The sequence below is a fragment of the Anabrus simplex genome, chromosome 14, assembly GCF_040414725.1.
Source record: "Anabrus simplex isolate iqAnaSimp1 chromosome 14, ASM4041472v1, whole genome shotgun sequence".
NCBI classification, from domain to species: domain Eukaryota; kingdom Metazoa; phylum Arthropoda; class Insecta; order Orthoptera; family Tettigoniidae; genus Anabrus; species Anabrus simplex.
This window is the reverse complement of record NC_090278.1, coordinates 91,291,103-91,352,050: the sequence shown is the minus strand read 5'-3', so window position 1 is coordinate 91,352,050 and position 60,948 is coordinate 91,291,103. Positions and strand designations below refer to the sequence as shown.

The following is a 60,948-nucleotide window of genomic DNA, read 5'->3' as shown; positions in this document are numbered from 1 at the left end:
ACATATAATGTGACATGAGAGTTTACTAGCCTTCATCCTCGAGGGCTCTGTGGAAGGAAGAAGCTGTAGGGGAAAGCCTAGAATGGAATATATTGGTCAATTGGTGGAAGAGCTAGGATGCCCATCTTATGTAGAACTGAAGAGAATGGCAAAAAAAAAAAAAAAAACCGGAACCTTTGTAGAGCTACTCCAAACAACCCTTAGGGTTGTAAACTTTATTAGTATTAAGTGTAGCTGTTCTAGGTTTGTATTCCCACTCTGATATTCAATGGAAGTGAAAACCTACAACCTGTTTTCCCGTCACTGACCGGGTCAGGGATGTAATGAATGAACCATATATTAGTACGATGGGGTCGCCACTCCCAAAGTGATTTATTAATGATTGATAAAGGCTGTGAAATAAGACTGGAGAGTGTTGCTGGAATGAAAGATGACAGGGAAAACCGGAGTACCCGGAGAAAAACCTGTCCGGCCTCCGCTTTGTCCAGCACAAATCTCACATGGAGTGACCGGGATTTGAATCACGGTACCCAGCGGTGAAAGGCCGGAGCGCTGCCGCCTGAGCCATGGAAGCACCTCTGATATTCAATAACATACTAATATTACTATAGTCTTTGAAAGGCTCATTTTCATATCACACTCATTGCACCTATTTTCAGGTTCCAAGATATTAGACTGCAGGATTTCAGTACAGTTGTCGTTAAGATCAAGTCGTCAGCATCGGCCAAAATGTTTACTACATTTCTACCTAACAGAACCCCCCCCCCCTGCCACTTTACGCCTTTCACTAGATGATCCGTATAGATTATACACAAAGTTGAAAGGTTACAGCCTTGTATAACCCCTGTACGTTCGTTGAACCAAGAAGTCATACTACGATCAATTCTCACTTGAGCCCAGTTGACAGCATACATGCTAGTAAAATATAATAGAAAAGTCCAAAGAAAAGATAGTAATACTTTGTGCGGCAAGATTGCGTCTTGGATATATTTTTCTTCTTAGAGGAAGGCACGACTGTAATGGAGTTTTACTATCACTAGGAATTACAGCCGGTTCCAGGAAGATACTCCGTGTTTACGGAGTGATTGGGGACGGCCCTCTTGTTTAAGTTGTTGGTAATCTGACTGAGGCCCAGTAAGATGCGGTTGGTGTGTTTTAGGAAAATGGCATTTGACCTGCGATATCTACAAGGTTTCAGATAAAGAGTGACCTCAGCACAGCGTCTGCTAGAAGAGCACTTGACTTAGTGCACAGTAGTTCGCCATGGATACCACACGCGTCTTGTTGTTGTGCTGTTACCTGCTGGCCGGAGGAAGCGGTGCGCCCCTAGTGGGAGACCTGACATCCGCCACCGTAAGTACACTCTCCTCTTCCTTCAATTAACCCTGGTGTTTTCTTAAACTGTTGAGAAAAATATTTAAATTAATAATCAGCCTCCTGAGAGGTCCGTCTTCAAAAGGAAACTGTCTTTTTTATTGAGACGCTGCCCGTTGTGCACCCAGCCGTTGGGGAGCTGTTGCTTTGTAACTGCAACAGTAATGACATCTAGCGTGGATTAGTGGTGGCCGAAGAGACAAAGCACACATCAGCTAACAACGGTCACTCAGTGTAATACTACTGCCGAGGAGCTTACGTCATTCCAGCCCAACGCAATTTGTTTTCTTCCTGCGCGGCGATATCAAGCCTCCAGTTTCCACTTTTGCTATTCCTCCCCCCTCCCCTTGACGTCTTGATTGGTTGTTCCTTTTAAATTTTTCATATATTTCCATAGTAATTTGTAGGTAGTAATAGGTTGGAATGCAAACTAATGTGGTTACTCGGAAGTGTCGTTCTTCCATAATGTAGCAAGAGTAACATAAATTCTAGGAGTTCTGTACCCCTAACGTATATGCAACTTTCATGGCATAACCGTTATACAGGGTAGTGTATACTTGTTTTTCGCTTATATAACCTATCCGTACCTTAGATTAAGGACTCCAGGCATTTTCATTATTCCTGATCAAAAAGTGCTGTAAATCACGCGGTTTTGCACCTAATAATGACAATCACGACGACAACCATAACGATTAAACAATAGTCAGCGATGTTTGGCATTTGTGGAGTTACCAGTAACAGTCTAAATTCGTGAATACAGGCGAGTGGAAATTATTAGCAGAGCGTGCAGCTGTGGAGCTCCTTCACGTGTTACATTTTATTTAAATTACATCCGTCATGACTTCATAGCGAAATTGTACTGCTGTTCCTTTGAGTGTAATTAGACAAAATAGAGGCACATGAAGTTGTTCTGTGTCATTCTTAATAATAATATTTGCTTTACGTCCCACTAACTACTTTTTCGGTCTTCGGAGCCGCCGAGGTGCCGGAATTTAGTCCCACGGGATTTCTTTTACGTGCCAGTAAATCTACCGACACGAGACTGACGTATTTGAGCACCTTCAAATATCACCGGACTGAGCCAGGATCGAATCTGCCACGTTGGGGTCAGAAGGCCAGCTCCTTAACCGTCTGAGCCACTCAGTGTGTCATTCTTGAGCCCTGATATAATTTGCGGTTCATTCAAACTCTCGGAAACTGAAGTTGTATTTCACATATTTTAGTCGGTCGAATTAACATTTTATTGAAGGACAAGTGGAGACAAAAGCTTAACCTTAGAAAATTTTTGTTTTGATTTTTTCCTAGCTCTTTCGTATTCCATCGTCGGCATAAGACCTATCTGTGTCGGTGCGACATAAGGGAATTCTTTATTAATAAGAAGAATAATTTATATTTATTATTCGCTAATCGGCCGACTTACGAACCTCGATTATTTCGTTATACATTCTTCTGTTTACCCAGTTTCCCATTGATCCAGTAGGTTTTCATTAGCTCGCTGTGTGGAGCAAGGCGTTCATCCGTTCACTTTGCACCAGTTGTCCATTTCATAATCCGGAAATTGCTTGTTCTGAAAAAGTCTCGTTTATGCAAGTCACCTGATCGTAGGCACGTTTCTTCCAGGTCTTTCTTGACGTTGAAGTACCCAGCAAATTTTGTTTTTGGTTTCGATTCAAAGTGGTAAAAATGAGTTTTATCCACCGGGAGTAGTCTATCTGTCGTAGGCGACCGTAGAAGCGAGCCCTGCGTTTGCGCACTGTGTCCGTGACCTTCTCTATCTTTCAGAGTAGATTTCTTGTCTGGATTTTCTTATGTACATACAAATTTTGTAATATGGGCCAAGAATAGTGTGGAGAACATTTCTCTCTTTTTGCTCTAACTTAGCGAGCGCACATTTCTGAGAGAGGATAAGGCATTTTGACGCATGGAGTGATACGGGCTTGACGACGGTGTTATAACGTGGTATTTATAGAAAAGCACCTTTCGTTTATGTTTTGGATTATAACAATAATAACAACAATAGAGGGCGTTAAAATCTCCATTTAGGTATTTTTAATTTGACATCATTCATACTGCCTGAGCCTCAATTTCGACGTTCCATTTTACTCTACCAGGTGATAGAGTAAACTGGATCTCTACTGTGCGATATAAAACTTAAATTTAATTCATCTTATCGGGTAAACACCAAAGGTGTCTCCAGAGACCTTTTACACGCCAACATCTAACGAATGACATTAATTACACTCTAAAAGTGTTCTACTAATTCTGTTGGGTTTAAACCTACAATCCTGGAATCCGGAGGCCGAGATTCTATCAATAACTGCACAGGAAGCTACGGTGAAGGAAGGAAGAGTCTGAGTAGACTCGGAAGTCCCAAACCATATGCTTGCCAAGTCCTTGCTCCTATTATCTGACGTTCACTCATCACTAGATCCCGCCCTCCTATACAGGGCGTATCATAAATAGCGTAAATTGAAATAGCTGCAAATACAGGATCTTAGAAGCAAAAAATGCTTAGTAAATATGGATCCGCAAACGAGCTGTTTGTGAGATAATGTAGAATCTGTGGTGTGTAAATATCACTCTATTAGCAGAAAATACAAATACAACATCCAGGAAAGTTATTCGATACAGTGATATAAGTGCAGCTGTTTTTAAGGGAACCGGAAAATGAAACGATATAAAAATATAACTTTCGATGTTTAGTTACATATCTCAGAAACTATGAGTGTTATCTCCTTAAATGTTCTTTTAATATATTCAGAAAACATTAGTCATTATTTGGATAGAATATGATGCTTCTATGTTGAACATCTTTGTATCAGAAAGAATATTATCAAAATAATACTTTTAAAAATTATTGTTAAAAATTCCCTTAACTGATGTACCTTTTTCTGAGAAAATACTCAAACCAGACCCAAAAAACTTTTCACGCATAATACTAAAACATTTTTCGAGCTGCTGAAGTAAAATTATAGTACTGTTGCTTACAGAAGCCGAGAATTTTTTAATAACCTAGTCGAAAACCGATATTTTTTTGTAAAATGTTCAGTACATTTCAAGCTGGCCTCCATGAACTGATCGAGACATATGATTGAATTTACTTCACTTATTTTACAACTCGAGATCGTGTCATCGTTTAAATACCTGGGTATCACACTGCAGACCACAGGCTCAACCTTCACACTGCACGTGAAAGAAAGAGCAGCGGCAGCAACCAAAGCAACATACGAAATCTCCAAGCCGCAGAACCTCTCAGTGAACACTGCAATGGCACTACTCAAGCATAAAATCGTCCCGGTAGTTACATATGGGATACAATTAATATGGCACAAACTAACTGTTGCAAACATGAAAAGAATAGAAAATATAAAGGCCAGGTACTTGGTCCTACAGATGTCAAAATTTACAGAGAACCGAATGGCATACATAATTGCAGACTAAACTTTTTTCTGGACGACATAAACCAAACATTTTAACTACCAGACACCGCAGTTTCGACTGCCGTCCTTGAAGAAAGGAGACAGAAAGCGCAGCAGACACCTGAAGGTTCCTGCGAAACAGAAGTAATGAAGAACAATGAATGGAGGGGCCAAAATACACACAACGCCATGTATACACACGCTTCGGTGTCCACGGATTCCACGGGAAAATATGCCTAACCACCAGATTTCACGAAGAATGTATCTGCCGTCTCTGCGGCATGGCCTGTCCTAGGTACCACCTGATGAACTGTACTAAGCAAACACAAGGCATCAGCATACTTCCTGATTGAAAACGAAAACCTACAACCTGTTTTTCATTCAGTGACCGGGTCAGGGATGTAATGAATGAAGCGGATATAGGCTATTATTACGATGGGGTCGCCACTTCCAAAGTGATTTATTAATGACTAATAAATGCTATGAAATGTGAATGGAGAGTGTTGCTGGAATAAAAGATGACTGGGAAAACCGGAGTACCCGGAGGAAAACCTGTCCCGCCTCCGCTTTGTCCAGCACAAATCTCACATGGAGTGACCGGGATTTGAACCACGGTATCCAGCGGTCAGAGGCCGACGCGCTGCCGTCTGAGCCAGGGAGGCTCTCCAGCACACTTCCTAAGAACTGGTATACCAAAACAAAAATTAATGACAAATTGTAACCTTTAACATATATGTACACATTATGTTTAATTTCAATAAATTGAATTTACTTCCACAAACAGACCTGTATAGTGTTGAAGAGACTATAAAGTTTCAAATACATTTGTTTGATAGTTTATGAGAAAAAGGTACATAAAATTTCAAAAGATATGACGTATGGAAAATCCAAAAGGAATGTTTGAGTGGTAGCTGACATCTAATAATATTCAGCAAGCAGGGTTATGTTTAAACCTAATTTTACTGTCCCAAATGAAACTTCAGCACAATATTTAATACAACAAATTCTTCAAAACAAGATTGGAGATTTTTAAATTCAAAAAGAAAAATGTCATTCTTGAGCCTATCACACTTCCCAGTCCACTTAATGAACAATAAAACAGTCTTACTTAGTATGTTATAGTTACAGTTCCTTTAACTACGAGTAAGTATAACATACAGCCATCGTAACATGATAAGACTGTTTTCTTGTTCGTTAAAAATAAATGTACTTCTACCAAAGTATCTAATAACTTTTCTTAATGCCGTATTGGTACTTATTCCGAACTAGAATGCCGTTTACACAGAGGTAACTCAGTGGTGTTTGCGGCTCGTTTGCGGATCCATGATTACTAAGCATTTTTTGCTTCTATTGACGTGTATTTACAGCCGTTTCAATTTGCGCTATTAATTATGATACAGCCTGTATAGTAATAGGTCAGAATGCAAGATTATTTGGTTAGTAGGAACTGTGGTGCAACCCGTTGTTCCATAGTGTAGGGAGAGTAACGTAATTTTTTTATTTATTTTTTTGCTAGCGGCTTTACGTCGCGCCGACACAGATAGATCTTATGGCGACGATGGGATAGGAAAGGCCTAGGAGTTGGAAGGAAGCGGCCGTGGCCTTAATTAAGGTACAGCCCCAGCATTTGCCTGGTGTGAAAATGGGAAACCACGGAAAACCATTTTCAGGACTGCCGATAGTGGGATTCGAACCTATTATCTCCCGGATGCAAGCTCACAGCCGCGCGCCTCTACGCGCACGGCCAACTCGCCCGGTACGTAAATTCTAGGAGTTAGGATGTACCCCCTAATGTTTATGCAAACACGACAGCATAACCACAGAGCAGGGAAGAGAACACTTGTTATTAGCTTCAGCAGTTTTCGCTCTAACCCATTATTGCCTAAGAATCCAGGTTCTAGAGCTCACTCAGCCTTCGACTAGCTCAATGTAGGTTTCAGTTGGGCCACTCCACGATCCTTGCATTTATCGTGAACCCTGGCCTCAATCCTTACGCACAGCTGAACCTCGTTTATCAGCCGAGCAAGGTCGTCACCCCGCCATTCATACACAGTATCACTTTACGTTCCAGGAATCAAGACAGTGCAATGCATCTATTTTTCCTAGCAGGCCTTCTGGCATTTCGAGTCGATCCGTTGCTGTTGATGAAACATCCGTATAAAGCATTGAAAATTAAATCCTTGTGGCTCAGTATGCATGAAAAAGAGTATCGGAATAGACGAGCTGTTTGCCAGGGATATTTCTAGCTCACCCCCCCCCTCCCCCGCCCCCAGTTCTCTGTTCAAAAGCCTTAAACAATAAACACATTTAAACTTGAATCAGTTCTTATGCCAGCATCAATTCGCGGGGAAAATTACCTTTTAAAATATTTCAAACCGAGCGAACAGGTGCGCGGTCTGGGTCACGTACCTGTGAGCTTGTATTCGGGAGATAGTGGGTTCGAACTCCACTGTCGGCAACCCTGAATATGGATTTCCGTGGTTTCCCATTTTCACACCAGGCAAAAGCTGGGGTTGTGCCTTAAGGGGATTTGTAGATGAACATCATAGAAAATGCTCCAATATTTGCTTATATTCAAGGTACTCCTGCTACTGAAGTTTATAATACACAAGGTTATGGGCCTAATTATAATGATAATTTCACGATACCTTTAGAAGTATTTTAAACCCATAAAAGTTGTGCTTTCCCAAAAATTAGTTTTGTTATAACTTTTTAATGAGTGTTTGTAACATTGAATAAGTTTTGTCACTTCAAGGGTTGGTAGGCCTACATGTTTCTCAGAACCCAGCAACTTTACTGCAATGGAATTTTTCACAGATGTTCACCATAATCTGGTCTTCAAAGTACACCGTGTGAGAATTCTACACAGTGAAGTTTTATATTTACAAACAAAAATGATTGAAAATGGTCCTAACTAAATACGAGACGTATTTCATCTAGAACCCTAAATATGGTCTGCATTAATCTAATGTCTGCTTAAGAGTTCTGTACAAAATTTCAGCACTGTACCTTCAATAGTTTCTGAGATACATATACCAAGCCATGAAGTGACAAAATTTATTGAATGTTACAAAATCTCATTTAAAAAATTACAACAAAAGAAGAAATTTTTGGAAAAGCTCTACTTTTATCGGTTTAAAATACTTCTAAACGTGTAGTGAAATTATCATAATAATTATCACCTTGTGAATTCTAAACTTCAGTAGCAGGAGTATCATGAATATCAGCAAATATTGGAGCATTTTCTATTATGTTCACGTACAAGTCCCCTTAAGGCCAGGATCACATTCTTCCCACTCCTAGTCCATTCCTTTCTCGTCACCGCCTAAAGACTTGTCTCTGTCGGTGCGTCGTAAAGCAAACTAGAAAGAAAGAAAGAAAGAAAGAAAGAAAGAAAGAAAGAAAGAAAGAAAGAAAGAAAGGACAACTTAATCATAAGCACTTTTATAAAAAAGAAATATGTCGTTTTATTGTTATTGATAAAATCTGAATACAGTATTATTATTATTATTATTCGTCTTCTTCTTCTTCTTCTTCGCTAACATGTCACCTAGGATTACGTGGAATCAACATTTGCTCGTCTTTCCTTTTTACCCAGTAGTCCTCCTTTCTTAAGGACTGTACAAATTTCTGTCCCAACTGAGCATTTACCACCCTCTGTATATGGGGGCGGTAGAATAACACCTACGGTATCCCCTTCCTGCCGGAAGAGGCGACTATATGGGGGTCACAAGGGTTCTTAAGTTGACGACCCTTGACTGAGTCCTCACATTGCTTCCACTTACTTGTGCTAGACTCTTCACTTTCATGAATCCTATCCGACCTCCCTGGACCAACACTTGATTTTTTTCAACCACGACGGTATTAGAGCACTCGAGTCCTAAGGAGTCTCGTCTGCTTTAGGTCAAATAGGTCATACGGCGACGATGGGACAGGAGAGGGCTAGGTGTGTGCTTGGTGCGGAAATGGGAAGCCACAGCAAACTCAGGGCTGCCGACAGTGGGGTTCGAACGCACGATTTCCCGATTACTGGGTACTGACCGCACCAAAGCGACTGCAGTCATCGACTTCGTTTATTTATTTTCACGCCCTTCGTAGCCTTTGCCTTTCTACGGACAACATCTTCATTTTTCGAAGTGCCGGACCCCTTGTTTGTTTCCCTCTGATTAGTGTTAATAGAGGATGGTTGCCCACCTGTACTTCCTCTTAAAACTATAATCACCACCAACAAAGTTTACCTCGTTCATCTTCCTCAAATACCCGCCTACCGGGCCAGTTGACAATGTGGATAGGGGTGCGCGGCTTTGAGCTTGCAGCCGGGAGGTGCTGGGTTCGAACTCCATCGTCAGCAGCCCTGAAGATGGTTTTCCATGGTTTCCCAATTTCACACCAGGCAAATGCCGGAGCTGTACTTTAATTAAAGTCACGGCCGCTTGCTTTCTCCATTAGATTAAATCACTTCGGTCTAGCCGGGCTGAGAGGCTCAGGCGATTGAGGCGCTGGCCTTCTGACCCCAACTTGTTAGGTTCGATCCTGACTCAGTCCGATGGTATTTGAAGGAGCTCAAATACGTCACTCTCATGTCGGTAGATTCCCTGGCACTTGAAAGAACTCCTGCGGGATAAACTTCCTATACGTGGGCGTTTCCGAAAACCGTAAAAGTACTTCGGTCTAGAGCCCATATTTAAAAAGAAAAAGAATTGTAAATTTTACTGGGAAGTCTCGTAGAGTCCATTCTTTCTATATGCCATATAAATATTGGATTAGTTGCAGATGGACTGTATCAGTTATTTTGAATTTTTTCTCATAATTTTTCGTTCATTAATCTCTAATTGTTCCTTTAATCCTTTTTTTGAGGGTTTCTGGAACATACAGTGCCTCTGATTTAATCACTGTATTTAATGTTGAACTTTAGTGTTCCAGGAGAGACACTGTTTGTTGTAAACAGTATTTTTTAGCTGGAATGCAGTTACCATCTTCTGAATTCTTGATATTATGATTTCCTTTCATTACCATTATCTATAACCAATTCATCTAGGTATTTAAATGTTTTTGCACTAGAAATCCTATTGATGCTAATTTTAATAAACTGCGGCACAGTTTTGATGTCTTACACAAATTTAGATTTTTTCATATGACATTTGAAGTCCAACTTTCACTGCTTGTTCTCGCAGTAGAATAAGTTTTTTACAGACAGAAATTTAACAGATTAAAGATTTTTCATTGAATGTTATTGTAGAAATTACATTGAAAATTGCCTACGTTTATTCATTTATGACTAAATATTGTTAAAGATATGAATAATTTACTAGATATGTATCAGTTTTATAATGAAATAGCGTGACGCCGTCACAGCATACACCATTCTAGGTGCCTGGCCCATTGTTAATCAACTTTTCCCAACAGCTTCTTTATCGCGAGCCTCAACAATGTGTTGGCATTGTCGCCGCAATTATTATTTCTCGCTTTCGATTTGACTCTAGAGCGTAGTATTTAATCTGTTTACGGTGCCACACACCAAAATACACAGAGTATATCCAACATTAAATACAGACTGGTAACGTAAACCAAGGACACTTCTTTGTTCTAGTCGTATCTGTCCCGCTACGGCTACCTGAAGGAGAACTCCTACACAGGCAGCGCTGCGCTCATGTCTCAGGATACGCTGGTGGCGGCACTCAAGGACTTCCAGGCGTTCGCTGGACTCAACGTGACAGGTAGCGTATCCTAGCAACACGTTATAATTGGCATCCGGATATTTAAGTACTGATAGGTTAGAATGCAAACAAGTGTAGTCTACCCTGTACAACGGTTTTGCTATGAGATTTGCATAGACATTAGGGGTACCGGGAAGCACGACACTTCCTAGTAATCAAATTAGTTTGCATTCTAAAATATTACTACCTAAAAATCCGAGGTCTAGTTATAACCTGAGGGTCATCATGTACGCTGAAAGTACAAAGGGTGCACTATCTTTCAGGGGAACTGGACAACGACACCGTCAAGATGATGGCCACTCCTCGCTGTGGTGTAGAAGATATGGATCCCAACAATGACGACACGCATGTCAGAACGAAACGGTACGATATTCACGGTAAGTCACAGCAGCTCATCTGATAGCGAGGGAAAGGGTTTCATTCTTCTCAATGTCGACTTCATAACCATGAGGAAGTGAAGTAATCTTCCGAGTAAATTAACCACAAATCAGGAATTTTAAACACAATGAGGTAAACAACTCTGGAAGTTCGTAACAAATAAACAACATACATTTTCTCCGCTATGGGTTTGTTTCTGGGATTAGAAGAAAAGAAAACGAGTTCATATCCATGTAGGCTGAAGGAGTGTAGCGGTTCAATTAATATTGTTTTTTACAAGTTGCTCTACGCCACACCGACACTGATAGGTTTTATGGCTACCTTGGGACAGGAAGGGACTATGAGTGGGAAGGAAGCGGCCGTGACCATAATTAAGGTACAGCCCCAGTTTCAGGGCTGCCGACAGCGGGTTTGAACCTACTATCTTCCGAATAGTGGATCCGGCCGCACTTAAGCGACAGCAGCTATCAAGATCGGTAATTAATAACTTTCGCGAAGAATAAATGCAATACTGACGAGTTTGAAGTTAAAATCGGTCTCGGGCTGGGTGATGGGCTTCTCCGATTCTTTCCAACATCGTCCTGGAAAGGGTAATAAGAGGATGGGAAGAACGACTCTAAAAAAGGGAATCCATAATGAGATAAGATTAGATACAAAGTACAGCAACCTTCACTGAAAGTACGGAGAGTGCCCTAGAACAAATCAACTTTCTGAAAGTTGGACCCAAAAGTTCCTTAACATTTAAAGAAGCAATACTTCACGGAATATTTGAGGTAGACAGGTATGACATGGGGTGTTATTGGCACCAAAATAAAGTTCACGACATGGCTAACACATAGCGCTGAACAACAACTAGTCAGCGATGCCACATGAGAACTGTGTACGGAATAATACGGCTTGTCGTGGGAGAGGGCGTCAGATGCGCCTGCAATCGCGGCATGCCATGCCAACCACGTGTGTCAATTATCTCTCTATCTCAAATATTCCGTGAAGTATTGCCTCTCAAATGTTAAGGAATTCTGGGTCACCCTCTATTTTGAGAAGACTAAATTCATGATTATAGCCCGGAATTTTATGCATTAATAGGTTAGAACGCAAACTTACTGAATCGAGAAGCAAGTATAGTCTACCTTCACAACCATTATGCTATGAGATTTGCATAAACATTAGGGGTACGGCCCATCAGAACCCCTATAATTTATGTTACTCTTTCTACATTATGGAAGAGCGGGTAGCCGACATTTACCACTAACCAAATTAGTTTGCAATCTAAACTATTATCGCATGAAAATCCGGGGTTTAATTTATGGCCATATTAGAGATTCATCCACAGCACTAAAACAGAGTACGGGAAAATCAACAAAGTTATTAAATGTAAATACCTAGGTGAAATGATTCAGGGTAATGGACTCAATAAGGAAGCAACTGGAACTAGCATACACACTGACTACAGACATCTGCAATAAGAATCTCTCAAGGAAAACTAAAATCGAACACTACAACACAGTAATCAAAGCAGAGGGTCTGTATGCCACAGAATGCACGTTCTCGACGAAAACTCGTGAAATAAAAGAGATACAGAAAAAAGGAGAATACTCAAGAAAATCCGGGAACAATTGAAAACGGAGGAAGAAGAGTACATATATAGGAGGAATAAAGATCTCTACATATATCCTTGATAATAACCGTCATGCCACTGTTCGACGTACTTCGTAGCTTTACGCTAGCGCTTTAACGTGCACTAACACTGCCTATTATCCCCGGAAAGACAGGTGAAGATCATTCTCAGAGGTTCTATAATCCGTATGGAGTGAAAGGCGTAAGGTAGGGGGGCCAAATTCTGTCCTCGCACCTAATTTCGTCCCCCTGAAGATTTCCAGTTTGCATGGTTGGTACCTAATGTTTACCGCGCCCACACGCGTAGCCTCATCCCATTGTCTTGTTGTGTGCATCACGTTTAGTTTCCGTGTACAGGGAGGATTCATTTTTCATCTGAGCTGAGTTAGTGCAGCATTCTAATTACGAGGCTGTTATTCCTAGAGTGAGCACTGATATGTGTATGAAATACTAGGTTGCATTTTAGTCGTGTGGTGTAGTTCCTGGCGTGGTTGGCATGAGTTACTGTAGCGGCCATTATAATAAATTGGGGAATGTTCGTAATTTCGTCCCCCTTCATTTGATTTGTTATTTATGAAACTTATATTTTCAAATGTAAAAACGCAAACAATGAGATTAGGAAGCTATGAAAAAGGCTATTGAGGCAATGCGTGTCAATATAGTAGGTTACGAACGTGCAGTAAAGCATTTAAAAAGAACACGTAGAAAACATTTTTTCATAAATGGCCTTCAATTGATTCAATATAGAGAAAGGATACGTATACACAGTTCAAAAAAATTAGGGGAACATGTTTTGTAACGTCTGATATGTGAACGTTAATTTGGTAGATGGGGTTCCAATGGTCGTACAGCATACCTGGAGACTTCACCTACTCAGGGTATGTCAAATCGAAGTTATACTCATCTGTAGGCGTAGCCATGCATTAAACTGTCAGGTGGACCTTCAAAACAAAGAGAATAGCGGTGCGCCCGTGTGTCGTTGTGAGGTACCCAGATTACTGCGGTCATTTGAGCACGTTGAACGTAAACCAGCACAACCTGAGAGACATTTTAACGAGGTTCAAGTCGCAAGAGCCGTCACTTTGATCCTGGAATGATGGACTTTTCGTCGTGTTGTTGTGGATCTCAATGTCTCTCCGTCAGTTATCCAACGCTAATGGAATCGCTACAATGAGACAGGCCAGTTCACAAGGAGGGTTGGACAAGGGCGCGGACGCATGAGAACCCCACAGGATGACCGATATCTGATCATCTGTGCGTTTCGGAGTCGTTCATCAACTGCCAGAGAATTGCAACAAGACCTCAGGAGGGTCACTGGAGTCACGGTGTCTGACCAGACAGTAAGGAACAGGTTAAGAGAAGTGTCCTCCCGACACAGACGTCCAGTTCGAGTGCCCCGTTTAACGCAGCAACATCGCGCAGCCCGCCTTCTGTTTGCCCGTACTCACGTCAACTGGCAACTTCGCCAATGGAGACCTGTGTTGTTCCCAGACGAGTCCAGATTTCCTCTGGCACATCGTGATGGACATCAACGTGTATTGAGACGCCGTGGTGGGCAGTAGATGCCAAATGTTGGCCAGGAAGGCGACCGATTCGCACAAGGTTCTGTGATGGTGTGGAGTGACCGTACGGATCTTGTCGTCGTCCGTGGTAATCTTACCGCCGTGGGGTACATCGAGCAGATACTGCTACAGCATGTGTTGGTTGCTGCATATAGTGCTGGCCCTGAATTCGTACTCATGCACGACAATGCCAGGGCTCATGTAGCGCGCATCACCAGAGCTGTCTTGCAAGAACTGGACATTCAAGAGATGAAATGGCCAGCAGCGAGTCCCGACCTTAATCCCATCGCGCATTTGTGGGATAGGCTTTACAGAAGTGTTCTTGGGCGTCCTGTTCCACCTCAGACTCTCCACGACCTTGAACAGGTTCACATTGAAGAATGGGACCTGATACCGCAACGTGTCCTCCGTCGACTTATATGGAGCATGACACGTAGGTGCCAAGCTGTGATAAATGCTCGTGGAGGACACACACCTTACCGAAGCTCTCCAACTGTGATAAAAATCCACCCTGGAGGACTGTTATCACTTTGTTTTCGCCCCTATTTGGATATTTCCGTTTGTGTTCTGAAAATGAACGCGAATGCATCGATGTTCTTTTGTATACTTCAACGGTAAATAATAAAGGTATAGTTGGTAATATACCTGGCATAAGGTATTGTTTTGTGGACCATGGCACACGTTCAAAAACATGTTCCCCTAATTTTTTGAACTGTGTATTAAAATTAATTGTACTTTTCATAAATTTGCTAGGGGACGAAATTACGAACACATTTTTGGTACTTCAGTTTTTTGTAGTTTTTATATTCGTCAATAATGACCACCTTACGTTGTAATATATTCATTGTAACTTGCCCGTAAATGAAGAATATATTCAGTAATATATATACAAATTTCTAGCCACGCCCATAATATTCCTGAATTTCTACAAGTCCAAATCTGGCAAGGGGGTGACACATGCGCCCCCTACCGTATTTGAAGTGCGTTGTGTGTGTTGCAGGCAGCAGGTGGCACAGCAGGAACATCACGTACCGGGTGTCAAAGTACTCGCAGAGACTGACCAGAGAACAAGTGGACCACGAGATTGCTCGCGCGCTGCAGGTGTGGTCCAACCACACGAGCCTCGTGTTCACCAAGTGGCCAGGTGGGGACGCCGAGGTTCACATAGACATCAGATTCGAGACGGGAGATCACGGCGACTGGGACAAGTTCGACGGCCCGTCCGGCACGCTCGCTCACGCATACTTCCCGCTCTACGGAGGAGACGTGCATTTTGACGACGATGAGGACTGGAGAGTCGGAAATGACGACGGTGGTGAGTTCGTTTGTAAAACTGCCATTTGGTATTAAAATAGAATACTTGTATCCCCTACTTTAAATGTAATTCTTCACGCAGCATCCTTGATGTTTTGGGGCCAGCATTCCATCTTTCTGTGGCGGTGATAGTAAACAATAATGCCTCACAGAAGCGTATGGTGATTTGCCGACATAGCCTGGCGCTAGACTATTTCATTATTAATCTATGGTCTTCATACTTTTAGAATAAAATACTCCCATCCCCGAGTTCTGCATCGCCCGAAACTGGGGAGGGAGCATTCGTTTATTGCAAGTGCAGTGATTAAATTCGATACGTACATTACATTCTCCTTCTTACAATTTGTTTTACATAGTTTACATCCCCATTCGAGCACTTTAACCAGTCATGTAGAGGCCGAAATTGTATGCATGAATAGGTTAGAATGCAAACTTACTGAAGCGAGAAGCAAATATAGTCTACCCTCACAACGTTTATGCTATGTGGTTCGCATAACCATTAGGAGCACGGCCCATCAGAACCCCTATAATTTATGTTACCCTTTCTACATTATAGATGAGCGGGTGGCGACATTTACCAATAACCAAATTAGTTTGCAATCTAACCTATTACCGCATGAAAATCCGGGGTTTAGTCATAAGTCTAATAGTATTAAATAGTCAGCTTTTCAGCTTCTTCCTCCGCCCCCAAAACCTCTTCATCCTGTCGGACCTGGATGCCCTTTGGTTGTCAGTAGTGTAGTATTTCCTTAGTTTATTCCTTAGCATCCTCTTCTCTTCTTTGCATTCAACTTCCAGCATTGATAAATTGAATTCTTCTAAATCATTCATGAACTCTGTGAACCAAGTGTTCTTTGTTTAATTTTTCCAGAATTAACTAAATATCTGCTTCACTAGTCGAGTTTCTGGCAGTCTAAATACATGACAAAACAAGGCAATTCCCCTTTCCCGCATGGTATCTATCATTGATTCGCTTTCACGATATACCACTTCAGTAGGTAATAATCTCCATTGGCCATCAACTTGGTGCTTCTTATTGATGATTGTCCTGATGATTCTTCTATCTCTTTTCCGTAATTTATCGGTTGTTGATTTAGTGTTCAACTTGAAGACTGTTCCACTAGCATAAGTTGCTTCGAGTTTTACAACTGTATTGTCGAAATTTAGCATTCGTGGAGAGATATTAGTTTTTATGAGTTGGCCAGGTGATTCGCTGTGCAGTTTTCCGTTTGGATGTTCTGCTATCGATCGATGTTTTCTCTTTTGTGTTCCATGTTATGATCTCCCCCAATATATTTGAACTTATTCATAATCTTAATTTGTTTCTGGTGTTTCAATTCTGAAGGTCGGCATCATTTCAGTCTTTTCAAACGAGATTTGCAGTCTTACAATTATTAGACTATTACTATACTAAATGTAATTTATTTAGTCCTGCACGTTAACAGTGTTATATAGTGTAGGAGAACACGTATCTTCCCCTTCCTGTGCTTCTGTAGTGCTTACATTTGCGTCACGAATCTTATGGCGCTATCCTACAATTACAATATACAATATTTCTGAAATGAACGAGTTGATGACTGCATGAATTAGTAAATGAATGAATGCATGGTTGAATTGTGGTCGTGAATGAAATAATGAATATCATTCTTCTCTCCCGACCACGCGTAGCCACTAACTGGCCGGAGGGGGGTTCATAAATGAATGAATGAATGAATCAATCAATCAATCAATCAATCAATCAATCAATCAATCAATCAATCAATCAATCAATCAATCAATCAATCAATCAATGTTCTCGTTCAATTCACCTGCACCTTAACAATTGAATTAAGGAAAAAGGATAATGGCACGACAATACAACAATTTATATATGGACGAAACTGGTCAAAAAGGCCTAGAATTTTTAAAAATTGATCCCAATTATATGTTCAAGAGGGATAAATTTAGAATTTTTTTTTTTTTTTTTTTTTTTTTTTACAATTTGCTTTACGTCGCACCGACACAGATAGATCTTATGGAGGCGATGGGATGGGAAAAGCCTAGGAGAGGGAAGGAAGCGGCCGTGGGCTTAATTAAGGTACAGCCCCAGCATTTGCCTGGTGTGAAAATCGGAAACCAGGGAGAATCGTCTTCAGGGCTGCCGACAGTGATGCTCGAACCCACTATCTCCCGGATGCAAGCTCACAGCTGCGCGCCCCTAACCGCACGGCCAACTCGCCCGGTAACAGCTAAGCCATTACATCGCGTCGTGGAGTGGGAGTGAAGTGGACTCTGGAGAGGAAAGCAACCCACAGTGCGCAGGTGAAGGAATACTGGACTAAGAGTTAGGAACCACGTGGTCTAACGGTCCTCAACGAAACAAGAAGTACATTTACTTATTATTTTATTTAACCTACCATTAATTATGTTCATTATTATAGGACAGGCATGTCTCTTCCCCTTCTTATCCTTATCCTTCATTATTCTCGTTCATGTTTGTATTGTTTCCTTCTTATTTCATTTTGCTATTCTTCCCGATGTAATCTACTCTTTATTTAATAGTTCAACAATTGTATAGAATTCTCTCTCTCTCCTTCTTTGTTTTACTATTTGTGATTTAAGCCCACTAGGGAGCGTTTATGACTCGTTCAATTTGGATGCTCTCTATCATTCCCAACATCTCTTTAGACCTGTTATTAGTTTCTCTTTTCTTTCCTGGGAAAGAGGTTAGCGATATTTAACAACCTTTGGAACAGGAGACCACGAGTTTACTATTTTAAAAAATTTAGGGCGGTCAGACATCAATATGAGAACTCCCACCGGAAGCTACGTCTCTCTTTAACTTCATTCTGCCACAGGCTTTAATTCTCGTAGCTTCTAGGCCTTCCGTTGTCCATTCTCAAAAGGTGCCGTAAAACTTCAGCCGCCCACGTAGCATGCTAGTGTTAGTCGTTTCCAACTCTTGGTACAGCACAGAGTTCGCTTTCAGTGGGTAGTTTCCATCCGAGAGCACTCTTGGACCATGAATTCTCCGAAGGACACGTCTTTTGACTTTTTCCAGGTCGTCCATGGTGGTGCCTCAGAGCTTCAGTTACCCTACACCTCTCCCATTTTTCTCCATAGAATGAACTCATATTTTCGTTACTTCCCTCTCTCTGACTATTATTTTTATATATGCCCATTTCATCTGGTGTTCAAATGATACAGCCAACCTACTTGGAAGAGTCAAAATAATAATGATTGTATTTGCTTTACGTCCCATCAACTACTTTTACGGTTTACGGAGACGCCGATGTGCCGTAATTTAGTCCAGCAGAAGTTCTTTTACGTGTCACTAAATCTACCGACACGAGGATGACGTATCTGCGCACCTTCAAATACCACCGGACTGCGCCAGGTTCGAACCTGCCAAGTTGGGGTCAGAAAGCCAGTGCCTCAACCGTGTCAGCCACTCAGAGTGGCACTTGGAAGACTCACTGACAGCTCGAGAGTTGTTGACGAGAATCTCGACGAAATACATAGCACTGAACCGAACAACCTGTGCAATAGTAATTAACGCAGCAGCCACGGAAAGTGAACGTTTACGTTACGAACCAGATGTTTACGAAGGAATTTCTAAACGAGTAACGTAAACGTATCACTAGCGACTGAATTTGTAAGCTGTAATAGGTTAGATTTCAATGAGTAGAAAGTTTCTTCAAGGCCGTACAACGCTTCTGTTTAAAGAGTTGCATAAACATTAAGGGTACGGCCCTTGATACCCCCTAATATTTATGCAATTTTTCCTACTGATCTAACAATGCTTCAGTGTAAAGAGTTGCATAAACATTAGGGCTACGGCCCTTTGTACCCCAGAAGCAGGTTCTTGAAATAGGACACTCGGGGTCGTGTTCTTCGCCTTTATCCACCAATTCTTCCTTCAGTAATATTACAAAGGAACTCCTCCAGCCAATAAATTTTATTCTCCATTTTTCGATTTCACTTACCACACTGTGTTTTCCTCCATCCTCTCTCTGGACTTCGGAATTGGTTTTCATTTCAGTCCAACATATCCTCTGCATTCTCATCCAGATCCACATTTCATTTGCCTCCACCCTTTCCTCTTCCTGCTCTCTTACTGTAATGTCCAGCATTCGCAACCGTACATTAGCACGCTCCATTCAAAGGTTTTTGCAAAGGCCTTCGGAGTTTGAATATCTATATGTTTGTCGGCCAGCAGATGGTCGTTATCTTGTAAAGCTCTCTTTTTCCTTTGCTATCCTTTTAGTGACTTCTGATATGCTCCGATTGTCACTATTGATAAGAGTTCCTAGGCAGCAAAACTGTTTGTTTTTGTTTTTTGTTCAATGATATCAGGACCAATTTTGATGTGTGTTATAGGAGTTTTCTTGGATTTACGTATTGTCATGGTTTTTGTTTCCCTTGCATTAATTTTGAGGTTCCATTTGCCTTATTATTTCTATATCTGGTTGCTAGGATACGAGAGATCGAAATACCGACCTAATACTCCATCCATACTGATTGGTTCGTATTCCTTTTGTGCAGGCACAAACCTGTTCCAGATAGCTGTCCACGAGCTGGGCCACTCCCTGGGGCTACACCACTCGGAGGTGGCGCAGGCTGTGATGGGACCCTTCTACAAGAACTATAGTGGAAGTTTCGACCTGCACGAGGATGACATAGAGGGCATAACGGTCTGTAGCAATTATAACTTACAAAATTGTCCTGTCCTTCGAGACAACAGTAACGATGACCATGAAATCATTGTTGTTGAAATTCTTCATTAAGAAAAATCAATTTTCAATCGTATTTTTCATATTAACCCGTGAAAAATAAATCATTTAAAATTGAGTTTAAAAGTACACATTTCACTAGTTTATATTCACTAAAACTCAAGTTTGTGCGTCTACGTAAATACAAACGTTACCTAAACAACATTTTAATGCTGATTTGTGGAGCTCGGACTTTTGGGCAGTAATGGGTTAGAATGCAAACGTACTACTCTAGCGTGCCATGAGGCTTGCATAAGCGTTAGGTGTACGGTATATCACAGGCGTGTTCACGCTGGGCATTTCATCCCGCGGGTGCACAGAACTGTAAGCAGGCGATGAGCGTATGCAATTAAACCACAGTGACGTTGTGGTTACGTCACAGACCGCGAAGGCTGGGCGAAGTTCTCCCAATCACTCGTTCACCGCGGCGTTACCCGAGTTTAAAATGCAGGCAGAAAAATAATGGAAGAAAGACGAAGAAATCCACGTCATTTTCAATTTCCTTTGTAAGAAATAAATTATTTCTATTCATTGCAGTTTACGTATTTTGTCCGAATACAATGAAAAGTTAAGGCTACAACCTCAAATACTTTCGTAATGTACGTAATCAATTACAATTTCCTCTATTATATTTTAATAAGTGCTTTAGAAATATTTCTAAAAGCCTCCGCGGCTCAGGTGGCAGCGCGCTGGCCTCTCACCGCTGGTTCCGTGGTTCAAATCCCGGTCAATACATGTGAGATTTGTGTTGGACAAAGCGGAGGCGGGACAGGTTTTTCTCCGGGTACTCCGGTTTTCCCTGTCATCCTTCATTCCAGCAACACTCTCCATTCTCATTTCATTTGTCAGTCATTAATCATTGCCCCAGATGAGTGCGACAGGTTTCGGCAGCCGGCACAATTCCTATCCTCGCCGCAAGATGGGGGCTTCATTCATTCCGTCCCTGACCCGGTCAATGACTGGAAAACAGGTTGTAGGTTTTCATTTTCTTTAGAAATATTTCTAATATAATACGGAGTTATGGTGGATAACATGTGGCTTGCGGTTGCTAGGGTTTAAATTATCTGATAAACCACCAACAACCCGCGAATAACATCAGTTAGGTTATTTATTTGAAGGCACACTGAATATCTGTTTGGTAGATGCATCTACTCTGTTGTTGTAAACATCATTGTTCTCACTCGTGATGAAACTTCCTCGCCATTTAGAGCCTACTTTTTATCATCGGATAGGTAAGGGTTATTCTGCCCGAAGGCAGGTCCGAAACTCCGCAGAGGTGTTCCTGAGCCGGAGTTTACGTGCGGTAGGGTGGCCAGTTCCTTTCCGCTCCTCCATTCCCTTACCCCCCACCAACAGCGCGTGGCAACCCATACAAATCCTGACCACGCCCAATGTTGCTTAACTTCGGAGATCTCATAGGATCCGGTGTTTCAACACGGCTACGGCCGTTGGCTATCATCGGATGCCTAATGTTAAAAATGCTATTTTCAGAAATTCAGTGAACAGGGAAAGTCACATAACAGTACAACACTGTGCAAAATTAACCAGTAAACTCCTTGAATTACGTAAATATATTTCGTTTGGCTGAATGAATAAAATGAATTTTATTTTTAAATGGAAATACTGTTTTTCCCATCCAAGGAATTGTAAATCGTAGTCTGTAAGCTGGAACCCTGTATCTTCCTAAATTATAACAAAAAAACTGAACGTGTCAGTTTTCCTTGAATGTATAAATATAAGAAAATAAAACTGACTGTTTAATAGAGCTCAGTATGAATCAAACCGGAACACCCTGAATAGGTCCCTTTCCTTGCGATTATAGCGTTTTTCGTAAACAAATGCTGTACGCCATTCAACATTTCGCTGAGCAGTGGGGCAGAGCTTCGTAATCACAAGTGAACGTCAATGTTCCCTCCCTTCCCTGCAAAGTGTATTCGGTCTCTCGCTTCACTGTGACGTATACTTGCTACGTAAGCTGCCCGCATTTACGTCACGCCAGCCCGGCCGCACTGGGTTGGCTTCAATGGGTGCCCACCTGATCACCTCTGCTCTATCACAACCCCTAGAATGTATGTTACTACTGCTACATTAACGAAGAGCGGGTTGAGCAACACTTCCCACTAACCAAATTAGTTTGCATTCTAACCTATTACTGCCCAAAACTCCGTTTACACTTAGAATAGTAATTGCCTGTAGAAATGAGATGAAATTTACATGTTATTAATCTTTTGCAGTTAAATGCGGGTTTCTACTATGAATACTAAAGTTCATTGATTCTTCTGAAGGAACGATTTATTAAAAACTTAGATCACCAACGTACTTTAGAATCTCTAAAATTTTTCTTCAGATCATATTTTCTTTCTCACTCTTAAAATTTTACGTCCATTTGCTAACACCTTGCAGGTCCGAACTAGACACTTCCTGAGTTCACCTTGACATCTGTAACCCGGCCAGGAATCGAAATCGGGACACTGTGACCCGAAAGTCTCGACGCTGACCACTCAGCCAATCAGCCGGACTAGTAACATTCATACTACCTGCTATCATTTTAATGTATTCAATATTTATAAGTACATAGATAAGAAGCCAAAGTCAGACGTGCCTTGTATTAATCCGTACCTGTACTATGTCAGAACACCTAAGGATGGGGATGGAATATGGTTGTGGTATTCTCAATACTCCAATGTGGACCATTTATCTGTCCCGAATTCGGGCTCAGGAAATATGGTCACCATAGCTTTACGATCACACGGCTATTTTATCATCCACTCGGTCAGACACAGCTCAGGCAATAACCAGCAATTAGACTCGCACTGTAGCTCTGTGACCTTGATTAGTTCGACACCACTTACGTGTAAAACACTTTAAAAATTGACTAACCATCGTCTTGGTCTAGAATAAAGGCTTAAAGGCCGAGAGCATTCGTCTCGCTGACCACGCATCATCTCTGCAGGCGTTTCAGCTGAGCATCAGTCGCTTGGAAGGCCAATACACATGATATCTGTAGCGCTATGGAGATTATTCCTTTGCTTGTTAAATTATTGTTGGTACCTATAATTTATTTTGAAATAGCTCCTAGTGTTATGCAGCACACAAAAACTTTCTGTTAGAAGAGTTGTATAAACGACAGGGGAATGAGTATTCTAGTTCATGATCTGCTTTCTGACAGTTGTCTCTAACCAACGTCTAGGTCTAGAATAACGACTGAGAGGATTCGTCTCGCTGTCCATGCATCATCTCTACAGACCTCTGAGCGGAGAATCAGTCGCTTGAAAGGCCAAGGCGCATGGAATTTGTAGCGCCATGGAGATTATTTGTTTGCTTGTTAAATTATTGTTGGTACCTATAATTTTGAAATAGCTCCTACTGTTATGCAGCACAAAGAACAATTATGTTGGAACAGTTGTATAAACTACAGTGTGTGCGAGTACTTCATGATCTGCTTTCTGTCCACAGTATCTGTACGGTAACACGTGGACGGCGATCTCTGAAAATACCAGCCTGTGTGACGACATTTCAAGGTACACCATCTTCACGGACAAGAAGGGGAACATAAACGTTCTCAGAGGTTTGAATAATATTTTCTTTTAATACAAATTGATTATATTGTATCCGTCTTACTCTTGAGGGCGAGCTCAAGGGCTCAGACGGTTAAGGGGCTGGCTGCAGGACTAAATTCTGGCACCTCGGCGTCTCCAAATGGTAGTTAGTGGGACATAATACCAATACCATTAATTATTGTCCACTTGATTATCCTTGGCTGGATGGTCAACGTTGAGGCCTCCGGTTTAGAGAGCCCCGGGTAGGACTTTCCATATTATTTAAACTCAAAACCTAACTATTAACCCCGTTTACCATCATACTGTCCTTCTCACAACATTATCGAGGTCACTTTGCAGTTGTTCACACTCTTGTAACTTATATATTACTCTGTACAGAAAAACATCATCCCCAAAAAGCCTTATCACTGATTCCACATCTTTACTCATATCATGTATATATAAGAAAGCATAAAGGGCCAATAATACTGCCTTGAAGAATTCGCCTGTTAATTATTACAAGATCAGATAATCTCTGAATTCTATTTTCTTGAAATACACCCACCTATTCAGTCATTCTCTTGTCTAGTCCAATTGCACTCATTTTTGCCAGGAATCTCTCATTATCTTCCCTATCAAATGCCTTTGATATGTCAATCACGATGCAGTCCATTTGACCTCCAGAATCCAGGACATCTGCTATATCTTGCTGGAATCCTACAAGTTGAGCTTGATTGGAATCACCTTTCCTAAACCCAAACTGCTATCTATCGATTCAGTTATTAATTTCGCAAGCACACCTAATATAATGAGAAATAATGCTTTCCCAAACCTTACAAACTAACTGGCCTGTAATTATCGGCGGCTTTATGTTTATACCCTTTCTTTCATACACAGGTGCTACTATAGCAGCTCTCCATTCATTTGGTATAGCTCCTTCATGCAAATTTTACTGAGGGGCTCATACATCTCTATTCGTTGTGGAAAGTAAAAAGTAAATAATAGATTCATCCATTCGTAAATAATATATGTGCAAATGTTTTGTCTACACTTCTAGCTCTTGCAACAAATTTATATGGCTGTAATTATTCTAATTCAACCACTCTCTCCTCTACACTCTACATCTTTTCCATTCTCTCTTCGCGTACGAAAAACGTGATTGCATAGCGGACTGAAGATAACCTGACAGTTCGATCGGTATGTATGAGCTGGGACAGGTAGAAATGTCACAGTTCGGCCTGTCATTTTAAATTAAGTGGTGGTGAAGAGGAAGTACAACTAAGAAACCACCCTCTATTTCAAAGAAGATGGAAATACACGTGTATTCTTCCATCATTTCCCCCACAGCCGGGCGTATGCGACCAGTGTCACATGTGGACTCGGCAAGATTTTATCCTTCCTGACACACACCTTTATGTGGGGGATTCCTTGTTCCTGTGGTGGCTCCTAGTGTGGTAAATTATGTTTAAATGACGAAATGTGTATTGGAGGAAATTCAGAAGACCCAGTCCCTGACTCGGCTGGGATTTCATCCCAGGACCGTATGAAACGAACGACTCCTCTCAACAACCAAACATACTTAAGACTAAATCTGAAATACAAGAGTGGTTGACACAAATGTTCACAAATCCGCTATGTAAGGATGCGCCAACTCCACGCAGGAGGGTGAGTTCCTATCTCTTACTTGGAGCTTTGGATTCAATTCCCAGCCTGCTCAGGGAGGGCTAAAATTAGGTTAACTCAGCCTCATGCGACCAACTAATCAGAGTACGAGGTAATCTGCCCGAGAAATCCAAGCAATGTGGCTGAGGAATTGGTCACACTGATCACGTGACATTCAAACACCTGCAGGTCAAGGTGCATAATGGAGTCTTGAGCCATGTGTTTGTTTGTTTTTTACTTCATTCATTCGTTTTTTTGCTTTTAGTGGTTAATATTTCTTTGTGGATTTGTGAGTTTTTCGTGTTTTTGTGTGTTTATGAGTGTGCTTTCATTTATGTATTTATTTGTGTTTATTTGTATTTTTGTGTCTTGTGTCTATTTGTGTGTTTATATATTTACTTGCGTGTTCATTCGTGTGTGTGTGTGTTTGTTTTTTTGTTTGTTTGTGTGTGTTTAATTGTGTTTTATGTATTTATGCGTGTTTACTTGTGTGTTTATTTGTGTGTTTGTTATTATTTTGATGTATTTATGCATGTTTGTTCGAGTGTTTACTTGTGTATTTTGTGTGTTTATTTGTGTATTTCCTTGTGTGCTTATGTGTTTTTGTGTATTTGTTTGTTTTTCACGTGAGTGTGTATTTATTTATTTATTTATTTATTTATATTTGTTTGTGTGCTTGTTTATTTGTGTACTTACAGTATTTGTGTGTGCGTTTATGTGCTTGTTTGCTTTTTTTACTTGTTTGTGTGCTTTTTGTGTGTGTGTTCGTATGATTGTGGGTTTGTTAATCTTGTGGCCACAAGCCAAAAGATTAAGTATTTCATATCCAATACGCTCTACGGGTGATGTGCCTTTCCATTTCAAAACACCTTGCATGCGTTTTAATTTGAATCTAGCAGCAACTGGTTTGAATTCATCATGTTCCACTCTGTGTTCTGTGTTCGACAGGTGATCTGGTGTTCCGTCTGAACGAGAACGGAGTCGTGTCGGGATACCCTCGGTTCATCTCGGACGTGTGGCCTGGACTGCCGGGCGATATCGACGCCGCCTTCACCTACCATACGGGGAAGACATACTTCTTCAAGGGCAAGTTCTACTGGAAGTACCTGCAAGGCACCATGGATGGCAAGTTCCCCAAAAGAATCAGCGACGGATTCATCGGGATACCAGACGACATAGACGCTGCCTTCCAGTGGAGTGGCAATAACAAGATATATTTTTTTAAAGGTACGTCCGTCAGCAAACGAATGCGCGAGCTTCATATGATTTAAAAAATTGCACTTTTTGACCTTTCAATTATTTCCGTCTTCGACGTAGCATACTTTAATTTTTCAATTCAGTTTCATATCTTCATACTGCTGCGAAATTATTATTATTATTATTATTATTTACATAATAACACTGGGGCGTGATTATGTCAGTGGATTAGCTACTGACTTCCCATCCAGAGGTTCGAGGTTCGAATACTGGTTTATTCTGTGTCGACGTTTCACCTCAGGAAGGACATCCGGCCTTAAAATACTCCAAACCAAAACAGCTCTGAGTGGCTCCAGAAATAACCGAGATAAGATAAATAATACTATTATTACTTATTCGCAACTTTATAGTTAATAATATAGCTCGCATTTCGGTATTTTACGTATAATAAATAGAACTGTACTGAGCATTCAGGAGTGTTCTGGCGAAATTGTAGGTTTTTCAAAATTGCAGACTTTCGTGCCACATTGCGAGTGTAGATGTGGAACTGTAGAATCTTTAAGTTTTCTCGAAATGGTTTTGATGTGAGTCCCGCGGGAGAAATGCGGAAAGGAAAGAATTGTCACTCTGTTTTGTTTCCAGATCCCTCCTACTTCCATAGCCAGAGGAGTATATTTACCAATCTTCTCTGTGTACTTCTGTTTCATACTGCGGTCATTCGGGATAGCGGTATCAATGAGATATGCGAGTTGATTCTTTTCTGTTGAAATGTCGTATGGCTTTTAGTGCCGGGATATCCCAAGACGGGTTCGGCTCGGCAGGTGCAGGTCTTTCTAGGTGACTCTCGTAGGCGACCTGCACGTCATGATGAGGATGAAATGATGATGAAGACAACACATACACCCAGCCCCCGAGCCATTAGAATTAAGGTTAAAATCCCCGACCCGGCCGGGAACGAACCAGGGACCCTCTGAACCGAAGGCCAGTACGCTGACCGTTCAGCCAACGAGTCGGACTTCTTTTCTGTTAATGTGCTGAGTTGTTTTATCTGTTTACATCGTTCGATCCCAGTACAGTTTAACATTTTCCAGTACACTTTATGGGGAGTATTTGTAGTAAGGCACTCTATTCTGGATCGAAGATCGGCTCAGGGCAATTTCTTGCTGTATAACTTTGGCTACATCGTTATGTCTGTCAGTGTACGATGTTGGCGCCAGTTATCTGCAGTTGCTGATGATGTGCTCAATGATTTCTGAGCTGCTGTTGCATTTCCTGAACTCATCATTCTTAGCAGCTCCCTGTAACTCTTTGGCGAGATCACTTTATTTTGGATCGCCTGGTTGAATCCCTCAGTTTCTGGAAATTACTCTCCCCTAGACAGCCATGAGTTTGAAAGTTGTTTGTCAATGTCCTCGTCATTGGTCTGGTTGTAGTACCTTCCATGAAGTTCTTTACAAGCCCATTTCTCTATTTTCTCCCTGTGCAGGTTGTTTATGTCTGTTATATTTATGTGACGTTCAAATTCAAAGGGATGTAGTTTAGATCTGCTTCATCCGCAGCTCTATATAGAATGCTGTCACAGGTTTATTACTTGTTGGTTGTGTAGAGCTGTAAAATCAAGAATTCCTCTGCCCCTCTTTATTCTGCCTATTGTAAGTCTCTCTATAGAACTCATCACGTAATGATATACTGTACACTAAAGAGCAAATATCGCCAACCTGATCTATTTTTAATGCCTCATCACTGCTGCCAACATGGAAGAGTTAAATAATGAAATCACGAGACATAAGCATCAACCAACTAACCTCAACATAAGTATCAATAGTGGAAGTTCCCTTGTCCAAGTAAACGATCACTCAAGATATTCACAATAAACTCGGTTTTAAAACTCACTGAGCAATTAGGGAAATACACAATCTCTCTCTCTCTCGCCCTAACTGAGTTTGGTGTTATATATTTCTGCCTTTATTTTAATATATGCATTCCTATAACCGCATTATTTGGTGGTGTAAATAATTTGCTATTATTTGTCAGACTGAAGTGGAAACACGCTGTAATAATACACACAAGCAAATATATTAAGTCAATACGAATACACAAAGAGTAAGTCTGCAAACCGTAACAAAGTCATCTCAAGACAAGGTTAGGTTGTTAGATTGGTGACGATAATTCCTTCCATTTCCACTTAACTGATCTTTATAGAGGAGGTAATCTTACAATTCTTTTCGAAGAGTTCTTGCAGAGTTTTCGTGCTTCTTAAGACATCCTAATCGAATTCTGTATGTAAGTATTGGATGAAATTAGACCGTAATTAATAAAATGTTGTGTTCGTCATTTCGTACCAGCTACGTTATTAAATGCATTATTCTACTTAGCCGGTATTATCACAACAGCTTTACAATCCCACAAAAAAATGCTTTAATTATACCCGCAAACGTAACACTAGTTATTTTAACAATATTGCAGTGGCAATACGCAATTATCGCAAAAAACGAAATAAACCGTGACTGCATAGTGCCAACGTGCCAGATTTACAGTAAATTAAGCACTGTCCTTACATTATTATTATTATTATTATTATTATTATTATTATTATTATTATTATTATTTTACAGGGGACAAGTTCTGGAAGTACGACCCATACAACAGTCCCCCGGTGAGCAGACGCTACCCCAAGAGCATTTCCAACTGGCAAGGAATACCCAATCATTTGGACGCCGCAATTGTCTACAGTGGTTACAGCTACTTCTTCAAAGGGCAGGATTACTACAGATTCAACGACGAAGATTTTGCGGTAAGTTCTACATTACGATAGACTCCTGAGTGTTCGTATCTGTTTCAGCAACTCGCAGTGGTTCTGTGCACATCGAACAGGCTCTTCAGTACTAGCAGAGATACTGTGTGTGTCGGGCTGACTTGTGGTCTTCAATATATATATATATTTCTTCTTCATCTGGTGCTATCTCCTCCGAGAGGATTGTCGACAATCACAGGGTAGTTTTTAACGTGGATATGCTTTTGCGCTGGGGTGGGGCTGGGGGGGGCTTATCTGGAAATATCTATAAATGTACAAAAGTGTAAATATATCCGCTTAACTAGAACCTGGTCACGTTCACATACTGAACCCATGACGACCAAAGGGTTCAATACCAGGGAGTTGTTGTTTTTGTTTCTCAATCAAAATAGTTTAAAATGAGTTTTGTCCAGCTGTCGTAAATGACCACAGAAGCGAACCCCGCGTTTGCGCACTGTGTCCGTGATCTTCTCTATCGTACAATAAATGTCTTGTCTGGATTTACTCATGTAGATCCCATTTTTGTAAATATTTCTCTCTTTTTGCTCTAACTTAGCGAGCACATTCCTGAGAGAGGATAAGGAATTCCGACTCATAGGGATATACCGATTTGACTTCAGTGTTGTAACGATGAATTTTGGTATTTATAGAAAAGCAACTTTTGTTTTATGTTCCGGTGGTTTGTAAAGTTGTCTCCATGTGTTTGTTCTGGCCAATAAGGCTTCTGTATCCAGCCAATTTTATTGGATCCACTCACCAAATTATTTAAACTTACGCACACGGTTTATTGCTCCATACTTGGTGTTCAGTTGGGTCGTGTTGTCTTTGATGTTTGACATTACTTCCGTCTTCACAAAGGCTGTTTGTTCTGCTATCTCATTCAGCACTCTCTGTGGGTAGGAGCGACAGAATAACACCTACGGTATACCCTGGTCTGTCGTAAGAGGCGACTAAAATGGCCCCAGGAGCTCTCAACTTGGGAGTCTGGGTTGGTGACCACGGGGCCCTTGACTGAATCCTGACATTGCTTCACCTTAGTTGAGCCAATCTGCTCATCTATAACTATCCGACCTCCCTTGGTCAACTCGTGTTCTTTTCCGACCCCGACGTTATTAGGTTCCAAGAACCCAAGAGGTTAGTGAGTCGGGGTTCTTCAAGGTCCACCTTAGTTTCTTCTAACCAGTTTATTTTGACCTTATTTGAGTTGATTACTTTAAATAATTTTTTCCTTCGTTATGCCCATTTAAAGATCGCGTTTGAACTTGTCCGTTGGCCTGATGGTTTTTGCCTTCTTCTCCTCCCAAAATCTCTTCATGAATGCACTGTGTTGCATCTTGCGTTCTGTAAACCACTTCCTACCAGTTTTCTTCTGAGGTTCCTCCACGAATTTGCGCTTCGCTACTATTGTACCAAAGGCTCCACGATCTTCTAGATGTCCTCTATGATTTTCATTTCTTGGAGATCCGCTTTAGTTTCTTCTGATCATTTTATTTTGACCTCCTTTGAGTTAATTACTTAAAAGAATCTTTTGGTGAGTCTGTCTCTGTCCATTCTATAGATATGGCCATTGAATTTCGGACGTCTCTTGCGTACGGCATCAGTGAACCTGTCAGTTAATGAATGGAGGTCCCCTGTTCTCATCTTAAAGCTTCCGGCAAAACAACTGTCTTGTATGGCGTAATTTTTCATTACGCAATATGTCTCTCTTGTAGTAATTCCACGTTAGTCTGTACCACCTTATGGGGTTTAATGGCTCTTCCTAGGTAGACCCTACTGTCTAGTCCCGATGGTAGTATGATTTTTCCAAGGTATTTGAAGAACACCATTTTCCATCTCTAGCGGAGTGTTTTGATATGTTGATGTAGATTTTCCATGTACTGAGTTTTTTCGTACGATATCTGAACGACTGCCTTTGATTCTGTATCGTGTAATCTCTGTACATATTATTATTATTATTATTATTATTATTATTATTTTTATTATTATTATTATTATTATTATTATTATTATTATTATTATTATTATTACACAAATGTTCCATTTGTTATATTCCTAATTCTGTCACACTAAATACCCCTTAACATTATCTATCTTAAAATATGGGTGACTATTTTTGCAGGTGGATGAAGGACGTCCTCCGTTTCCTCGGGATGTCAGCAGTTGGTGGTTCGGCTGTAACATGATCTCCGACTGACACAGTGGCGTTGCTAGGTAACCAGCCGATGGCGACGCCTTATGCTGAGTTGAACAACGGACCGAGCGTTGACGAGTTGGGAAGAGCAAAAGAGTGCGGAACATTCCCAACATGACACTTAACTCCATATCGGAAAGTGCCATACAAATAACATTAGACTGAAGATGTGCAAGTTTATCAAGCGAAGCTTTTTGGAGTTGTATGGACCAGAGGGGTGTTACAATATTGTAACAATAGCTTATACTTATTTAAATAAATATTATATATTTTAAAATATTTTTGTTAGTGTTGTTCAGAGTCCCAGAAGAGAGTGCTGCGAAAGTGTTGCATTTAGTACGTCAACAAATATGCAAAGAATGTCAGTGGTAACAAAATATTCGAACTGCCCAACAGTCACAATTATCTCGCACGTTATCATAATAATAATAATAATAATAATAATAATAATAATAATAATAATAATAATAATAATAATAATAATAATTTATTAAATTGAGCTCGTTGATCAAAATTGTAGACTAAGCCTTGTTTCAAGATGGCGGATTGTACGTGTCATGTTGTTATTTGTTAATTTTTGAAATTCTAAAGAAATATAACCTTTGTTAAAATTTTAATTCAATTCTTGAGGCACGGTTGCGGCAGATACTGTCAAACTTAAAGAGTCATTAGAATTGCCTACTTGTATCCCAGTTTTGGGGGAGAAGGAAATTGATGAGGCTCTATGAACTATCACTGACAATACTACCGAATTAGCGTCTGTAGTTCTTTCTTTTTTTTTTTTTTTGAACTAAGCGATCCATCTGCCAAACATCTGCTTGATATTGTAGTTACACCCATTCAAGCCCGCACCTTCTTTCACCTCTTTCTGCTCCACGGATAATCTCCGTAATAATAATAATAATAATAATAATAATAATAATAATAATAATAAAATAATTTATTTAATATTTTTTATTATTATTATTATTATTATTATTATTATTATTATTATTATTATTATTATTATTATTATTATTATTATTATTATTATTATTATTATTACCGTTTTTTTGTGGTAGTCATGCGTGAAAGAAGGTGCTGGGTGGTGAATAGGTCTCAGGCAACGAAATTAAAGTGAATTTAAAATTTAACAAGGTTATATTTTCTTTTCAAAATCAAGAAATAACAAACATGGCAGGTACAGAGTAGCAAGGCAACAAAAGTATAATTACAGTATTTACAGGATTTGGGCTTCGAGCCCCGCGATCACAATCCTTGAGCAATTAGCTCAGTTTTACCCCAAACACAAGTGTCAACAGAGGGGCAGAGAACCCCATTCATGCCTAGGAGCACTTGCTCCAAAATACACAGTAAGGCCTCCTTGAGGCGCGCAGAAAACAAAATTTTCAGAAAAAGAGCAACTTGCTCTCAAAATTCAGGCCTGTCAAAGGCCCCACTTAATTCCACTTTCAAGCTGTCCTTTCAGGACATATACACAGGGGTAAAATACCCAACCTACTGTGGTCTGTTAAATGACAAGAAGGTTAATTACATGACCTCTAAAATAACAATTTGAGAGGAGGCGATCTGCACTCCTAATACACTTGTTTTTAAAACCTAATCTGGCTCTAGGCCACTAATGCAAGGGCTAATCCCATACTACAGAGGTGACTTTAGAAAAGAACAATTTGCTTTACGTTAACGAAGAATAGGTTGAGAAAAATAAGTTCACCTCAAAACAATATGATTGGGAGCTCGAGAGGGTTAAGCACTCTCCATCCCGATATGCAGTTTAAAAGATGGAATAGATACAAGTTTCTTTACATTTTAAGGAAGGTTACATAATGGAAAAACTTCGGACCCGCCCCGAGAGTTAAACTGCTGAGCAAGCAAGAAAAGAAGTAATTAATCGGCCATTACCTGGTTGTTGACTGCCGCCGAAGAAAGAGGCGCTTCCCGCCCCCTGCTATGTACTTTACACACGAAAAGATGGAACAGAAGTGGCCCGGAGACCCTAAAATCAGCAGTTTATATACTCTCGCGGAAAGTTCGAGGCGTTAGGGGAATGAGAACACCCTCCCACAAACTCTTTATTGGGTAGGATACAGCAACATATTCAAGTTGGGGGAAGATACATACGATTGGTCAGAAATTAATGAAAGAAATTCGGGATTGGCTAAATTTAAAACAAGGGGAAAGAGAGGGTTAATATTGCCAACTTAAACAATGACAGAAGGAAATTTAACAAAGAACAAACTTTTGAAATTAAATTTTCTCCAAAAGAACAGTTCTTTTTCTTCGCACTAGGGTGCACTATTGTAGTTCTTCAGTAGTGTCCTCTAGAAGAGAAAGTTCACACTTCTTACTACCGGTAAAACAAAAATACATCAAAAGTGGCACAGTTCAAAAACTTCAAACTTTCCAAGTAGTGACATCTTCCGAGAAACTTGAAAATTAATACCGTCGATAAAGTTCAGACTTCCTCCAGCAGAGGAGTTTCAATTGGCGCAGATTTTAAATTAGCGGCGTGGAGGTGTACCGCCCGGTACAATTATTATTATTATTATTATTATTATTATTATTATTATTATTATTATTATTATTATTATTATTATTATTATTATTATTATTATTATTGTTATTATTATTATTATTATTATTATTATTATTATTATTATTATTGCACTACAGCATATTGGAAGTAAAAACCGCAAACAGTATTGGAAAGTGAAAATTACAAAATTTACTGAGATAGAAATATCATTACTCATAAAAATATTACCTATAATAGAGCAGGCATAACTTCTGCAGATTAAAAAAGAAAATCTACTTGAAAATTGACGCAGTTGCCCTAATCCTCACAAGCTTCAATCAACACAGAGAGAATACATGCAAGTACACAGATCTGGCCACAGAGATAAAAGCCATGTGGAAACTCATCCAGCAGTGATTGGATGTAATGGTATAATACCAAAGATATTCCACAGTAACATTAAAGCATTTAATCTCCATCCTCTCACAGAGAATTTTTAAAAAAAGCAGCAATCCTCAGTCACTTGCCATATTATAATGAGGAAGTTTACAGGCCATATACAGCGGACTCCTGGTCCGACTCGTTGGCTGAATGGTCACCGTACTGGCCTTCGGTTCAGAAGGTGCCGGCTTCGATTCCCGGCCATGTGGGGGATTTTAATCTCTTTTGATTAATTCTTCTGGCTCGGGGACTGGGTCTTTGTGTCCGTCCCAACACTCTCCTGTTCCTACTCACACAGCGCAGCACAGAAACACGCAATAGTGATTACATCCCTCCATACAGGGTTGGCGTCAGGAAGACCGTACTACAGGGCCAAATCCATATGTGCGACACAGTTCGCACCCGTGACCCCACAGGTGCGGGAACAGCGGTAGGAAAAGAAGAAGAGGATACAGAGAACTCCAGAAAATCGTCTACTAATAATTTTGACTAGTTATGTATAGTAAATACACTATAACTATTAGTCAAATTTATTTTTCAATATTGTTTATAAGTTTACAGGATCTGTCTTATAAACCCAGACCGTCCAGCGGCGTTCCTACTCTCCGAGACCTAAGCAGCTGTACGGAAGGCTAACGCATAATTCTTGACCTTGCAAGGAGCGTGCACGTGTTCGACCTGGCAAGCATCAGTCGCCACTCTGAATCTCAGCTGTTAATATGGTGAGACAGTTATCATTGCAACACCGCATTTTTGTATGTAAAAGTTATTTTAAGAACGAGGGTGGGCGCGGTGCATTTGTTCAGCAATTTCCTGGTGAAGTGCCACCCCTTCATGAGAACAGATTCACGTAATTGAAAATAAATTTGAAACCACTAACTCAGTGCTCAAGAAGAACATGCGCGCACACGAACAGTTTTAAGAGAGGAAAAACGGGCTGAGTGGTTCAGACGGTTGAGGCGCTGACTTTCTGGGCCCAACGTGGCAGGTTCGATCGTGGCTCAGTCCGGTGATATTTGAAGGTGCTCAAATACGTCGGCCACGTGTCGGTAGATTTACTGGCACGTAAAAGAACTTCTGCGGGACTGAATTTCGGCACCTCGGCGTCTCCGAAAACCGTAAAAGTAGTTAGTGGGACGTAAAGCAAATAACATTATTATTAACAGAGCAAAAGCTAGAGTAGATGACACTGGTGCGAATCTTGAACGGTCACCGAATAAATCACTCGCTAAACAATTGGGGGTTTCGGTTTCTACCGTACACGGGGCTACAAAGTTGTTACGCATCAAACCGTACAGGTTTACACGGGCCCATTGTTTAAAAGTTGCTGATCCAGTCACAAGAGTGAGTTTATTCGACCCGCAGCTTGCGTTCTTTCCTCGTTTCATTTTAATGGTCGTGTGAACAGTCATGACTATACCTCGGATTTTAGGTAGAAATAGGTTAGAATGCAAAGTAATTCGGTTTGTAGGAAGTGTGACGCAACCCGTTGTACCACAATGTAGGAAGAGTAGCATAAATTCAAGGAGTTCTATAGGCTGTACCCCTAATATCTATGCAAATCTCATAGCATAACCGTTGTACAGTGTAGGGTATACTTGTTACCGGCTTAAGTAAGTTTGCATTCTAACCTATCAGTACCTGATAATCCGGAATCTAGTCATGACTCTCGCTATTGCTGTGTAGAAAATACCAATGGTGTTTATGGAGTCCCTCATTATGAACGATGACCCTTCCAGCATCTTGTATGAGGTAAGATTTCATATAAGATTGTATACACGCTAATGGACAGTAGGCGATGGTATGATAAGCGGGGTTAAAAGTCAGGTTGCGAATTTCACAAATAGGAAAAGTCCTCTCAGTTTTAATTAATACGTTGATGGGGTGAAAGTTCCTTTTGGGGATCATTGTAAGTACCTAGGTGTTAATATAAGGAAATATCTTCATAGGGGTAATCACATAAATATGATTGTAAATAAAGGGTACAGGTCTCTCCACATGGTTTTGAGGATATTTAGGGGTTGTAGTAAGTATATAAAGGTCTCTAGTAAGACCCCAACTAAAGTATGGTTCCAGTGTATGGGACGCTCACCAGGATTACTTGATTCAAGAACTAGAAAAAATTAAAAGAAAGAAAACCAGCTCGATTTCGACAAAATAGTAGCATTTCAAAAATGTTGCAAAGTCTGGGCTGGGAAGAACTGGGAGAAAGAAGACAAGCTGCTCGACTAAGTGGTATGTTCCGAGCTGTCAGCGGAGAGATAGCCAGGAATGACATTAGTAGACGAATAAGTTTGAGGGGTGTCTTTAAAAGTAGGAAAGATCACAATAAGAAGATAAAGTTGGAATTTAAGAGGACAAATTGGGGCAAATAATTTGTTTATATACCGGGCGAGTTGGCCGTGCGTGTAGAGGCGCGCGGCTGTGAGCTTGCATCCGGGAGATAGTAGGTTCGAAGACCACTATCGGCAGCCCTGAAAATGTTTTTCCGTGGTTTCTTATTTTCACACCAGGCAAATGCTGGGGCTGTACCTTAATTAAGGCCACGGCCGCTTTCTTCCAACTCCTAGGCCTTTCCTATCCCATCGTCGCAATAAGACCTATCTGTGTCGGTGCGACGTAAAGCCCCTAGCAAAAAAAAATTGTTTATAGGAAGGGGAGTTGGGGATTGGAATAACTTACCAAGGGAAATGTTATGTAAATTTGCAGTTTCTTTGCAATCATTTAAGAAACGGCTGGGAAAACGACAAATAGGGAATCTGCCATCTGGGCGACTGCGCACGACGTAAGTTGGGCTGAGGCAGCTTCTGTAGCCCAGAGTAGAAACATGGTGCACTCGGTCTGGGTTTATAAAATACCCTGTATATGTATGGAGCATATATGCGTATGTACTGAATAGTACCTCTTCCATGTGCATCGTACCGAAGAAGTACATAAACCCAATTGTGAAATTGTGAATTATTATATATTAATAAAATAAGGAGAAGAAGAACAAGTTACAGTATTATGAGCGACTGCAATAATATTTCGACAATTTTGTGAGACGGGCAGCAGGCAATGATAAACGATGTGGAAAGTCAGGTTGTAAGGGGAAGAATCAGGTACAGTGCCCTTATACTGAACGTTTGTCCTTATTACGTAATGTACTGTTCCCAGGATACGAGTCTGAACCTTCTGCAGAAGGGGCCAAAGTAAACAGCCAAGCAAACTGTCTTGTACCTAAGGCAATGAACTTGGCCACAAAAGTCATTGACCTCTAGAGAATGAACTGCTCTGTGTTCGCGATTAAATGTTTACTCTCGATAAGAAATAACGTGCATTTCCAAACCCTCCGCTAAGAGATAAGAGTGGCCCGGGGCCACATTCCTTACACCCGAACGCGACAAGTAAACATTCTGTTTAATCAAACAGTGGGAATTCAAACAAAGTTGTAACAACAGTAACATTAAATAGACAATGATTACAGTATATGCAAGTATATGATGTGTGAGTATGTCCAACCCCTTTCCTCTACGGAGTCGGGTATGAGCTGAGATGAAGCTCCGTACCGAATTTTTACGACCGGATGCCCTTCCTGACGTCAACCTCATCAGATGAGATAATCAGATGAAATGAATGATGTGATTTATGATAGTAGGGAGGGAGAGAGTAAAACCCAGTGCCGGCTCATAACCTACTCCTGTTGAGGTCAGAAATTTGGAGGATGGGCTGGTGACCACGGGGAACTTAGCTGAGTCCTGGCATCGCTTATACTTGTGCCAGGCTCCTCACTTTCATCTATCCTATCCGACCTCCCTTGGTCAACTCTTGCCCTGCTCCGACCCCGACGATAGTAGGTATCGAGGCCTAGGGAGTGTTTCATTTTCACGCCTTTCATGGCCCTCATCTTGCTTTGGCCGATATCTTTATTTTTCGAAGAGACGGATCCCTTCCACTCTTTCTCTCTTCTTCTTTTCTTCTTTTCCTACCGCTTTTCCCACACCTGTGGGGTCGCGGGTGCGATCTGTGTAGCACATGTGGGTTTGGCCCTGTTTCACGGCCGGATGCCCTTCCTGACGCCAACCCTATATGAACGGATGTAATCACTATTGCGTGTTTCTGTGGTGGTTGGTAGTGTAGTGTGTTGTGTGAATATGAAGAGGAGAGTGTTGGGACGGACACAAACACCCAGTCCCCGAGCCAGAAGAATTAATCAGAAGCGATTAAAATCCCCGACCCGGCCGGGAATCGAACCCGGGACCCTCTGAACCGAAGGTCAGTACGCTTACCATTCAGCCAACGAGTCGGACTCCACTCTTTCTCTCTGATTAGTGTTAAATAGAGGATGGTTGCCTAGTTGTACTTCCTCTTACATAATCACGACTGTCGAATATCAGCGGGGGACTGTTCAACGCTTAACGTCTCCATCCGACGGACGAATCGCCATCAATAGCGCCGTATGCCCTCACTCCGTATGAACACTGCACAGAGGTTTGGAAACTAATCCAGGCTTTTGGCACACGCCTTAACGATCACGGATACCAGGAGGGCTATACGAGTAATGAATTAAATCATTGCAAAATAACAGTCACTCAAAACATTAGTGCATGCTTGCTGTTTGCTTTACGTCGCACCGACACAGATAGGTCTTATGGCGACGATGGGATAAGAAAGGCCTAGATGTGGGAAGGAAGCGACCGTGGCCTTAATTAAGGTACAGCCCCAGCAGTTGCCTGGTGTGAAAATGGGAAAGCACGGAAAACCATCTTCAGGGCTGCCGACAGTGGGATTCGAACCCATTATCTCCCGGATGCGACCTCACATCTGCGCGGCCCTAACTACTATCCTGGGTAACACACCTCCTGTTCCAGCTTTGCATTCCCAGCCTGGCCTTCATTTCTCTTCGGTTCCTTCCCTACTGGCATCACTTTGGCCTCGGAAAGGCTAATTTTCATATTATCCAAGTTCCAAGATATTAGACTGCAGGCTTTCAGCACAATCTGCCATTAAGCTCAAGTTGTCAGCATAGGTCAGACTGTTTACTACATTTCCACCCAACTGAATCCCTCCCTGCCACTTAATACCTTTCAGTAGACGATCTATGTAAACTATAAACAACAAAGATGAAATAATACAGCCTCGTCTACGCCCGGTAAGTAGCTTTAACCAAGCACTCATTTTACCATAAATTCTCACTGCAGCCAAATTGTCAACGTAAGTGCTTTTGATTAGTTTTAATGATGCCGTTGCTAGCGGGACCTAGTGTTTACAGTGCACTTGTCTTCTGGTGTGGACTAGAACAATTTTGATACTTTCATTGATCTGTCTCAGTCTTATCTTTGGCTTGTATGTGTGCATGTTCAGTCTTTAGCCCTAAGGCTGGTTGGATCCTCAACAGCTCCGCCATCAGCTGTCATAGATGGCCTAGGCATCACTGAAGAGCGTACTAGGGAAATGAGGAGTGAGGTAGTTTCCCGTTGCTTTCCTCACTGAGCCAGAAGTTGCTATTATATATCAGTCTACCAAGCACACTGAAATGTATGCACCAACAGACCCTATGAGCAACATTTTCACACCATTCATAACAGACTGGCTGCAGAAGGAATGGCATTACTAGCATCACTCATACCTGAGTCACTTTCATATTGTCAAAACCAAGGATAAGACAGAGACAGATCAATGAAAGTAACAAAATTGTTCTAGCCCATACCAGAAGACTTAGTGCACTGTAAACACTAGGTCCTGCCAGCAAAGACATATCTTTGGCTTACAGAATATGAAAGTGACTGAGGTTTAAGCGATGCTATGAATGCCATTCCTTATGCAGCAGCCCCAGCATTTGCCTTGTGTGGAAATGGGAAACCACGGCAAACCATCTTCTGGGCTGCCGACAGTGGGATTTGAACCCACTATATCCCGGATGCAAGCTCCCACTGTGACCGCTAACCGCATGGCCAACTCGCCCGATGAAAGAAATATCAGTTCAGCTGGTAACTTTATTAGTGACATAAGGAGCTCGCTTTAACCAAGATATAGTAAATGACGCTCCCTTGATTCATTCTGTACCAAAACAGACAACGCAATAATGATGAATGTTTGTGAGGATGTGAAGGACAGTACAAGTTAACGTGACAAGTTCATCTCCCAGTGCTCTTAGTAAGTTTGTAATTACGTTAGTTCAATGCATGGTGTCGAACATGTTATAGTCAGACGCTCCCCTTTTCCTCGCTCCATTCTACTTCGTTCGTTGATACTGTCCGCCAGCGTATCAGCCACCTTACCTCAGATTACACACTGTTAGCCAACCCACCCAACGGTCCACCTTATGAGATTCGAAAGAGCGTGAAGGAACGAACAGGCTTGTTAGCAGAGCTCTACACCAAAGTATGAATATGATTAAAGTGGTTATGCATAAATTAGTCGCCGGCTGAGTGGCTCAGACGGTTGAGGCGCTGGCCTTCTGACCCCGACTTGGCAGGTTCGATCATGGCTCAGTCCGGCGGTATTTGAAGGTGCTGAAATACGTCAGGCTCGTGTCGGTAGATTTACTGACACGCAAAAGAATTCCTGAGGGACTAAATTTCGGCACCTCGGCGTCTCCCAAAACCGTAAAAGAGTAGTTAGTGGGACGTAAAGCAAATAGCATTATTATTATTATTATTATTATTATTATTATTATTATTATTATTATTATTATTATTACCGAGCTCGATAGCTGCAGTCGCTTAAGTGCGGCCAGTATCCAGTAATCGGGAGATCGTGGGTTCGAGCCCCACTGTCGGCAGCCCTGAAGATGGTTTTCCGTGGTTTCCCATTTTCACACCAGGCTGTACCTTAGTTAAGGCCTCGGCCGCTTCCTTCCACTTCCTAGGCCTTTCCCATCCCATCGTCGCCATAAGACCTATCCGTGTCTGTGCGACGTAAAGCAAATAGGAAAAAAATATTATTATTATTATTATTATTATTATTATTATTATTATTATTATTATTAATTAGTCGACTCATTGGCTGAATGGTCAGCGTTGAGACCTTCAGTTCAGACGGTCCCGGGTTCGATTCCAGGCCGGGTCGGGGATTTTAATCGCCTCTGATTAATTCTTCTGGCCCGGGAACTGGGTGTTCCATCCCAACACTCTCCTCTTCATATTCACACAGCACACTACACTACCAACCACCACAGAAACACGTAATAGTGATTACATCCCTCCATATAGGGTTGACGTCAGGAAGGGCATCCGGCCCCAAAACAGGGCCAAATCCACATGTGCGACACAGTTCGCACCCGTGACTCCACATCTGTGGTAAAAGCGGTAGATAAAGAAGATAAATATGAAGAAGTTACGTTCGTTCGTAATCTGTTTACACTCCAGGGTAGGGTTTTCCCTCGTACTCAGCGAGGGATCCCACCTCTACCGCCGACTCTGGGTCGGGGGATTCAACTGGGGAGGATGACCAGTACCTCGCCCAGGCAGCCTCACCTGGTATGCTGAACAGGGACCTTGTCGGGGGATGGGAAGTTTGGAAGGGATAGACAAGGAAGAGGGAAGGAACCGGCCGTGGCCTTAAGTTAGGTACCATCCCGGCATTTGCCTGGAGGAGAAGTGGGAAACCACAGAAAACCACTTGCAGGATGGTTGATGAGGGAATCGAACCCCCCTCTACTCAGTTGAACTCCCGAGGCTGAATGGAATGCATTCCAGCCCTCATACCACTTTTCAAATTTCGTGGCAGAGCCGGGAATCGAACCCGGACCTCTGGGGGTGGCAGCTAATCACACTAACCACTACACCACAGAGACGGTAGAAGAAGTTACGCATAAATGAAAAAGGTTAGCACATAAGGATCCATGGAGAGCTGTATGAAAGATGGTAGTGATTATTGTTTTAAGAGGAAGTAAAATTGGGCAACCAACCAAGCATACTTTTAGGCAATGATCAACTCCCCCCACCACAGCAGACAAAACTACCTTTGTGTCGAATCTTTACCTTAGAGATAAACTCCTGATATGGACCCAGAGGTATACAAGCCGTAGTAGCAGCAGGTGGAGCATTTCAGTGTAATCATGTGCTCCGTAGCGACCTGTGTTCTGCTGCTCCTCCTGTCTGCTGTCAGTGGAGACTATGGCGTCAATGAATTCCAGGTACCATAACCAATTATTATTGTTATTTCTTTCTTCGTTATGCCCCTTCAAAGAGCGCGCTTATACTTGTTCGTTGTCCTGATGGTTTCGCCTTCTTATCCTCCCAAAATTTCTTCATGAATGCACTGTGTTGCATCTTAACGTTCTGTGGACCAATTCCCACCAGTTTTCTTTTTAGGTTTCTCCATGAATTTGTGCTTGGCTATTATTGTACTAATGGCTCCACGATCTTCTGTGATGTCGTCCATAATATTAATTTCTTGGAGGTCAGCCTTAGTTTCTTCCAGCCTTCTTTGAGTTGATTACTTTAAATAATCTTTTGGTGAGTCTGTAGCTGTCCATTATGTTGTAGAACTTCGGGCGTCTCTTGCGTACGGCATTAGTGAACCTGTCAGGAGGTCCGCTGTTCTCCTCCTAATCCACATTCCAGTTTTTCTCGTGGGACCATAAATTTTCCGGAGAACATTCCTTTCTTATTATTATTGTGGTGCTTATTATTTTATAACTAGGCATCCATCCTCTATACAACACTAATCAGAGAGAAAAAAATGGAAGGGATCCGACACTTCGAAAAATGAAGGTATCGATCAAAGATAGGTAAGGGCCACGGAGGGCATGAAAATGAAAAACTTCCTAGGCCTCGAATGCTGTAGTACCGTTGGGGTCAGAAAAGAACAAGAGTTGACCAAGGAAAGTCGGACAGGATAAATGAAAGTGAGGAGCCTGGCACAAGTAAGTGGAAGCAATGCCGGGACTCAGCTAAGGGCCCCGTGGTCGTTGACCTACGCTCCCAAGTTGAGAGTCCCTGGAGCCCCTTTTAGTCGCCTCTTATGACAGGCAGGTGATACCGTGGGTGTATTCTTCATCTGCGTCCCCCACCCACTTTCCTGTTTTCAAACCAGGCAAATGCTGGGATGTACATTAATTAAGGCCACAGTTGCTTCCTCCCTGCTCCTAGCCCTTTCCTATCCCATCATTGCTATAAGACCTGTGCACTCTGATGTGACGTAAAGCAAATTATTTTGAAAAACTGGCTGAAAACAAGCAACATTGAATTCTGGTGACTGTGTACCAATAGTAATACAAGAAATATATCCCTGCTCCATTCACTTCACAGCAATTGATTTTACAGAAATAATTATCTCCTAATTTGGGTGAAAGTGTACGTAACATGCCCATAATTTAAATCCCTCCTGCCCCTTTCTTAGTTAGCAGTAACTGCTGATCAGTTTGATTGGCCATGAAATATACAGTGTCCTTTTTTGGCTTGCTCCGTGTGTCAGGGGAACACGCACGGAAGGCAATAGCCGGCTGACTCATCTGCCGAGAGATATATTGCTCTGAGTGGTGCTGCGGAGCCAGCTAAAAAAAAGACCCTGTATTTAGTAAATTGCAAGCATATGTAAGAAAAATGTAAAATTGAATGTAATCACTTGTCTTTTTATCCGTCTAGCAATAAAGAATACAGGTATACATTTTAAAAAAGATCTAAAAAGTCCTCAAAATGATATACATTGACCTAAAACATTGTTAAAAGATGAAATAATGTCTGATCGGCCAAAATCTGCAAAAAATGCAAAAAATGTAAAATATTATTCTTTTTTTCTTCTTCGTTTAGGCCTACAATGGACCACATGGTTCTTAACTCTGGTGAGCTTTCTTCTTCCTCTTAGCCCAGTATTCGTTCATTCTAGCGCTATGGATGTCTTTTCTTTCTTGGGTCCATTTCACTCCTACTCCTGGATGCAGTGATTTAGCTGTTAATGACTGGAGAGAGTCAGATGTCTTGACTAACTTTCTGAACTTATCTCGGTTGTAAATGTCAGTGTGATCAATGTTTAGGTGTTGTAGGTCTTTTCCAACTAAATTCGTCCATTTGGCATTTGTAGCTTTCCCTCTAGATACAGTGTTGAAGATCCTTGAAGTGAGTCTCTGGCTGTCCATCCTGACTACGTGACCATAGAACATAAGTCTTTTCTTCCTCATAGCTGTTGTAATGCTCTCTATTTTACTGTTGTGCCTGATTCTGTACCCATCTCCTTCTTTAATGGGACCCATAATCCTTCTGAGGATCTTTTTCAGTTCCACTTTTCTGAGTTGTTCTTTCCAGCTCATGTTTAGGCATTCTGAGGCATACAGTACAGATGGTCTTTCTACGGTGTTGTAGTGTCCAAGTTTAAGATTCAAGCAGAGGGATTTAGACTTGGATATGTTCTTTGTTATATTGAAGAATGAATTTCTATGCTACTGACCAACATTCTAATTCAAACACTAACTTCCCCTACTAAATAAATAAAAGAACAACTTGATGCACTGAATGACAAAATTGAAAAGAATGCTTTGAAAATTGGTGCAGAGAAAAGCAAAACCATGGTGATATCAAGAGGAGAAAGACAAGGGAAAGGTATTGTGAAAGTTGATGATCAAAGCCTTGAAATTGTTGACAGTTTCAAATACCTAGGGAGTGAATTAATACAGAACACATGGCTAGACATGGGGATTAGTAAGAGGGTGCAACAGGGCAATGCATTCTACCAGAGTGTGAGAAACCTTGTCTGGAATAAGGAAGTGGAAAGAGATAGTGTACAAAATGTATGAAACACCTGGATAATGACAAGTAGGTAGGAGAGTAGGATTCAAGCCAGTGAAATGAAATACCTAAGAAGTATGAGAGGAAAGACAGATTGAGAAACTAAGATGTAAGAAAGAAGGTCGGAAGGGAAATCGTAAATGAGAGAACTGATAGGAGTAAAGTAGCATGGTTTAGACATATGAAAAGGATGAAGGGGGAAAGATTACCAAAACAAATGACAGAGATGAAGTACAAGGCAAAGAGAGTAAGAGGAAGACCTAGAACAAGTTGGATTGATTCACTAAAGAGGAGTGCAAGAAGAGAAACCTGGACCGGGAAGAGGAATGGTGGAGAAATGCCATAAATGTCCCAAACTGACAAGAGCTGGATAAGGGGAAAGGAGAAAGATGTTGAGTATTCCGATGTAGACGTTATTCAACCGTCATAGTAAGTGTGACATATAACGAAAATTCCGAAAGCCTAGAAAATTATTCGTTCCTACGACTATGATCTGTAGTCCTATGTCTTATGGTTAGATGGCTGTATGCACAAAATCTCAGTTTATTCAAGTATTTCTATTTCATGCCAGATATAGGTAAATGTCCGTGGAGTGGAGGAAATACTCTTTCGTGTTAGCCCAGTTACCTAGTGAAAGAGCTTAACACTAAGGTACAGTGACTTTCTACATGCTTGACATAGTAAATACAACACCATCACATAGAAATTTGAACAGAATGAGGGAATCAAGTAACAAAGAGAAGGTCGGAAAATTAAACTTTGTCTACGAGTAGAAACACAATTCCTCTCTTTTTCCATCCACTGACTGTGAGCATTGCTATTGCTTGAATTTAGTGTTTGGCCAAAGAAAGTATTATACTGGGCTATGGAGCCTATTTTGTTTTTTTTGAGTAAACAAGACAGACTTGTGATGGGGCTGCTGTTATGGATAAGAAATTTGAGATTTTTATGGGCAAGTTCATGACCCGGCAATGCTGATGTGGGTCCTCTCAAACCCACTAGATACTAAACTTTTCACAAAAATATCTTCTACTGAGGTAATATAATGGACAAGAATATAAATAACTAAACTGTAATACCAATGTTCACAGGTGCTGAGGTACCTGGCTGAGTATGACTACCTCAAGCTGCCGATACCACAAGGAGCTAAGATGGACAACGAGGTAAAGAAGGCGCTGCTTAAGCTACAGACCATGGGGGCAGTTCCACGGACAGGTGAGTCTCTCTGTTATTCACCAACCGGAGAAGTAGATTCCAAAACCTGCTAAGTCATTTTTGGCTTTAGTTATGCTGCTCAGTGTGTTCCCCTATAAATGGTATACAATCCTTTATAAGAGAATGAACTTAAAATCAACATGACTGAGATGGATTTGAAGTGTCAAAACTGAGTTGTTGCCAATTGTTGTCATATTCTAAACCAAAGTAAGTCAATACTCGTGTAAAGTGGCCATTAACTAAGAACAAAGATGACTTAGCAGTATTTGCATTGTTTTATTCCAGCCTATATTATAGCGAAAACGTTTTATGAACAAGTACTTATGGAACACTCAAGAGACAATAACATTGTCTGTACATCAAAAAGTACATTTCTTCTGGTTAGAAATGCCATGTAACAACTTTTAGTATTTAGTATTAAGCCTTTTAACATCAGTTGCTTACATGTGACATATGTGAAGAATACCAGGCTTCCTTTTAAAAAATAATAATGTTCAAATAAAATCCTTCCATGGAATTGTTGTTCTTATTGTTCACAATATGGCCCCAAAATTTTTACTGGTCATAGAAAAGCAGTTGCTTTACACGTTTACTAAGTTCCATAGCATGTTACATTAACACTACCTTGTAAAAAGTTACTGTATTTGTTTTGTGAATATCAAAATAAACATTGAGAAGTCAAAAGTTGGGACAAAGGAATGCAATTCAAAATTAAAACTACATACTAATGAATATTATTGTCTGCAGCTACATGCTGTTGGTTTACTATTTGAAAAGTTTAAATACCTTACATACTATAGTTTCTAATTTATTAAAAATATCTTTACACCCAGGGGCTGAGACCGCCCTTTATTTCCCAAATTAGTTTTCTTCCTCTCTTATTAGTGTATTTCTATTGATATTTTCATCATATTTCAAATGCTATATATTTGAACTTGTGCTGCCTAGTGCATGTCTTTGCCAACAACTAATAGCTACTCGGCTCAACAACTCAGCATGCTTCACGCACAAACAGTAGCAACTACTTGAAGAGCAGGGTAAAGATGGGTTGTATCTCGTAAACGTGCATTGAGGCTTGACCCAAGTAGCTGCTGGTCATCGTAGTGGGAGAAATCCGCACGTTGATTGTTCACTGAGTTGGTTGTTAGTAACTGCTACAATCTAGAGGTATTTGGGAGAACTAAAACAGTACATTATCAACGAAACATAAGTGATATAGGGTTTTCAATGATGTTTAATACGAGATAGCATTGTTATGATGACATAGTTAAACAATGACTCATACTACAATGCTTATCAAGAGAAATATCGCAACCTTGAGAAAAGTATAATTCTAAGAGTTGAAACAAATCCTGTGCTGGTCTTACAGACCATTTTCACCCCCTTGTACTTTGAATAATATGGCATTATTATTATTATTATTATTATTATTATTATTATTATTATTATTATTATTATTATTATTATTATTATTATTATTATTCGTTTCAGCCGGCTGTGGACCACGTTATTTCAACCGTTTGCATCCTTGAGCTTTAATTTTTTGCCAGTATTCCCACATTCGCTTTCTGTCAGCCTCCTTTCTTTCAGTCCACCTCTTTGGTGTAGTGATTAGTGTGATTAGCTGCCACTCCTGGAGGCCTGGGTTCGATTCCTGGCTCTGCCACGAAATTTGAAAACAGGTACAAGGACTGGAACAGGGTTCACTCAGCCTCTGCAGGTCAACTGAGTAGAGGGGTTTCGATTCCCTCTTCAGCCATCCTCAAAGTGGTTTTCCATGGTTTCCCACTCCTCCTCCAGGCAGGGGATACCATGGGTGTATTCTTCCTCTGCGTCCCCCACCCACAGGGGGGGTTTTGTGCTTGGTCCGCAAGAGGTATTTTATTTCCCTCAAGTCCGCCAGCAAGTTGGTTAGGACCCCTCTGTCCGCCACCTGGGAGTATCACCTCTCCCCCTGCTACACCAGTGTAGTAGGTTCATGGATTATTATTATTATTATTATTATTAAATAACCCAATCTTGGGCCAATATATTAAAAGAAGTTTCATCGTACTCACAATGTCAATCAGGGAATCCTTCAATAATGTGAGCTTATTTACTGGTCTTAAAATACGGTTCTTTAAATTTAAACGTTTGCCAAGCATATTACATAGCAATAACATATATAATGCGAGTACTTTCTAAGGACTCACTAATATACACTGAGGGGCTAAAAGTCATGGAAAGACACTGAATGTGATGTTAATAATGAGTTGCCCCTCCACGAGCCCTCAAAACAGCAGCAGTACAGCCAGGCATCGACTCTACAAGGTGTTGGAATCATTCTGGAGGGATCTGAACCCACATATCTTGAACTTCTATCCACAATATTGGTCTTGTTTAATTGATGCAGGGTTCATGGAGCATTCATCAGCAACGATAGCATCCCATAAATGCCGGACTGGATTAAGATTGGGGGATCCAGAGAGCCAATCCTGGTCGTAATTTCACTGGGGTGCTCCTCCAACCATCTGCGTGCCAACAAAGAGAGGTGACATGGCAGATTGTCCTGTTGTAACATGGCATCGCCCTCAGGGTACTCTATGGCCAGAAAGGGATGCAGATGGTCAGAATGAATGTCCACATAACGTGCACCTGTCAGCGCTCCCTGCAACCAGTCAATGGGGCCTAATTGCGACCATGAGAATGCTGCACAGATCAGAACTAATCCACCTCTCGCCTGGAGACAACCTTAATTAAAATTGAAATAATTGATAAGGAGATTCCACCTATTCAATACCAAAGAATAAGAAATGTAGTGAATTACATTCTCATTTAATAATAATTAGAAATGGTACCGGTTTCAACCCTCGTTGACATGCAGGATCCATAGCTTCATGGGACATATGCCACACTCTCATGCACCCATCAGCTCGATACAACTGGAACCAGGATTCATTGCACCATACCACAGGCCGCCACTGTTCCATGGTCCATTGCCCATGCACGTCATTGAGCTCTGTGTCGAGGTGTCAGCAAAGGGGCACGAGTTGGTCGTCAGCTGGTGAAGCCTATGCTGTGCAGTTGCCTCCTTACAGTCCTGGCAGAATTGGGTTCCTGAACCCAACATTCAACTGGGCGGTGATCTGACTCACAGTAGTCCATCGAGTGCCCAGTATGGTTCTGCAGAGGCGACATGATGTCCGTTCGTTTAACATCTGCAGTCTTCTTGTGCGGCAGTTACCCAGGTGGTAACATTTTCTCAGAAACCTAAATTCGCATGTAATCTCTGCAATGGTATGACCTATGTGCTGTGATATGTTGCCATCTTGATGACTATGGTGCCTGTGACGGACTGCTCAGCTATGCAGCAGCTAGCTGTAATGCTCAGGGATCACACACGGCATATTTTCTAAGAGGACAACCCTTCCCGCGACTTCTGGACACTCAGTATACTTATGTATCTACTTACGGAGCTGTGAAAGTTTCTCTATATTAATTTGCAATAACACTTATGCTCTTATTAATGTGCAAGTGAAAAATACAATTTAGTTAAGATAAATATTCTAATTTTTTCCATACCTGGTATGACTAACATGTGGATCTTTTGAAGGGAAGCAAGTTTCGACCTCTAGTGGGTTAAGGAACATGGCCTTTCTAGTAGAATAAGGCTGTGATTTGTGAGGAATTGAGCAAGATTTTTCCTTTCAAGATTCATTAAATCTCAGCCTATCCTACAAAAAATATCATGCTTCACCACTGCTTACAGCACCATATATTATATTTAGGATGACTGGGTGGAATGATAATAGGTACCGTACTTAGTCAATACGGTGGAAGATATTCAGAATTCATTGAAATCTATTGTGGGAAAACATTGTACCAAATCATGGAATTTATACTGAATGAGTCTATCAGTATGAAAGTATATTTGAACACCTGAACAGAATCTTCACTATATTCTGTTTTATGCATACAGGCATTGTTGTCATTACTGCATAGAGTGTCTTCATTTGCATCACTCTCCCCATAAATAACACAACCATCATCATTACAACATGACCATGACATTGCTACATCTTCATCTGACTCATCGCAGTCATCATCGGCACTGAATCCATAAATATACTTAGCTAAATCATCACCATTCCAGAATATATCCCACACAGCTGAAACAATGTTCGGCCATTTGCCTACTCACAACCTTGCACGGAGAACAAAAATTAGGAGCGCTTTGAAAAAAATCGTATCTTCATAAACAAAGTGATTAGCGCAGTAGTTGTGCTAGATTTTGAATCACCTGCTTTGTGCTGCTATCTGTCAGAAAACTGAAGACTACAAGCACACACAAAACTGCTTGCATAACGAGTGCTATTCCATTCCTGATAGTTTACGCTAGCGCGCCAAGAAACACTTTTGCACTCTGTGGTATTGTAAGAGTTCAGTTTGTGACCTGCCCTGCGGTCTGTGGGTAATGTGTATGGCCTTCATCCGGTGGTCCAGAGTTCGATTCCCAGCCAGGAGAGCAAATTTTATCTGGATCTGAGGGCTGGTTTGAGATCCACTCAGCCTACCTGATTACAATTGAAGAACTACCTGGCCCGGTCTAGAAATTCAAGAATAAAGCCCAAAAGGATTCGTCATGCTGACTGAGCAGCAGTTGTGTGACAGATCAAGGTCCATGTAGCCTGTTGTGTCATCGAGGTGGGGGGATAAATATAAGAACATTTTCACCAGTTACCTACTGTCTATGTATATATCTATCCCTTAGTCCCAGATGTGGGGTCGGGATTGAGACAAGATGAACTTATACTGCATGCTTTTATGACCAGATGTCTCTCCTATTTCCAACCTCAGTTGAGGCGCCAATGAATATGAAATTAATGATGATGAATTAAACTGGGTAAGGAGGTGGCCTATGAATAAGAACTGTCCCAGCATTTGCCTGGGAGTAAAAATGGGAAACGACAGAAAACATTCCCAGGTGAGGTGACTGTGGAATTCGAACCCACTCCCCTCCTGAGTGAAGAGTAATAAATAGCAGATATTTTAGATTCATTAACAGTGGTATATGCTGGGATCAAGATGTGGGCTACCACTAGACTTAGGTTACCTCTTTTCGATGGTTGGTTTAGTGAACATCAAGCCTTTAGTGTTTTGAGCTGCAGCCAATAGCTAATGGAGAAGCCTGTTCTGTTGTGAAGGCTGCTTCACAAGCTACTGCCCTGGCCTCTGCTACTGCCAATGCTCAAGCCCTGATCAATGGAGATGGTAGCCTAAGGTTTAGCAAATTAAAGTTCGGTTTTGTGGCTAAATGGATAGAATTCTCACCTTTGGTCCAATGGCCTGGGATCAATTTTCAGAATCAATCCCCTCATACTGTTAATTCCCCTGGCTTGTGGACTGGGTGTTTATGATGTCTTCGCCATTTATTTTATCCTCATTAGGACACCACCAAGCCTATACAGATGCCATGTACCATTATTATTATTATTGTTATTAAATACAAATGTTGAATTTTACATTGGTTGTACCCGTCATTCTCTGGTTAATTAGCTTCCTCGGGAGATCAGTGGTGGTGTCCGGCCCATGATCACAGGTTCAATTCCAACCAACAAAAGAGAACCTGAAAGATTGCAATCCTTTTTAGCAGATCTACCTACAAATCTGTATTACTCCTATAACAACAGCCCTATAGTGTCTTCCTACAAGGATGTAGATAAACGGAAGTGAAATACCACCACCCTTTTATCTATATGATTAATTCAGAAGTATGAGGCGAGGGAGTATATACAATGAGTAACGCATGGTTGATAGGTAGCAGTGGCGATCTGACAGAACGAAGCCTAGTACACCTAGCTCCTCACAGTCCGTGCTCCTATCCAATATACAACAGCAAGCCGCACGGGGCGAGTAAAGGGGAGAGGGAAGAGACTGTGGGCAGCGATATCAGTCTCCGATGCCTTGTTCTCAGAAAGATGTGCAATGTATTTTCTCACTGCTTTCAAGTGTTCTAATTGGAACAATGTGTCAGATGCTTTCATTATAATGTGCTTTAGACTTCCATTATTCTAAAGTTGAGGTTTGGGCTTCACCAATAGCCTTGGTTGCCCTCAGCTAATGCCACTGTTCAGGAGGTCAAATGCACTGTATCATGATTGATCTATCTAAGGCTTTTGACAGGATATATCAAGGGAGATTACTGACAAAAATGAGTGTGATTGGACTAAACCAAAGAGTGACTGAATGGATGGCTGTATTGCTAGAAAACAGAACTCAGACAATTAGAGTAGGTGAAGCATTATCTCATCCTGTAATCATTAAGAGTGGAATTCCTCAATGCATTATTATTGGACTTTAATGTTTTCTGTCTATGACATGAGTGAAGAACTGGAATTAGAGATGAGCCTTTTCCCAGATGATGTTATACTGTAGAGAGTAACAAGATAGTGAGCAACTGCAAAAAGACCTCGACAATATTCTCGGATAGACAGCAGACAAATTGAATGATAGTAAAAGGGGTGAAAACACAGGCTGTGAGTTTCACAAATAGGAAAAGTCCTCTCAGTTTTAATTACTGTATTTATGGGGTGACAATTCCTCATGGGGATCACTGTAAGTACCTGGGTGTTAATATAAGGAAATATCTTCTTTGGGGTAATCACATAAATATGATTGTAAGTAAACTTTACAAATATCTTCACATGGTTATGAGGATAATAAATGTCTGTGGTAAGGAAGTAAAGGAGAGAGCAAGAACTAGAAAAGATCCATAGAAAAGTAGCTCAAATTTGATCTGCATGATTTTCAACAATAGAGTAGTGATAAAAAATTTGGGCTGAGAAGACTTGGAAGAAAGGAGACGAGCTGTTCGAATATGTGCTATGTTCTGAGCTGTCAGTGGGGAGATGGTGTGGAATTCCGTCAGTAGATGAATAAGGTTAGGTGGTGTCTTAAAAGGTAGGAAACATCATGATATGAAGATAAAGATGAAATTCAAGAGGATAAATTGGAGCAAATATTCATTCAAAGTAAGAGGAGTTAAGGATTGGGATAACACTGCAGAGGGTCAGGTGAAAGAATGAAATGGCATATGGCTTTTAGTGCCAGGAGTGTCTGCGGACAAGTTTGGCTCACCATGTGCAGGTCCTTTGATTTGACACGCGTAAGGTACCTGTGCATCATGATGAGGATAAAATTATTATGAAGACAACACATACACCCAGCCCCCATACCAGCAGAACTAACCAATTACGTTTAAAATTCCTAACCTAACCAGGAATCCAAACCAGGAACCCTGGGACCAAAGACCACCACGCTAACCATTTAGCCATAGGCTGGACTCCTTTCAGGGTAATATCCCTTAGCCTTTGGCAGTCCCCTCTCACATCAAGAAGGCAGCAGCACACTGATGAATTTATGTGTCATTTCCTACACGAAGGCTTCATCAGGCCTCCTAAAGAAGAACTCCGCTCTTAGTCGTTGGTTCTCCCATAGTCTGTCAGGTTTGGTACTGGCCGCCTGACCTTCGGCCAGACAGTCGCAGGTAGTACCGTCTACTGTCACATACGGTAGCAGGATGAACCTGGCCTGACATATGAGGTTCTTTCCAACACGCAGTTCATTATCAATACATGGATGCATTCACGTACTACTCTATACGCAGATCAAAATTAGATGTATGGCTTTTCAGGCGTTTGCTCTATTAACCAGCATTTCGTCTTAGGTCTGACACTAGACTCATCAGAGTGGGATGTGTCAGACCCTACCCACTGATGCTGGGGTGTATGCAGGTGAACTTATCAGAAGCCTCTTATGTGGCACAGTCTGATAATCTTTATAGTCTTTGATAGTCTTTATCAGACTGTGCCACATAAGAGGCTTCTGATAAGTTCACCTGCATACACCCCAGCATCAGTGGGTAGGGTCTGACACATCCCACTCTGACGAGTCTAGTGTCAGACCTAAGACGAAATGCTGGTTAATAGAGCAAACGCCTGAAAAGCCATACATCTAATTTTGATCTGATTTTTGATATGCTCTATTGGTGGAAAAATATCTAATTCCCTCTATGGGAATTTAGAATTACCATTTACTCTATATGCATGCGCTGATTTTGTATTGGTTACAGGATTGATAAAAAATTGGGTTGTGTTATGTTATGGACTGACATGGAGGAATACCTTCTTTCTCCATGGAATTGGAGCAACACGGTCCAACCAAAACTGAAGTATGATATAAAGTTTCCTCGATATTAGCCCCCAGTTATAACACAATATTTTATTTAAATATTAACAAACACAATATTTCTATAATCAACAATTATCATTTTGTAATTTAGACCATATTTGTGCAGGAAAACTTCTCTATGTTCCAAAATTGTCCTAATTCCTTATATTCCATATTTTCTTTAGGATACCCCTATATTGCTCACTTATTGGAAATCAATTTTCAATATCTTAAGCAACTCCGTGGCTGAAGCGGATATGCTCAAAAAACTCTTTTTCATCGTACGGGAGGGACAGTTTCTTCTGAAACATATATTGTATTTTAATTATATTGTGTTTAACCTGGTAGAGTTTGTACATTAAGGCCTATATAGGCCTAACATAACACAGTACATGAATAACCAAAGAAAGATAAGACATTAATTATAGATACCAAAATAATTTAAATTTCTTTTTCTTTTTGTGAAAAATAGTAGCTCTTCTTCATCTTCACTGGATGAAGCATGAGGATTGTAAAAAGTCGTTCTCACTTTCCATCATAATCTCAATAACCTAACATCTGTTGTGATAACTTAATAATTATGATAATAAAGGATCATAGTCTTAGTAAATAATGCCAGGGAAGTGTGTAAAGGAAATCAGAGGACCATGGTAGGTACAAAACAAGTAAAAATATTTGTCAAGTTTTAATAAATGAATATATTGTAGTATTGCAAAAATAATTTACAAAGAAGAAAGACAAAACAAAAAGGAAAGATTGAAATACCAAGAAAAGAGAAAAGTCAGTACACAACTAGCTAAGTTTCCTTTTGTTTTGAGCCACCAAATTTTTTGTTTTGAACATGGATTTCAGGGAATAAATGCAAAATTGAATACAAATGATAACAAAGTAGAGATTAATACAAAAAAAAAAAAAAAAAAAAAAAAAGCAAATTCGAATGAGAAAAGGATAGGGATGAGGAAGGCGAGAAAGGCTTGCGCAGCTCAACCGGCAAGAGAAAAGGGAAGAGAAAATAGCACAAACAAAAAAACTAAGGGGGAAACACTAACGATGGATAGAACGTTCCACTGAGTCAGTCACTGCATTTTTTCAGCCACTCAAAATCTTCATGATTAAACACCGTTGCCATGGCACAGGGGAAAGAATACAAAGTTTTTAAATGGCCAAGAGAAAATACCAAAAGGGCGTGAAAGGCCGCCAAAAAGATATTAAAATTGCGGTAAAATTCTTAGCTCACCATCTGCCCTGTAGAAAGAGTTCCAGTTAAGACCAGCACGCTGCAAAGAAAGCAATTAGGAGCCTCCACACAACACAGTCAAATCCCCGGACTGATGAGTCAGGGAAAAATGTGAGTTTATATAGCAGAGAATTTACACTGGACAATTTTGGCACATGGGAAGTTAGGACTAAATATCACCTGAGTATTTGTTGTTTTTCCAACCCTCATCCCGTTTTCCTACGGGGTCAGGTATGAGGTGAGATGAATCTGTCGTGGCGGGTTTTTATGACCAGATGCCCTTCCTGACGTCAACCTCATCAGAGGAGTTAATGAGATGAAATGAATGACGTGATATATGATAGTAGGGAGAGGGTGAAACCCGGTGCCGGCACATAGCCTACTCCTGTTGAATAGCACCAAGGGGTCTGCTCAAGGCTTAACATCGCCATCCGATGGACGAATCACCATCAATAGCGACATATGCCATCACTCCATATGAGCACTGCGGAGAGGTTTGGAATTTAATCCAGGCTTTTGGCACGCAATCTAGTGATTAGAAATTGTATACCACCACCTCCCCTACCCTGCCAGCCAACATTCTGATGGTAATAATAATAATAATCGTATGGCCTCAGCTACCGTGTGCAGACATTTTGATTTGACGCCATCTGGCTGTCTGCTCGTCAATTTCGACGTTCCATTTTACTCTAGGTCCGCTAGATGGCAGACAGAGTAAACCGGATCTCTCATGGGCGTCTATGGCTGAGATTTAATTAATTTTGTCGGGTAAATACCAAATGTATCACCAGAGATCTTTTACATGCCGACATCGTACAACATGGAGTGTCGAATGGACTTTTTTCCGCCCTTCAAAAATCCAACTACTTCTGCCGGGTTTGAACCCGCTATCTTGGGATCCGGAGGCCGACACTCTACCACGGATCCACAGAGGCAGTTATTCTGATGGTGTCAGTCCGTTTTAGACTTCAGCGCCTTAACGATCATGGCCACCAGGCGGGCTATCACCTGAGTATTTATGCCTGAAATATTAACCAATCCAAAGGAAAATCACCAGGGGCCAGCGAGTAGTAATCCTAGCGCAATTATAATTAGCACTCAGTTGATCGACCACGTCAACACCAATCTTAGTCTTGTTAAATGACACGATCATTTTGGCTTTTCCTGTTGTGTCAGTAGCATCTGTCATTGTCGTGCATGGAACTGATGAGGAGAACATTTTTCCCCTTTGCAAGAATATGAGAAACTAGCGTGCAATACTTGCAAAACCCTAACATTGTTGATGGAATAGGCCTTGATTACTGCTGTAGAAACTCAGGGGGAATCTGACGTTTGTTCTTCTGAATGGTGCCTGACAAAGTTAGATTATAATGACGACGGAGTAAGTCACTAAGCTCAACGCTAGTGAATCAGTTGTTTGTAGTGACATTTCTACCAGTAGCCTATGATATATTGGCTCACACAGCCTCTCAACAACTGCTAGGAGAGAGTTGCTGGTTTGGAAAGGACCATCAGGCTTGCCTACGTAAACTTCTAAATTTGATGTATAAAACATCTTGGCATCACTTGGCCATACTTGTTCAGCTTAGATGGTATAAATTGACGGAAACTACAAAGTCGGTGAAATCCCAAGAACATTTCATCGCCGGTCACACATTGAGACATACTGTAATGGGCTTTGCAATTTACTACAAAGCAGTCAAGGATATCTCGAATAGGAGCAAGTTTATCACTGGATCTTCTTTCCTGATGTGTATTTCTGTCATCAAATCTTAGGTGCTGTAGGAGGAATCTGAATCGCTGCAGTGACATGATTAGGTGAAATATTTCTGGTGAACTACCATCAGTAGCAGAGAGTTCATCTGTATTCAGCTGATTATAATTTTTCACACCACTCAATATTAGAATTGCAATCAGAGCTTCAATTTCATTACTGATGATGATGATGCTTGTTGTTTAAAAGGGCCTAACATCGAGGTCATTGGCCCCTAATGGTATGAAATGAAAGAACAAAAAAGTTTGAATTAATCCAATGACCAAAATAAAATTAAAAGTGTCATGAAGAATGAATGGATGGACATGAACCCAACAAAAACAAACAAACAAACAAACAAACAAACAAACAAAACAGTGGATCAGACTTTTTAAAAAAGGATCGTAAATAAAGGTATTACTGACCAAGGGACCACTCAAAGCACAATAATGCTTGATGCCTAAAGGGGTGCAAAATCCATGTCTAAGGCCCTACAGAATGGTACATGTCGCGAGTAAAGTAGAACCATGATATTTGTCATGTTGGGGTACTAATCAAAAGTAGCGAAAGTCACGGTGTTCCACACGAGATGGTACTACTCATTGTATTGTACTTCGTACAGAGAACCCAGACCTATGGTGTTTCACACACAATGGCGCCACTCACAGCCAACGCAAACCGATGAGTTTCCTCACCTAGGTGTACTAGTCACGGGTGCTGGTTCCACGGGCCCTGTAGTGTTCCTCACATAGTGGGTACCAATCACAGGCAACGCTGACCCACGGTGCCGCTCATATAGCGGTACAACTCACAGACTATGCCCAGACCCGCGGTGTTGCTCACATGGGTATGACACAAGGGTGCTGGAATCCACCAGGCCAGGCTTTTTACTGCTACAAATCACAAACCTTTATTGTACCTAATTTAGTGGTACAACTCACAAGTACAGGCAACCCATGGTGTTCCCCGCGTGATGGTACGAATCAAAAGTAGTTTCATGGTTCTAATTCAATCATCGCTTGGTCGCCCCTTTTAGTCGCCTTTCACGACAGACAGGGGATACCGCGGGTATATTCTACATGTGCGTCCCCCACCCGCAGGGGGTAGTGTGTTTGGTCCGCAAAAGGTATTTTATTTGCCTCAAGTCCGCCGGCAAGCCGGTTAGGACCCCCCTATCCGCCACCTGGGACGCGCCACGTGGGAGTATCACCTCTCCCCCTGCTACGCCTGCGTAGCAGGTTCATGGCAATTTCATTACTATCAGTTGGTCTGATATAAGGTTCCCTTTTATACCACCCCATAGATTTTTGCGCTATGTGTTGATTAGTATACTGCACAATCATTTCCATCATAGGACCATAAAAAATTTTCCTCCAAATTTCAGTCGGTTCTTTGAAGCCCTTCACTGATGCCCTAGACCCTGAAAACTCTGAAACAATGATTTTGGTTTTGTTCATACAGCCTTCGGAGGACAATGCATCTTCCATTGGCCATATCCATTCCTACATAGAATTGAGAATCACTACCTACATAAAACTGTATTTCATCGTTGGTATCTAATTCTTGTTCACTGTTAGAATCATCTTCTCGTACTTCAACAGAGTCCATTTCTTCAATGTCGCTTTCATTGTCACAGACATCAGCATCTGAGAAGTAAGCTTCATCCTCTTGGCTAGCAGGGTCGGCTAAAACAGCTTCAAGGAGCTCCCTAACACGAGACTCTTCGCTTTTGAAATTCATATCCTTGAATATACAAGAATAAAAAATATAACCATATTGTCTTGACCAATAAAGAAACATTAGTGTTAGCACAACAATCTAACAATTCTAACAGTGAACACAACAAACGACACTGCTTACGCTACTAGGGTCCGGAATATAATGATCTAATTAGTACACATAAATCCACAAAAATCTAGATCATACCTTTCATTTACATGCAACCATAAAACGAGATTGGTGACTTCGGTCTATTGGACCGTGTACGTTCCTAGTGACCTCGGGGTGTGAGACCAGAAAGACTTCCACTGACCTGTACGGTTATCGTTCGAGTTTGTGCAGTGGTGAGTACACTCGAGAATGAAATTGACGAAGGTAACCTGATGTGCAGCTAGCTCACTCCAACGGGCAGAGAAGGAGGTACAATCGTTTATGACTGTGACACCGTGTGTCACTAACGGAGGGTTAAGCAGGCGAAAAATATTAAAATTTTGACAATTAAATGCAGTTATGGAAAAATTAATTGTGATGCAATTTTGATTTACTGCTGGATTTTCTTCTTATTATTATTATTATTATTATTATTATTATTATTCTTATTCTTCTTCTTCTTCTTCATCCATTCCCTTTTCCAGATTCTCTCTGGGTAGGGTAGTGTGCCAAAGCCCTCCAACTTACTAAATCCTTCCACCGCTCCCCTTCTGGTACTTTATTGCTATCGACTCACTCTATTTGCAATACAGTCTTCAACAGATCTCCTCCATCTCATTGTAGGCCATCCCCTAGGCTTCTTTCCAGTCTCTTTATCCATGAATGTTCCCATTGGTATTCTCTCTCCTAGACATTCTTATCATGTGTCCAAATCATTTTAGCTTTTTTTTCTTTGCTAGTTGTTTTACAGCGCACCGACACAGATAGGTCTTATGGCAACAATGTGATAGGGAAGGGCTAGGAATGGGAAGGAAGCTGCCGTGGCCTCAATTAAGGTACAGCCCCAGCATTTTCCTGGTGTGAAAATGGGAAACCACAGAAAACCATCTTCAAGGCTGCCGACAGTGGGGTTCGATCCCTCTATCTCCCGGATGCAAGCTCACAGCTGTGCGCTCCTAACCGCATGGCCAACTCGCCCGGTCCATTTTAGCTTTGCTATATCAATCTCTTCTTGAAGTTTACACACTCCCACACTTCTCCTTATTTCCTCATTTCATATTCTATCTCATCTTGTCTTTCCCTGTATGCTCCTCAAGAACCTCATTTCAGCAGCTTGTATCTTACTTTGGTTCTGCTTAGTTAACATCCAGGCTGCTGAAGCATAGGTCAGTATAGGTTTTTAATAGGCTGAGTATGAAACCTTCTTGCACTTCATTGGCAATGTCTTTCACACACTGGTAGAAACTTGCAGACTGCTGTTTTCTTAACCCTGACAGTAACACCATACGTTTTTCTGACGTGTTGTGCGAATGAATGCCATCTATTCCTCTTAAGGAGGGGAGAGTTATCCCTTCCACCACCTCTATTCCTTGTTCATTCCATCTGGTAACTTTAATGTAACTTTAAATAATAGGCTTTGAGTGACACGTCTTCGAAACGTGTAGTGTTACTAAAACGATATTTATAGACGTGTTACTGTCAGGGT

The 60,948-nt window shown here is 41.1% G+C and overlaps 1 protein-coding gene across 1 annotated transcript; it reads left to right on the top strand.

Annotated features, from left to right (window-relative positions):
• Positions 1–1,218: 1,218 nt before the first annotated feature.
• LOC136885776 (matrix metalloproteinase-16) lies at positions 1,219–31,792 on the top strand. The gene is made up of 9 exons (XM_067158514.2): positions 1,219–1,353; positions 10,384–10,510; positions 10,774–10,887; positions 15,068–15,382; positions 19,906–20,054; positions 23,589–23,700; positions 26,282–26,560; positions 29,146–29,324; positions 31,444–31,792. Exons 1-9 carry the CDS (start codon positions 1,264–1,266, stop codon positions 31,516–31,518), a joined length of 1,440 nt encoding a protein of 479 aa, XP_067014615.2. The 5' UTR covers positions 1,219–1,263; the 3' UTR covers positions 31,519–31,792.
• The last annotated feature ends 29,156 nt before the right edge of the window (positions 31,793–60,948 follow it).

Coding starts and splice junctions, on each gene's coding strand:
- LOC136885776 (XM_067158514.2), top strand. CDS start 1,264: ATGGATACCACACGCGTCTTGTTGTTGTGCTGTTACCTGCTGGCCGGA. Junction 10,888..15,067: donor GAAACGGTACGATATTCACG/GTAAGTCACAGC, acceptor TGTGTGTTGCAG/GCAGCAGGTGGCACAGCAGG. Junction 15,383..19,905: donor AGTCGGAAATGACGACGGTG/GTGAGTTCGTTT, acceptor CCTTTTGTGCAG/GCACAAACCTGTTCCAGATA.